The 51,607-nt window shown below is 50.3% G+C and overlaps 2 protein-coding genes across 3 annotated transcripts; one reads left to right on the top strand and one right to left on the bottom strand.

Annotated features, from left to right (window-relative positions):
• The first annotated feature begins 12,815 nt into the window (after nucleotides 1–12,815).
• Nucleotides 12,816–22,588, top strand: FAHD2A (fumarylacetoacetate hydrolase domain containing 2A). 2 transcript variants are annotated; one of them, XM_038759564.1, is made up of 8 exons: nucleotides 12,816–12,892; nucleotides 15,925–16,187; nucleotides 19,258–19,474; nucleotides 20,808–20,867; nucleotides 21,346–21,508; nucleotides 21,898–22,006; nucleotides 22,124–22,211; nucleotides 22,352–22,588. In XM_038759564.1, the coding sequence occupies exons 2-8, from the start codon at nucleotides 15,937–15,939 to the stop codon at nucleotides 22,412–22,414; spliced, it is 951 nt and encodes a 316-aa protein (XP_038615492.1). In that variant the 5' UTR covers nucleotides 12,816–12,892; nucleotides 15,925–15,936; the 3' UTR covers nucleotides 22,415–22,588. The 2 variants fall into 2 exon arrangements, with proteins under 2 accessions (XP_038615492.1, XP_038615493.1); XM_038759565.1 differs by having other exon boundaries at nucleotides 12,819–12,892; nucleotides 15,949–16,187.
• GPAT2 (glycerol-3-phosphate acyltransferase 2, mitochondrial) lies at nucleotides 22,513–46,331 on the bottom strand. Its single transcript, XM_038758804.1, has 23 exons — nucleotides 46,316–46,331; nucleotides 45,130–45,202; nucleotides 43,210–43,309; nucleotides 42,593–42,706; nucleotides 38,181–38,254; nucleotides 37,537–37,644; nucleotides 36,486–36,614; nucleotides 35,701–35,800; nucleotides 35,269–35,405; nucleotides 35,082–35,181; nucleotides 34,796–35,005; nucleotides 33,327–33,437; nucleotides 33,117–33,199; nucleotides 32,303–32,421; nucleotides 30,495–30,565; nucleotides 30,050–30,308; nucleotides 28,277–28,425; nucleotides 26,644–26,721; nucleotides 24,150–24,281; nucleotides 23,932–24,052; nucleotides 23,725–23,790; nucleotides 23,175–23,230; nucleotides 22,513–22,886 (listed from the first exon to the last, which is right to left on the bottom strand). The coding sequence occupies exons 1-23, from the start codon at nucleotides 46,329–46,331 to the stop codon at nucleotides 22,770–22,772; spliced, it is 2,523 nt and encodes an 840-aa protein (XP_038614732.1). The 3' UTR covers nucleotides 22,513–22,769.
• Between the last annotated feature and the right edge of the window lie 5,276 nt (nucleotides 46,332–51,607).

The following is a 51,607-nucleotide window of genomic DNA, read 5'->3' as shown; positions in this document are numbered from 1 at the left end:
GAGGGTCGGAGGGGAGGAATCCCTCCTGCCCCTGAGGGTTCCTCACAGCCTGGCCCTACTGCTTTTCCTCAGAGGAACAGGAACTGCAATCTGGATCCAAAAGCATAAACCCCCTGGACACTCGATTCTGACCACGAGTCCACCATGCCCTTCAGGCTCCTTACTGACTGGGGCAGAGGCCTATTTGGGACAAATGTGGCCCCGTGGAAGGGGCGGCAACAAGTAGAAGGATGGTCAGAGGGGCAACAGACAGACGGATGGAGGGACAGACTGACAGAGAAAGGAGCAGGGCAGGGAGAGCAGACTCAGAAAACGGCCATAAAGGGTTTCCAAATCCTGGTTCCTCCTGGTTCAAGTTGGATGGGCTGGAGGGGGCAGTGACTCAATCAATCAATCATATTTACTGAGCGCTTACTGTGTGCAGAGCACTGTACTAAACACTTAGAAAAGTACAATTTAACAGAGTTGGTAGATACATTCCCTGCCCAGTGACCTTACAGTCTAGAGGGGGAGACTGACATAACTGTGAACGGATATGTACCCGAATGCTGTCGGGCTGAGGGTGGAGTGAATAAAGACTGCAAATCCAAGGGCAAGGAGGATGCAGAAGGGTGTGGGAGAAGAGGAAATGAGGGCTTAGTGGGGGAAGGCTTCCTGGAGGAGGTGTGCTTTTAATAAGGCTTTGAAATGGGGAGAGTGATGGCCTGTCAGATGTGAAAAAGGAGGGAATTCCAGAGGCAGGATGTGGCTGAGGGGCTGGCAGTGAGACAGACAAGATCGAGGTACATTTAGTCAATCATAGCGCTTAGAACAGTGCTTTGCACATAGTAAGCGCTTAATAAATGCCATTATTATTATTATTATTATTATTATTATTATTATAGACTGGCTGCGTTGTAGTAGAAAATCAAGGAGGTAAGGTAGGTGGGGGCAAGGTGACATTACTTCAAAACCAATGGGAAGGAGTTTCTGTTTGATGAGGACATGGATGAACAACCGCTGGAGGTTCTTGAAGAGTGGGGAAACATGGACTGAACATTTCTATAGAAAAATGACCTGCGCAGCAGAATGAAGTGTGGATTGAAGGAGGCAGGGAGTTCAGTAAGGAGGCTGATGCAGCAATCCATCAGTGGAATTTAGGAAGCACTTACTATGTGCAGAGCTCTGTATTAAGCACTTGGGAGAGTACAACAGAGGTGGTGGACAGGTTCCCTGTCCACAACGACCTTACAGTAAAACCGCATTAGAATACTTAGATTAACCTGATAGCAGTGTGGATGGAGAGGAAAGAGCAAATTTTAGCATGTTGGGAAGGTTGAACTGACGGGATTTGGTGACACACTGAACAAGTGGATTGAATGAGAGAGATGAGTCAAGTCCTTCCTGAGACCCTCAGAGGAAAGAGGCCCGGAAGGTACCATAAGGAATAAAAGGACCCAGCTGGTCTACATTAGGCCAACAATTTCCTCCTGGCTTCCCCCAGTCCTCTGCTACTGAGTCAAAGGAGAGTTACAAAAGCTAGCACATTTGTTCTCTGGGGTGAAAACCCCCTCCTGGTAGCTCACCCTCCTCCCAGTGAACTGGCCCTGGGCTGGCTGCAGAGCTCCAGGACAAGGCCACTATCTGCTCGCCTCCCCCAGCTTCAGGGGTCTCTCATCGAACAGAAATCTGGGACCTGCACAGCTGGGGGTGGGGTGGGGCGGATGGAAGAAGGGTTTTTAGCCCCTAGTTAGATCGAGAAGCTTGAGGAGGAGGAAGAAGAAGAAGAGGAAAAGGAAAAGGCAGTGGGGGAACATTCCGACTGAAAACATTCCATCGCTTCCTGCATCTTGCCTCCCTTCTCTCCATGGCTCACACTGCAGACCTGCAGGGCCCACCTGTTTCCTCTTTCCCGACCCCAGAAGGAGCCCCTCATCGCCCCATCCCCCGGGAGTGGCCCCTGGCCAAGGGAACTGAGCGCCCAACTCCCTCGCCTCCACCCTAAGGCTGTTCCGGGGTTACAAGAGTCCGGCAGGGAGACCACGCAGAGCCCAGCGCTGTCCCAAACTCCCTGGCCATCCTGCTGATTCTGTCCCCCTGGGGCCTTCAGCCAGATGCGGGCTCTCTGTGCTTATCCACCTTGACTCGTCCTCCGTTTCTTCCTCCCCGCCCTTCACTCTCCCCCCTCCATTTCTCATCCCTTCAGGTCCACCACCCTCCCTCAGCCCCCTTCTTCCCCCCGTTTGCCCTCGTCCCTCTCCGCTGGGTCGCATGTCTGGTTAGCAGTCACCTTTACTCTGGAGTCCCCTCCCCACCCCCAGAACACTGGCCTGGGGACTTTGTTCCTATTCCCAGTTCTCTCATGACACCCAGCCCCGGTCTATTTTAATAAAATAAACTTGAAAAAGAAACAGAGGCGTCCAAATTTCCCTGCCTGAAGACCTCTGGACTCTTGGCGGTCAATGCCCCCGTCCGTGCCTGGTCTCCACACTCAGCACATGACTCATCTTGCGGGGGAGACTCAGTTAGCCAATCCTTTTCAGAAGAGGCCGCTTCGGGTTGCCCGTGGCCCTTACTTCCACAGCAGTGTGTAACCACAGGCTTGGTTTCCTGGGGGCTGGGGCCCTCTCACCAGTAGAGTCAGCAAGAGTTCCCGGGAGCGAACAGAAAGTTCCTGGAATCCAGCTTGTGAGGTAGGAAGAGGGAGGGGTTATTATCCCCATTTTACAGATGAGGAAACTGAACGGCAGTGAGGCAGTGAACCGTCTCGAGTCACACAACAGGGCAGGGGCAGAAGAGGAACTAGAACCCAGCTCTACTGATCCCCCAAATCCATGCCGGATCAGGACCAGTTTGGTCCAGAGCCCCTCGGGGGGTGGAAATCTGGGGATGGGACAAAAGAAGCAGCGTGGCTCAGTGGAAAGAGCACGGGCTTGGGAGTCAGCGGTCATGGGTTCTAATCCCTGTGAGCCCACTGTTGGGTAGGGACTGTCTCTACATTTTGCCAATTTGTACTTCCCAAGCGCTTAGTACAGTGCTCTGCACATAGTAAGCGCTCAATAAATACGATTGAATAAATGAATAAACCCGGCTCTGCCACTTATCAGCTGTGTGACTAGTCACTTAACTTCTCTGGGCCTCAGTTACCTCAGCTGTAAAATGGGGATTAAGACTGTGAGCCCCAAGTGGGACAACCTGATCACCTTGTATACCCACCCAGTGCTTAGAACAGTGCTTTGCGCATAGTAAGTGCTTAACAAATACCATCATCATTATTATTAAAAGGCTTCCCCTACAGCTGTCGGAGAAAACCCTCAGCCTGGGCTAACGGAAAGAGCTCGGGCCTGAAAGTTAGGGGGACGGGCCCGACCACTTTTCCGACATGAGACTCAGGCAAGTCACTTAAGTTCTCTGTGCCTCAGTTCCCCTCCTCTTTAAAATGGGGATGTTCCCATTTTTCTGACCTGATCGTCTCATATCCGTGCAGCCCCACAGGCTGAGGAAGAGTCAGAGAGTCCTGGAACCAAGAATACCCCAGACCCACACCACAGCACTGTGGCTGCCACCGACACGGTGGGGAGACAGAAAATAATAATGCTGGTAAGCACTTACTTTATGCCAAGCTCTGGGCTAAACACTGGGGTGGACCCAAAATAGTCAGATCAGACATAGTCCCCGTCCCACACGGAACTTACAGTCCAAAAGGGAGGCAGAACAGATATTTTGTGCCCATTTTATTGCTAAAGAAACTGAGGCACAGAGAGGTTAAGTGACTTACTTGCCCAAGGTAACTGAGCAGCGTGGCTCAGTGGAAAGAGCCCGGACTTTGGAGTCAGAGGTCATGGGTTCAAATCCCGGCTCTGCCAGTTGTCAGCTGTGTGACTTTGGGCAAGTCACTTCACTTCTCCGTGCCTCAGTTACCTCATCTGTAAAATGGGGGTGAAGACTGTGAGCCCCACGTGGGACAACCTGATCACCTTGTATCACCTTCCAGCACTTAGAACAGTGCTTTGCACATAGTAAGCACTTAATAAATGCCATTATTATTATCTGGATGCAGGAATCCTGAATCCTAGTCCCATATATTTTGCACTTGGCCATGAGGCCTTTACTCCAGTGCTTAGCACATAGTAAGCACTTAATAAATGCCATCATCATCATTTACTCTTCCTCCTTTGCATTCCAGAGCAAGTCTTCATGGGAGACGCAGCGTGGCTCAGTAGAAAGAGCCCGGGCTTGGGAGTCAGAGGTCATGGGTTCCAATCCCGGCTCTGCCACATGTCTGCTGTGTGACTTTGGGCAAGTCACTTAACTTCTCTGAGCCTCAGCTACCTCATCTGTAAAATGGGGAATAAGACTGTGATCCCCAAGTGGCACACCCTGATCACCTTGTATCCTCCCCAGCGCTTAGAACAGTGCTTCGCACATAGTAAGCAGCACTGTGAGAAGCAGCATGGCTCAGTGGAAAGGGCCCGGGCTTTGGAGTCAGAGGTCATGGGTTCAAATCCCGGCTCCGCCAACTGCCAGCTGTGTGACTTTGGCCAAGTCACTTCTCTGTGCCTCAGTGACCTCATCTGTAAAATGGGGATTGAAACTGTGAGCCCCCCGGGGGACAACCTGATCACCTTGTAACCTCCCCAGCGCTTAGAACAGTGCTTTGCACATAGTAAGGGCTTAACAAATACCATTACTATTATTATTATCATTACTAGTAAGCGCTTAACAAATATTATTATTACTACTATCATCAATCGTATTTATTGAGCACTTACTGTGTGCAGAGCACTGTACTAAGCGCTTGGGAAGTACAAGTTGGCAACATATAGGGACAGTCCCTACCCAACAGTGGGCTCACTTAACAAATGCCATCGTTATTATTATTTCCATAGCCAGGTGGTCCCAGATAGGCCAGCGGCTGACGGGAACCGATCGGTATTCCCCTTTAGCCTGTCTCTGGCCGGCATCGTCCCACTAAAGGCGGAGTGGACAAACACTGCGACCTCTTTGTGGGGGAGGACACGCAGTCCCTGGGGGGCCCCTGAGGTCCGCAGAAAGGGCAGGTCCTCACCCAGATATACTGGTGACCAGGGCCTGGGGTTCAATTAGGCTTGAACCCTCTGAAAGCGGATCTCAAAGGCTCAGCCGCCGGGCCGGCGTGGGAGGGCCAGTGGGGCAGCGCCCAACCGGAGGGTGCGAACTGAATTTTGGCACCCAGGGAGAACGATAACTGGACTCACCCATAAAGACTAATGGCCAGTGGAGCCGTGATTTACAGGAGGCAGGAAGGTTTTGGCTCCTGCAGAAAGGGCCAGTAAAAAATGGCTCTGGAAGCCAGCCGGGCCAGCAAGGAAACTAGGCCCCTTGGAGAACGGGATGTCAGAAGGGGGGACCGAACGGGGCATGAACAGAGAAGTTTAGGATTTAGGACGCCTATTAGGACACATATTAGCTCTGCACACGGTAAATGCTTAGAGAAGCAGCGTAGCTCGGTGGAAAGAGCACAGGATTTGGAGTCGTCATCATCATCCTCATCAATCGTATTTATTGAGCGCTTACTGTGTGCAGAGCACTGGACTCAGCGCTTGGGAAGTACAAATTGGCAACATATAGAGACAGTCCCTACCCAACGGTGGGCTCACAGTCTAAAAGGGGGAGATAGAGAACAAAACCAAACATACTGACAAAATAAAATAAATAGAATGGATATGTACAAGTAAAATAAATAAATAAATAAATAGAGTAATAAATATGTACAAATATATATACATATATACAGGTGCTGTGGGGAAGGGAAGGAGGTAAGATGGGGGGGATGGAGAGGGGGACGAGGGGGAGAGGAAGGAAGGGGCTCAGAGTCGGAGGTCATGGGTTCAAATCCTGGCACCGCCAACTGTCAGCTGTGTGACTTTGGGCAGGTTACTTAACTTCTCTGGGCCTCAGTTCCCTCATCTGTAAAATGGGGATTAAGACTGTGAGCCCCCCCGTGGGACAACCTGATCACCTGGTAACCTCCCCAGTGCTTAGAACAGTGCTTTGCACAGAGTAAGCGCTTAACAAATATCATTATTATTATTATTATTATTGTTATTAATAGGACGCTCGTTCCTGAAGTAATCTGAAGTATTAAGACTGTGAGCCCCCCGTGGGACAACCTGATCACCTTGTAACCTCCCCAGCGCTTAGAACAGTGCTTTGCACATAGTAAGTGCTTAATAAATGCCATTATTATTATTATTATCATTAAGTAGACAAGCAAACCAGGAGCAGGGGCCCTCAGTGGTCCCCGGGTGGCAAAAGTCTTTTCCCCAGTGCTTAGTACTGTTCTTGGCAAATAATGTGCACTTAACAAATACCACAATTATTATTATCATTAGGAGGGAAGGTTAGAGAAGACAAAGGAAAGAGAGTAACGTTAAAGTTACAGTTGGGGAAACACTAAGTTGTAAATAAATGCAATTGTTTAAGGGAAAATAATTAGGTGTCACAGATAATAATAATAATAATAATGGCATTTGTTAAGTGCTTACTATGTGCAAAGCTCTGTTCTAAGCGCTGGGGGGTACAAGGTGATCAGGTTGCCCCCCCGTGGGGCTCACAGTCTTAATCCCCATTTTACAGATGAGGTAACTGAGTCACAGAGAATAATAATGATGACATTTATTAAGAGCTTACTATGTGCAAAGCACTGTTCTAAGCGCTGGGAGGATACAAGGTGATCAGGTTGCCCCCTGTGGGGCTCACGGTCTTAATCCCCATTTTACGGATGAGGTAACTGAGGCACAGATGATGGTATTTATTAAGTGCTAACTATATGTGCAAAGCACTGGGGAGTTAAGTGGCTTACCCAAGGTCACACAGCTGACAAGTGGCGGGGCTGGGATTTGAACTCATGACCTCCGACTCCCAAGCCCGGGCTCTATCCACTTGAGCCACAACGTATGGAAGTGGCAATTGGGGGTATATAGGTTGTGGGGGTATATAGGTTGAATCGATCAGTGGTATTTATTGGGTGCTTACTGTGTACAAAGCACTGTACTAAGTGCTTGGGAGAGCACAATACAACAGAATAAACAACACAACATAACACAATAAACAAGTTCCCCGCCCATAAGGAGAGAAATGAGAGATTAATCAAGGAAGGAGGATGGGAGGAGGAGATGGGAGTTCAGAAGTGTTCTGTCAGATGAGATGAGAATGTAGGGGGAGAAGAGAAAGGGGAGGAGGGAGGGAGAGAGTGCTTTAAAGCCGATGATAATAATAATGATGGCATTTATTAAGCGCTTATTATGTGCAAAGCACTGTTCTAAGAACTGGGGAGGTCACAGTCTTAATCCCCATTTTACAGATAAGGGAACTGAGGCCCAGAGAAGTTAAGTGGCTTGTCCAAAGTCACCCAGCTGACAATTGGTGGATCCGGGATTTGAACCCATAATAATAATAATAATAATGGCATTTGTTAAGCACTTACTATGTGCAGAGCACTGTTCTAAACTCTGGGATACAAGGTCATCAGATCATCCCACGTGGGGCTCACAGTCTTAATCCCCATTTTCCAGATGAGGTAACCGAGGCTCAGAGAAGTGAAGTGATTTGCCCAAGGTCACACAGCAGACGTGTGGCAGAGACGGGATTCGAACCCATGACCTTTGAATCCAAATCCCAGGCTTTTTTCCACTGAGCCACGCTGCTTCTCTAGGATGAGAACTTTCCGCTGGATGGGAAGCAGGGTGGGCAACTATTGAAGGTTTTCCCGGAGCAGGGAGATGTGTGCCGTATGATTTTTTGAAAAACGACACGGGCAGCGGAGTGAAGCATGGACTGGAGTGGGGAGAGACAGGAGGCAGAGAGATCAAGGGGGAGGTTGATGCAATAATAATAATAATAATAATAATAATAATAATAATAATAATAACATTTATTAAGCGCTTACTGTGTGCACACAGTAGTCAGGGAGGGATAAGATAAGTGGTTGGACCGGTGTGGTAATAGAAGCAGAGTGGCTCAGAGCCCGGGTTTGGGAGCTAGAGGTCATGGGTTCTAATCCTGACTCTGCCATGTCAGCTGGGTGACTTTGGGCAAGTCACTTAAGTTCTCTGTGCCTCAGTTCCCTCACCTGGAAAATGGAGATTAAGACCGTGAGCCTCATGTGGGATGACTTGATTACCTCGTGTCCCCCCAGCGCTTAGAACAGTGCTTGGCACATAGTGCTTTAACAAATGTCATCATTATTATTATTATAGTATTTACTAAGTGCTTACTATGTGTCACCTCCTCCAGGAGGCCTTCCCAGACTGAGCATCCCCTTTTCCCTCCCCTCCTCCTTCCCCCCTCCGCGTCTCTGCCCTCCCCCCTTCCCCTCCCCACAGCGCTTGTATATATTTCTACATATTTATTACTCTATTTATTTGTACATACCATCTATATTTATTTTAGTAATGCTGTGTATATAGCTATAATTCTATTTATTCTGATAATATTGACACCTGTCTACCTGTTTTTGTCTTGTTTTGTTTTGTTGTATTTTTTTTTATTTTGTTTTGTTTTATTAATAATAATAATAATAATGATGATGGTATTCTAGACTGTGAGCCCACTGTTGGGTAGGGACCATCCCTATATGTTGCCAACTTGTAATTGCCAAGCGCTTAGTACAGTGCTCTGCACACAGTAAGTGCTCAATAAATACGATTGAATGAATGAATTTGCTAAGCGCTTACTATGTGCCAAGCACGGTTCTAAGCGCTGGGGAGGTTACAAGGTGATCGGGGGGGCTCACAGTTTTAATCCCCATTTTCCAGATGAGGTCACTGAGGCCCAGAGAAGTGAAGTGACTTGCCCAAAGTCACACAGCTGACAGTTGGCTGAGTCGGGATTTGAACCCATGACCTCTGACTCCAGAGCCCGGGCTCTTTCCACTGAGCTACGCTGCCGTTTTGTTGTCTGTCTCCCCCTTCAAGACTGTGAGCCCGTTGTTGGGTAGGGACCGTCTCTCTACGTTGCCGATTTGTACTTCCCAAGCGCTTAGTACAGTGCCTCTGCATACGATTGAATGAATATATGTGTCAAGCACTGTTCTAAGCACTGGGGTAAATACAAGTTAATCGGGGCGGACATGGCGCCTGACCCACATGGGGCTCACAACCTGAGTGGGAGAGAGAACGGTCATTTAATTCCCATTTTACAGATGGGGAAACTGAGGCCCAGAGAAGTTAAGCGACTTGTTCAAGGACACACAGCAAGCAATTGGCAGAGCCGTTATTAGAACTCGGGTCCTCCGGCCTCCCGGTTCAGGCTCTCTGTGAGCCCACTGTTGGGTAGGGACTGTCTATATGTTGCCAACTTGGACTTCCCAAGCGCTTAGTACAGTGCTCTGCACACAGTAAGCGCTCAACAAATATGATTGATTGATTAAGAGGTTGTGAACATAGAACAGGATCTGGTGACTGAATTGGGGGGGTTGAAAGGGAGTGAGAGAGTGGTTAAGGATGATGATAATAATAATAATAATAATGATGGCATTTGTTAAGCGCTTACTATGTACAAAGCACTGTTCTAAGCGCTGGGGAGGATATAATAATAATAATAATAATAATGGCATTTATTAAGCGCTTACTGGTGACTGAGAGAGTGGTTAAGGATGATGATAATAATAATAATAATGATGGCATTTGTTAAGTGCTTACTATGTGCAAAGCCTGTTCTAAGCGCTGGGGAGGATATAATAATAATAATAATAATAATAATAATAATAATAACAACAACAATAATAATGCATTTATTAAGCACTTACTAGTGAGTGAGTGGTTAAGGATGATGGTAATAATAATAATAATAATAATGACATTTGTTAAGCGCTTACTATGTGCAAAGCACTGTTCTAAGCGCTGGGGAGGATATAATAATAATAATAATAATGGCATTTATTAAGCGCTTACTAGTGAGTGGTTAAGGATGATGATAATAATAATAATAATAATAATGGCATTTGTTAGGCGCTTACTATGTGCAAAGCACTGTTCTAAGCGCTCGGGAGGATATAATAATAATAATAATAATAATAATAATGGCATTTATTAAGCGCTTACTAGTGAGTGAGAGAGTGGTTAAGGATGATGATAATAATGATGGCATTTGTTAAGCGCTTACTATGTGCAAAGCACTGTTCTAAGAGCTGGGGAGGATATAATAATAATAATAATAATGGCATTTATTAAGCGCTTACTAGTGAGTGAGAGAGTGCTTAGGGATGATGATAATAATAATAATGATGGCATTTGTTAAGCACTTACTATGTACAAAGCACTGTTCTAAGCGCTGGGGAGGATATAATAATGATAATAATAATAATAATGGCATTTATTAAGCACTTACTAGTGAGTGAGAGAGTGGTTAAGGATGATGATAATAATAATAATAATGATGGCATTTGTTAAGTGCTTACTATGTGTAAAGCACTGTTCTAAGCGCTGGGGAGGATATAATAATAATAATAATAATGGCATTTATTAAGCGCTTACTAGTGAGTGAGTGGTTAAGGATGATGATAATAATAATAATAATGGCATTTGTTAAGTGCTTACTATGTGCAAAGCACTGTACTAAGCGCTGGGGAGGATATAATAATAATAATAATAAAGGCATTTATTAAGCGCTTACTAGTGAGTGAGAGAGTGGTTAAGGATGATGACAATGATAATAATATTGATGGCATTAGTTAAGCGCTTAATATGTGCAAAGCACTGTTCTAAGCGCTGGGGAGGATATAAAAATAATAATAATAATAATAAAGGCATTTATTAAGCGCTTACTAGTGAGTGAGAGTGGTTAAGGATGATAATACTAATAATAATGATGGCATTTGTTAAGTGCTTACTATGTGCAAAGCACTGTTCTAAGCGCTGGGGAGGATATAATAATAATAATAATAATAATAATAATGGCATTTATTAAGCGCTTACTAGTGACTGAGAGAGTGGTTAAGGATGATGATAATAATAATGATGGCATTTGTTAAGTGCTTACTATGTGCAAAGCACTGTTCTAAGCGCTGGGGAGGATATAATAATAATAATAATAATGATAATAATAATAATAATATTTATTAAGCGCTTACTAGTGAGTGAGAGAGTGGTTAAGGATGATGATAATAATAATAATAATGATGGCATTTGTTAAATGCTTACTATGTGCAAAGCACTGTTCTGAACGCTGGGGAGGATATAATAATAAAAACAATAATGGCATTTATTAAGCGCTTACTAGTGAGTGAGAGAGTGGTTAAGGATGATGATAATAATAATAATAATGATGGCATTTGTTAAGCGCTTAATATGTACAAAGCCTGTTCTAAGCGCTGGGGAGGATATAATAATAATAATAATAATAATAATGCCATTTATTAAGCGCTTACTAGTGAGTGGGAGAGTGGTTAAGGATGGTGATAATAATAATAATAATAATGGCATTTGTTAAGGGCTTACTATGTGCAAAGCACTGTTCTAAGTGCTGGGGAGGATATAATAATAATAATAATAATGGCATTTATTAAGCACTTACTAGTGAGTGAGTGGTTAAGGATGATGATAATAATAATAATGATGGCATTTGTTAAGTGCTTACTATGTGCAAAGCATTGTTCTAAGCGCTGAGGAGGATATAATAATAATAATAATAATAATAATGGCATTTATTAAGCGCTTACTAGTGAGTGAGAGAGTGGTTAAGGATGATGATAATAATAATAATGATGGCATTTGTTAAGTGCTTACTATGTGCAAAGCCTGTTCTAAGCGCTGGGGAGGATATAATAATAATAATAATAATAATAATAATAATAATAATGGCATTTATTAAGTGCTTACTAGTGAGTGAGAAAGTGGAAGTGCTTACTATGTGCAAAGCACTGTTCTAAGCGCTGGAGAGGATATAATAATAATAATGGCATTTATTAAGTGCTTACTATGTGCAAAGCACTGTTCTAAGCGCTGGGGAGGTTACAAGGTGATCAGGTTGTCCCACAGAGGGCTCACAGTCTTAATCCCCATTTTACAGATGAGGTAACTGAGGCACAGAGAAGTTAAGTGACTTGCCCAAAGTCACACAGCTGACGGTGGAGGAGGGATTTGAACCCATGACCCCTGACTCCAAAGCCCGTGCTCTTTCCACTGAGCCACGCTGCTTCTAATAATAATAATAATAGTAATAATAATAATGGCATTTATTAATCGCTTACTAAGTGCAAAGCACTGTTCTAAGCGCTGGGGAGGATATAATAATAATAATAATAGTAATAATGGCATTTATTAAGCGCTTACTATGTGCAAAGCGCGCTGGGGAAGTTACAAGGTGATCAGGTTGTCCCATGCGGGGCTCACAGTCTTAATCCCCATTTTACAGATGAGGTCACTGAGGCCCAGAGAAGTTAAGTGACTTGCCCACAGTCACACAGCTGACAGTATAAGGTGATCAAGTTGTCCCAGGTGGGGCTCCCAGTCTTCATCCCCATTAGACAGATGAGGGAACTGAGGCCCAGAGAAGTGAAGTGACTTGCCCAAAGCCACCCAGGGGACAAGAGGCGGAGGTGGGATTCGAACCCACGACCTCCGACTCCCAAGCCCCGGCTCTTTCCATTGGACCCGCCACGAGGACGAAGGGGCGGCTCTCCGCCCTTCCATTGGTTGCCCCGGTCACGTGGGTCCGCAGGGCTGCGGGCCGCGGAGCCTCACGGGAGTTGTAGTTCCTTGGCTGGAGGGTCAAGCGGCCGCCAACGGGCCGCGGGGCCTCACGGGACTTGTAGTTCCTTGGCCGGAGGGTCAAGCCGGCCGCGGGGCCTCACGGGAGTTGTAGTTCCTTGGCTGGAGGTTAAAGTCGGACTTGATCGGGCCGCGGCCGTCCCTGCTGAGCGCCAGGACAGGTGAGACAACGGGCCTTCCCCCCAATCCCAGACCCTCGGCCTCAGTTTCCCCTATAGTATCCCCCTCCTCCGAGCCCTATAATTATAATAATGGCATTTATTAAGCGCTTACTATGTGCCAAGCACTGTTCTAAACGCTGGTTACATATTTATTGCTCTATTTTATTTTATTCCACAGCAGAGGATGCCCACACAAAACAATCACACACGCACACATGCACAGTAGAGACTGTATTAATTTATAAATATTCTATTTATTTTATTTTGTTAATATGTTTGGTTTTTTTCTCTGTCTCCCCCTTCTAGACTGTGAGCCCACTGTTGGGTAGGGACCGTCTCTATATGTTGCCAACTTGTACTTCCCAAGCGCCTAGTACAGTGCTCTGCACACAGTAAGCGCACAATAAATACGATTGATGATGATGATGATGATGTTGGGTAGGGACTGTCTCTATATGTTGCCAACTTGTACTTCCCAAGCGCCTAGTCCAGTGCTCTGCACACAGTAAGCGCTCAATAAATACGATTGATTGATTGGGGAGGTCACAAGGTGATGAGGTTGTCCCACGGGGGGCTCACAGGCTTCATCCCCATTTTGCAGATGAGGGAACTGAGGTCCAGAGAAGTGAAGCGACTTGCCCAAAGTCACCCAGCTGACAAGACTGTGAGCCCACTGTTGGGTAGGGACCGTCTCTATTTGTTGCCAACTTGTACTTCCCAAGCGCTTAGTACAGTGCTCTGCACACAGTAAGCGTTCAATAAATACCATTGAATGAAAGTGCTGGAGCCGGAATTAGAACCCATGACCTCTGACTCCCAAGCCCGGGCTCTTTCCAATTAAGCCACAATGCTTCTCTACCGATAATGTTTATTAAGTGTTCACTCCGACTAGAGCACTGTACTAAGTGCTTGGGCACATGTGAGCCCAATGTTGGGTAGGGACTGTCTCTATATGTTGCCAATTTGTACTTCCCAAGCGCTTAGTACAGTGCTCTGCACATAGTAAGCGCTCAATAAATACGATTGATGATGATACAACAGAGTAGGTAAACATGATCCCTGCCCTCAGTTTGCTTACAGACAGCTGACAGACTCTAAAATAAGTCTTGAAGAGCTGGCCTGCAGCAAACAGGTGTCTCTCTCATATTTAATTCTATTTGTTCTGAGGATTTTGACATCTGTCCACATGTTTTGTTTTGTTGTCTGTCTCCCCCTTCTAGACTGTGAGCCCGTTGTTGGGTAGGGACCGTCTCTATCTGCTGCCGACTTGTACTTCCCAAGCGTGTAGTACAGTGCCCTGCACACAGTAAGCGCTCAATAAATACGATTGAATGATTGAATGAATATTTACTAAGTGATTATTAGGTGCCAGGCACTGGGATGGATAAAAGCTAATCAGGTTGGACACAGTCCATTTCCCACATGGAGCTCATAGTCTTAATCTCCATGTTACAAATGAGGTCACTGAGGCCCAGAGAAGTGAAGTGACTTGCCCAAAGTCACACAGCAGACAAGTGGCGGAGTCAGGATTAGAACCCAGGACCTTCTGACTCCCAAGCCAATGCTCTTTCCACCAGGCCACGCTGCTTCTCTTCCAGAAATATACATTTTACAGGAAACATTTTTTATTTTGCGTCAAATCTGCCCAGGGCAAATTTAATATTAAAACTAGTGTCAATAGCATTTCTTCTCTGGCTACTTTTTTTTAAATGTTGTTTATTAAGTTCTAACTATTGAACAGAGAGGCAGCGTGGCTTAGTGGAAAGAGCCCGGGCTTGGGAGTCAGAGGTTGTGGGTTCTAATCCAGGACTCACCACTGTGTGCTGTGTGACTTTGGGTTAGTCACTTCACTTCTCTGGGCCTCAGTTCCCTCATCTGTAAAATGGGGATGGAGACTGTGAGCCCCACGTGGGACAACCTGATTACCTTGTATCCCCCCCAGCGCTTAGAACAGTGCATGGCACATCCCCAGCACTTAACAAATGCCACCATTATTATTCTTATTCTTGCTAAATACTGGGGCAGATCCAACATTATAATAATATAATAATGTTGGTATTTGTTAAGCGCTTACTATGTGCCAAGCGCTGTTCTAAACGCTGGGGTAGATACAAGGTAATCAGGTTGTCCCACATGGGGCTCACAGTCTTAATCCCCATTTTACAGAGGAGGGAACTGAGGCACAGAGAAGTTGTGACTTGCCCGAGGTCACACAGCTGACAAGCGGCGGAGCCGGGATTAGAACCCATGACCTCTGACTTCCAAGCCCAGGCTCTTTCCACTAAGTCACGCTGCTCCCTTATGAAATCGGGGAGCATTATCAAATCAGGCACAGTCCTTAACCCATGTGAGCCTCACGTGATTAAAAAGGTGGGGAGATCTGGTATCATAGTCCGGTTTTACTGATGAGGAAATTGTCACACAGAGAGGTTAAAGTCCCTAAATCGAGCTATAATTAGAGCAGGAATCTTCCAACTCTTACCGTGCTCTTTCCACAAGGCCATGCTGTTTAGCTCTGTGTGGTCTATGCAAAAAAAAACACAAAAAAAGTCCCTGGGAACTTAGTTTGCAGTCTACTTGGGAAAAAGAGAAAGACACATTGTATACACTCAGTGGGAGCAAGAGCCCAGATACAAAAGTAAGCAAAAATGAATGGATTTGGGGGTGGATGGTTGAATGACCCGACTAGGGTGGTGGTTAGGGAAGGTCTTTTGGGGGAGGTGACTGTTTTAGCCTTTGAAGATAGGGAGGCTGAGGATGGTCCGGTCAGGGGAACGTCTGAGAGGGGATCCGAGATGGCAGAGTGATGAGTGTGGGCCAGCCAGGACGTGAACTTGGAAGGAAAAAGAAGTGCCAGCTGGGATGTTGCGGCAGAAGAGGGAGGAAAAGAAAGTTGGAAGGAGCTGGTGGGAAGCCAGAAGCCAGGGTCGGGAGTTTCCGTCTCATCCGGAGTCACCGAGGATGGTGGGGAAGGGGAGAGGGGACAGCAAGCCCTCCGGCCAGCGGGCTGTCACGGTGTTCTTCATCTCCAGACTCAGATTCTGATGCTGGTACAGGTGCGCCGGACTTTCCTCAGCGCTCTGAGCTGGAGCCGGAGGCGAAGTGTGTCGGTTCAGCCCTCCAGAGGCATGAGACTGGTCCAGTTTCAGGCCCCTCACCTCCCGGGGACCCGACTGGGGCTGGAGGAAGCCAGCGGCGGAGGCGTCATCGACCTCAATGCCTTCGACCCCGGTCTGCCCAAGACCATGCGAGAGTTCCTGGAACAGGGAGAAGCCGCGCTGTCTGTGGCAAAGAGGTAAAAGTGGCACCCCGGCCGGCCGGCGACGGTCGTATCCTTCAGTCTCCTGCTCCGTCTCACCCCTTTGGGTCCTGGGGGGGTCACGGCCCGGACCGCAGCAGTCCCCTCAACCCAAGGGGAGGGGTGCCAGGTTTCCTTGCCCCAACGGCCCCTAGGGACCCCGTAGATTCTCCTCTGCTTGGCGTGTTGGTCATTATCCTTCCTGAGGATGGGTGGACTCAGTGGTGTTTGATCCAGGGCCCGTGTGGGCCTCTGTGGTTCCGACTCCCGTCCTCTGCCGGGCACCGTCCCGTTACCGAGAGCTCTGACCCGGTGGAGGGAGTGTCGCCTGGTGGGAAGATCAGGGGTCCGGGAATCAAGACACCTGGGTTCTAGTCCCAGCTTTGCTTCAGGCCTGCTCTGGGATCTTTAGCAGGTCACTTAACTTCTCTGAACCTCAGCTTCCTGCCCTGTGAAGTGGGGATAATTGCTTCTCCCTTCCTGTCAAAGCACTTGGGGAAATACAAATACCCTAGGAATTCAAGTTATCATTTTGTTGTTGTTGGTTTTTATGGTATTAAGTGCTATGTGCCAAACACTGTTCTAAATGCTGGGGTAGGTTGAGATAGGTTGGACACTGTCTGTCCCACATGGGGCTCATCAATCAATGGTATTTATTGAGCACTTACCATGTGCAGCGTACTGTGATAAGCACTTGGGAGAGTATTATTATTAAGTGCGTGGAGTCATTTCCAATTCATAGCGCCTCTATGGATATATTTTCTCCAGAACGTCCCTTCTTCTGCCATAATCTGTAACCTTGCTAACGGTTCTTCCGTTGTCACAGTTATGGTTTCTGCTGGTCTCCCCTTTCCACATTTTCCCTGGACTTTTCCTAGCATTAGTGTCTTCTTCAGGGAATTAGTCCTCCCGATGATGTGTCCAAAATATGCTAATCTAAAGCGAGTCATTTGGCCTTCCGAAGACCACTTTGGCATAATTTGCTGCAAAATCCGTTTGTTTTTTGGGCAGTCTCTGGTATTCGCAAAAGCCTTCGTCAACACCACATTTCAAAAGAAATGTGGGAGAGTACAGCTGGGTTTTTTTGATGGTATTTGTTTAGCGCTTACTATGTGCCAGGCACTGTGTGAAGCAAACTACAAACTAATCAGGTTGGACACAGTCCGGGTCCCACATGGGGCTCACAGGCTTAATCCCCGTTTTGCAGATGAGGGAACTGAGGCACGGGGAAGTTAAATGACTTGCTCAAAGCCATGCAACAGACAAGTGGCGGAGCTGGGTCCACGCTGCTTCTCAACACATGTGTTGAGTTGGCACATGTGTTCCCCATCCATGACAAGCTTATAGTCTAGAGGGAATGGGGAGGTGGAGATTTGAGGGAAATGAGTGGGGAGAGCGGAAAAGAGGAGGCAAGGGAGAGCTGGGTAAGAGATTATTGACTCTTCCCGTTTAGGTCTCCGGGTCCGGTAGGGAGCCAGGGAATTATCATCTTACCCTCCTTGCTGCCTGGTTGCCAGTTGACCTTCCTCCTCCTCCCTTTCCCCCTCCTCCCCCCTCCCTCTTTCCCTCCACGCACCTCCCCCCAACCAGTGCTGCTACTCCACTCCCATCCCCTCCTCACCATCCTATCGCCTCCTCTCCCTCCCATCACCTCCCCAACCGGGATTCTAATCCCGGTATCTGCCACTTGTCTGCTGTGCGACCTGGGGCAAGTTACTTCGCTTCTCTGTGCCTCAGTTCCCTCATCTGTAAAAGGGAATTAAGACTGTGAGCCCCATGTGGGACAGGGGCTGCGTCCAACCCAATTTCCTTGTATCTGCCCCAGCATCTAGAATATAGTAAGTGCTTAACAAATACCATTATCCAGCGCTTAGAACAGTGCTTGGCACTTAGGAAGCGCTTAACAAATACCATCGTTGTTATTATTATTGCCAGGCTAGAGACTACTGTCATCCCTAGCCACGGTGTCCTTGAGGTGAGCAGTCCAGTCCACCCGCTCGCCTCCTTTGTCAGTGTCCAGCAGCGGTGTGGAGGACAGCCAGCTGACCAGGCGCTGCCGCCACCCTAGTTGACCCCAGCTCAGCTGGCCCTTTGGCTTCTGTCTCTGCCACTGCTGAGGGCCACTGGCCACGGCCGGGCTCAGGACGGGCACAGTCAGTCTGGACAGCTCGTCGTCCTGGGCACCGGGGACAGGGAGAGAAAGGAGCCTCCGGCTGGTCCAGCAGCCTGGAAGGAACGAGGGGGACCCTGCAGGGTCCGGAGTCGGCTGGGGGCTTGGCCCGGGGGCAAGGGGTTGAATGGCCATGGTGGCCCCCATCTCTGCCCCCTCTCCAGCTCTAGGGGGAACGGCGGGCTTCAGCTGCCCGTCCTCCCCCAAAAGGCTCTAGGGCAGACGGTTCCGGCCCCAGGATGTCAATCCCATGAGGTGCATGATTGCCTCGTTTGTCCCCAAGGAGTCAATATGTCCCCAACTATCAGCTCTGGTTTTCCCTTGCCCCGTGCAATCATAATGGCATGTATTAAGCGCCTGCAATTCAAGACACACCCTAGTCAAATTGGACACGGTCCCTGATCCCCACGGGCCTCACAGTCTTAGCCCCATTCTACAGGAAAGTGAGCCGTAGAGAGGATTGTAACGTGCCCCAGATGTGCCAGTCGCTCCCCCAGAATTGCAAGTCCGCCCTCGGCCTTCATCCTCAGACCTAGACATGGCCCCGGGGTGGGTAGGGTGCTTGGAGTAGCCCCTGCGTTGACGGGCTCCCAGTTTCTCCCAGCAGCGGCCTTCTTCCCTTCCTCGCTCCCTCCCAGTGCGCCAGCCCTGCCCTCCGGGGCCAAGGGGATCCATCCCAGGGGACTCAGCTGAGATACCGGGAGAGGGGCAAGGGGCAGGTTGTGTTCGGTGGTATTTTTCTCACATGGACGATAAACCATTTAGGCAAAGACACTTAAGTGGCGCCCGCTCGGCGCTCTCCTCCTTGAGTCACTGGGCACTTTACGAGGCCCAGCGGAGCCCCTCACTTGGGTGTCGAGGCCTGCCTGGGTTCACCTGTGTCTCTCGGCTCCCTAGGGCCCTGGAGTCCGGGCAGCCAGCCCTGAAGCGGTCCGGCGTCACCCTCCTGTCGCCCATCACTCGGCCAGACAAGGTGGTGTGTGTGGGCATGAACTACGTGGACCACTGCCAGGAGCAGAACGCGCCCGTGCCCACAGAGCCCATCATCTTCAGCAAATTCCCCAGCTCCATCGTGGGCCCCTACAATGACATTGTGCTGCCCCCGCTGAGCACGGTAAGCGGCCCTCCAGCCCCCGCGTCGCGCCCGATCGTGCCCGAGGAGCCCTGGCACTGAGCGGTAAAGTGGCCGAGCCACCTGCCGTGTGACCACGATGGAGGCCCTTGACTTCTCTGTACCTCAGTTTCCTCAACTGCCAAGCGGGGAGAACAATACCTGCCTTTCCTCGTTACCTACCTTGCAGGGTTGTTGGGAGGGCAGACACGAGTTTATTAATGTGAGGGCGCTTTGGGAAAGCACTAGAGATAACCTGCCCACATCCTCCCTCCGGCCCAGAATGCCCTCCTCCTTCACCTCCGACACTCCTCCACCTCCTCCAAAACCCTAAAATCACATCTCCAAGAGGCCTTCCCTGACTGAGCCCTCATTTCCCCCTTCTCCCTCTCTCTTCTGCATCACCTGTGCAGTAGCAGGGAAGCAGCGTGGCTCAGTGGAAAGAGCCCGGGCTTCGGAGCCAGAGGTCATGGGTTCAAATCCCGGCTCCACCACTTGGCAGCTGTGGGACTTTGGGCAACTTCTCTGCGCCTCGGTGACCTCATCTGTAAAATGGGGATTAAGACTGTGAGCCCCGTGTGGGACAACCTGATTCCCTTGTATCCTCCCCAGCGCTTAGAACAGTGCTGTGCACATAGTAAGCGCTTAATAAATGCCATTATTATTATTATTACTCTTTAGCCACCTAATAGTCACTCCAGTCCTACAACCCCAGTGGACATATCCCAATATTCTCCCATTTCCCCTGCGTGTAATTTATTTTAATACCTGTCCGCCCTTCTAGTCTCTAAGCTCCTCGTCGGCAGGGATCCTTTCTACCACCCAGTGCTTAGAACAGTGCTTTGCACATAGTAAGCACTTAACAAATACCATCATTATTATTATTATTATTATTATTATTGGACCCACCCAAATCTTCAGTCCAGTGCCTTGTGCCCAGTAAGCGCTCATATACCATCGATTGATTCTCCCAGCAGCGGTCAGGAAGGGGCTTCTCCCTTGGGGCCCCAGGGACGCCTGGCATGCAGCGTTTTACCACCCCCTCTTCTCATCAACACAGAAGCAGCGTGGCTCAGTGGAAAGAGCCCGGGCTTTGGAGTCAGAGGTCATGGGTTCAAATCTCAGATCCTCCACTGCTTGTCAGCTGTGTGACTTTGGGCAAGTCACTTGACTTCTCTGGGCCTCATCTGGAAAATGGGGATGAAGACTGGGAGCCCCCCCGTGGGGCCACCTCATCACCTTGTAACCTCCCCAGCGCTTAGAACAGTGCTTGGCACATAGTAAGTACTTAATAAATGCCCTAATTATTAATTATTATTATTATTATCATCAACAGGAAGTGGACTGGGAGGTGGAACTGGCATTCGTGATTGGGAAGGAAGGGAAGAACATAAAGGTAATCGGGGCAGAAAGGTAGCGTGACCTCATGGGGAAAGGGTCCGGGAGGTCTGCGGAACTGCTGCGGGGGCTCTCTGTGCCTCAGTTTCCTCAGTCCTAAAACGGGAACATTAGTAACAACCTGCCCCCCAACCAGAGGTGTGGCAAAGACTAAATGAGATCCATGCTGTGCATTGACCAGCCCGAGCCAAATTCCAGAGGAAGGAGGTGGAGAGCTACGGTGGGGCCTGGCCCCAAGGGACTCACCTGTGTCCGGAGGGGTCTGAAACGTCTCTCCACGGAGGGTTGCCCGCAAGTGGGGACAGTGGCTCTCCAAAACGGTCGTGGGACGTACACCTTCCCTCTCTAGGTGGGCCCCTGACTGATTCCAGAGTCAGGAAGGGCCTGCAGCCCCTGTCCCCCGACCGACACGGCCCAGCCTGGCTCATCCTCGGCCTCATCGGTCCTGAGACTGGGGCTTCTCCTCACCCCCACAGGCTGCGGAGGCCATGAGCCACGTGGCCGGCTTCACGGTGGCCCACGACGTCAGCTCCCGGGACTGGCAGATGAAGCGCAACGGGAAGCAGTGGCTGCTGGGCAAAACCTTTGACACTTTCTGCCCCCTGGGCCCCGCTCTGGTGACTAGGGACAGCGTAGCAGGTACGAGCTTCCCCGCTCGGCCCGGTCCTCCTGGCTCAGCTAGGCTCCCTCGGGCAGTTTCCTTGCTCCTGTCCAAGGACTCCAGCGAGGGAGCAGGAACGTGGCCCCAGGGGTGACGCCGGGAGATGCGGGTGCCCTCGGAATCGTCCTGCTGCCCGGGTGAACACGGTGGCTGCGTGAGGTGGCCCCCCTTCTTGCACTTCAAGTCTGAGCTTCAAACAGCTCGACTTCCACCGTACTTCACACCGGGGACTGGAGGCAGTCCAGTGGTGCCCAGCAACTGGGCAGAGGGGGAGGCTCATCGGTGGCGGGCCCCAAAGAGACTGCTCAGAGCCCTCTAGGCTGCATGCTTTCTTTCTCTTTTAAAGTACCTATTCCCCTCATTTCAGACCCTCACAATCTGAGCATCCAGTGCCGTATCAACGAGGAGCTGGTCCAGAACAGCAACACCAACCAGATGGTTTTCAAGACCGAGGCTCTGGTCGCCTGGGTCTCTCAGTAAGTGGGACAGCCCCCCGTCTCTCTCTCGCCCACTTGCAGGGGGACCAGGGGAGGGGAGAGGGGAGGAGGCAGGCCGACCCTGCGGGGCTGACGGGCCTGCTCCATCCACGGCAGGTTTGTGACCCTGTATCCCGGGGACGTCTTCCTGACTGGGACCCCTCCAGGCGTCGGGGTGTTCAGGAAACCGCCTGTCTTCCTCAAGGTAAGACGCCCAGTCTGAGGTGGCCACGGCTCTTCCCCCACCGTGCCAGTCCATGGGGGGAGGGTCCTGACCCCGTCTCCCTCCCGCCCCCTGAGAGCTGAGGAGCAGGCCCCTCTGATGTCGACCGTTCTGAGTTGCAGAAGGGAGACAAGGTCCAGTGTGATATTGAAGGGCTGGGGACCATTGTCAACAACGTGGTGTGAAGCCAACGACTCCCGGCCCCAAACGCTGGAGGATGGGACCGGTTCGCCAGCAGGCAGGCTCTCAGTGCCAGCCGGCTTCCACTGCCAGCTGGGCACTGCCCACTTCAGACTGGTCACCCTCGCCGCAATCCCCAATCAAGCTCAATGGAAGACAATAAACTCTTTTAATAGTCAGCTCTGTGGCTTCCTTTACCCTCCACAGCATCTCACGGGCAACAGCTGAGGGGTTAAAGATGTGGGGGAGGATCACGACCGCAGATGGCTGACCTGATGGCGTCCCCCGGCCCCCACTACGAAGGTGGTCCAAGGCCTAGGGTCCAGAGGGGAGGGAATGGTGGGGACGAGGGCCCACCCTCTATGCAAAGATGAACTGGCGGATGACGTGCTCCAGTTGCTCCTGGTTTTTTCGTTCAGTGAAGGTGGGAGCCAAGCAAAGCTGGGGGCCCTCGGGGGCCGGGTGTTCCCGCAGCACCTGAGAGACAAGGCATGGGGGTTGGCCCGACCCAACCCCAGGTGAAGGACCACCGACCCCAGACATAGGACAGACAGTCTGGGGGCAGCTTTTCTCTTGGGGGACGGCAGGAGGTAAGGGGAAAGAGGGGCCGGGCCCTTATCAAACTGGGCTTGGATTAGGGTCTTGGGCACAGGGGCTGAGGGGAAGAGGTCGGGGAGGGGGGGGGGGGAATGGGTTACGTGGGCTGGGGAGAAGTACGGCTGGGCGCCGATTCCCCAGAATGAGGAGCCGTCTGCCCGGACTCACCCCCAGCTCCCTGAATGTGCGCACAGCCTTGACAGCCAGCTCCCAGCTGGCACACTCTGGAAGAAAAAGCCAGGGTAGAGTAGGGGTTAGGCAGGGGAACCTCGTCCCCCCCCAACCTGCTTCGCTGCTCCGGAGACCCCCAACCCGGCTGATCCCGCTAAAATCAAGGCTGCAAGCGTGAGGCAGAGAAAGCTTCCTTCTCCTGGTGTTGCCCTGTTCCCAACCTGCAGGGAGCAGGAGGCCTCTTCCAGCTGCTGCATCCCTAGGCCTGCGGTAATAATAATAATAATGCTGGCATTTATTAAGTGCTTATTATGTGCAAAGCACTGTTCTAAGTGCTGGGGAGGTTACAAGGTGATCAGGTTGTCCCACGTGTGGGGCTGTCTTCACCCCCATTTTACAGATGAGGTCACTGAGGCCTAGAGAAGTTGGGACTTGCCCAGAGTCACCCAGCTGACAAGGGGCAGAGGCAGGATTTGAACACACGACCTCTGACGCCAAAGCCTGGGCTCTTCCCACTGAGCCGCGCTAGGGCTGCCCCTCCACTCACCAAAGGTGCCGTCCTCCCGGGCTGTCTTCAGCAAGAACGGATGCAGCTGCCCTGCGAGCCCTGACTCTGTAGGGAGACAGTCGCTACCCTCAGCCGGCTCTTCCCTCCAACCCCAGCCCCTGGGAAGATGCAGGAGGGAGGGAAGGAGGTGCCCGGTCCCTGGGGAAACCCAGGTCGGGGGCTTGGAAGCCGAGAGGAGCTGGGCACCTGTAGCCGGCAGTTCCCCTTCCTGGAGGAAGACAGCAGCGCGGGCAAAGGCCGTGAGCAGGGGCCTGAGTAATCGGCCGAGGAAGAGGAAGAAGTCGGGGCAGCGGGTCTGCTGGCTGAGCTGGCCACGGAGAAGGAGAGTCAGTGTCCTCCCCTCCCCGGGCAGGATCCTTGGGCGACTGGCCCTCAGCCCCCGCCCCCCTCAGCCCGACAGTTACTGTGAAGCAGCGCCCGTCGGCCTCGTCGGCGTAGTCGCTGTCGCTGTCGCTGAAGTCGTCCGTGGCTCGCCACAGCAGCTTCTCCTGGAAGCGGCGGCGGCTAGTGTCGCAGGCCGGCCGGGTCCCTGGGGCCTGCGCGGGGGGAACGCAGGAGAGACGAGAGACCGATCCCTAAATCGCCCTCCAATCCTCTCTCCTCCTCTGCAGTCTCGCATTTCATCCCGCTTTCAGGACGTCTACTCGGATGTTTCATCGGCTCCTCCAGCTTTCCGTGTCCAAAACCGAATTCATCATCATCATCAATCGTATTGAGCGCTTACTGTGTGCAGAGCACTGTACTAAGCGCTTGGGAAGTACAAATTGGCAACATACAGAGACAGTCCCTACCCAACAGTGGGCTCACAGTGGGCTCACAGTCTAAAAGCTTACTTCTCTGTGCCTGTACTTCTCCGTGCTCTGTGCCTCAGTCACTTCTCTGTGCCTGTTTCCCCAACTGTAAAATGAGGGCTCAATACCTGTTCTCCCTCTTACTTAGACTTTGAGCCCCCTTTGGAAGAGAGACTGTGTCCAACCTGATTAATTTCTATCTGCCCTAGCACTTCAGAACATAGTGAGCACTTAGTCACAGTAATCTCCCCTTTTGAACTCTGTCCTCCCCACCACTGTAGACAACACCACCATTCTCCCTCTCTCCCAAGCCCCTAACCTTGGTGTCATCCTCAACTCACCTCTCTCATTCAACCTGCACGTTCAAACCGTCACCAAAACCTGTCAGTTCTACTTCCACGGCATCTCTAAACTCCACCTCTTCCTCTCCATCCCAAACGGTACTTCACTGGTCCAAGCACTTATCAGGTCATGATTCCTGCATCAACTTCCTCGCTAATCTCCCTGCCTCCTCTCTCTCCCCACTCCACACTTCAGTCTGCCAACTAGATTGCTTTTCTTAAAAAAAAAAAAAAAACCATTCAGTTGACATCTCTCCACTCAAGAACCTCCAGTGGTTGCCAGTCCACCTCCGCATCAAACAGAAACTCTTCTAAAGCACTCCATCAGCTCGCCCCCTCCTTCCTTACCTCATTGATTTCCTCCTACTCCCCAGCCCGCACAGTCTGCTCTTCAAAAGCCAACCTGACTGTTCACCTCAATCGCATCTACCTCGCCGCTGACCCCTTGCCCGGGAACTTCTTCCCCTTTAATAGGTGACAGAACGCATCACATCTCTACCGTCGCATAGGTTCTAGTTCCAGCTCTACTCCTTGCCTCCTGTGTGACCCTGGGCAAGTCGCTTTACTTCTCTGGGCCTCAGTCCCCTCATCTGCAAAATACTAAATACCTACTTAGACTGAGCCCCACGTGGGATCTGATTATCCTGTATCTAACTCAGCACTTTGTACAGTGCTTGGCACATGAGTGATTGACAAATACCACAATTATTATTATTATCTCCTCCAAGAACCCTTCCCAGATTAAGCCATCCTTTCCCCTACTCCCTTTCCCTTCCATGTTGCCTACGCACTTAAATATATACCTTTTCAGCACTTGATATTCTCCCCAAAGAGCATATCTGTAATTTTAATTAATTTTAATTTATTTAAGGAGCAGCATGGCCTAGTGGATAGAGCAGGGGCCTGGGAGTTAGGTGGTAATGAGTTCTAATCCCAGCTCCACCACTTGTCTGCAGTATGACCCTGCACAAGTCACTTCTCTTCTCTGTGCCTCAGTTACCTCCTCTGTAAAATGGGAATTAAGACCGTGAGCCCGATGTGGGGCAGGGACTGTTTCCAACCCAATCTGCTTGGATTCCCACCCAGTGCTTAGTACAGTCCCTGGAATTTCATAAGCGCTCGGGAAATGCCACAGTTATTACTATTAGCATCGGACTGGGAATCAGAGGATCTGGGTGCTAAACCTGACTCTGCTGTGGGACCTGCCAAGTCACTTCTCTGTGCCTGTTTCCCCAACTGTAAAATGAGGGCTCAATACCCGTTCTCCCTCTTACTTGGACTTTGAGCCCCCTTTGGGAGAGAGACTGTGTCCAGCCTGATTAATTTCTATCTGCCCTAGCACTTCAGAACATAGTGAGCACTTAGATACCATAATAATAATAATAATAATAAATGTCTCGCTATGGGAAGGGAACATGTCTACCAATTCTGTTGCACTGCACTCTCCCCAGTCTTCAATACAGTGCTCTGCACGTAGTTTAAGCGCTCAATAAATACCACTTACGGACTCTCTGGTTGAGAGAAGGGTGGACGGGGCTGACGGCCCCCATGCAGGGCTGGGGGTTGGGGGTCTCTCCAGAGATGCAGTGCTTGCTACCAAGCCAAGCCCTCGTCTCTGCTGGCCCGGAAAGAGGTCGTAACCTCTCACTGCTGCTCTCCCAGGCCCCCCGGCCCCCCGCTCCGGAGCCCGGGGAGAATCAGGGGGAGACGGAGGTTGGACCCCCCAAACCCGCCACGCAAGGGCCGCCCAGTCCTTCTGAGCATACCTCCTCCGCCACCAGAAGCCCGCACTGGATGAGACGGTCGAGTACCTCCTGGCAGTAGCAGTATAACGACTGGCAGGGCTGGCGAGAGGGAAAGGAGAACAGAGCTGGAAGGGGAGACAGCGGGGCAAACTATGGGATCCGGGGGCCAGCGAGGGTGGGCCTGTGGCTACGCAGTGTGGCTCAGTGGAAAGAGCAGAGGTTTGAGAGTCAGAGGACACAGCACCTGTGGAAATTCATTCATCCAATCGTATTTATTGAGCGCTTACTGTGTGCAGAACACTGTACTAAGCTCTTGGGAAGTACAAGTTGGCAACATATAGAGACGGTCCCTACCCGACAACGGGCTCACAGTCTAGGAGGGGGAGACGGACAACAAAACATATTAACAAAATAAAATAAATAGAATAAATATGTACAAGTAAAATAGAGTAATAAATACGTACATACATATATACAGGTGCTGCGGGGAAGGGAAGGAGGTAAGGTGGGGGGGTGTATATGTTTGTATAGATTTATTACTCTATTACTCTTGTACATATTTACTATTCTATTTGTTAATGATGTGCATTTAGCTTTAATTCTATTTGTTCTGACGACTTGACACCTGTCCACATGTTCTGTTTTGTTGTCTGTCTCCCCCTTCTATAATAATAATAATGGCATTTGTTAAGCGCTTACTATGTGCGAAGCACTGTTCTAAGCGCTGGGGGGGATACAAGGTGATCAGGTTGTCCCACGGGGGGCTCACAGTCTTCACCCCCATTTTACAGAGGAGGTAACTGAGGCACAGAGAAGTTAAGTGGCTTGCCCAAGGTCACACAGCAGACAAGTGGCAGAGTCAGGATTCGAACTCTTGACCTTTGACTCCCAAGCCTGTGCTCCTTCCACTGAGCCTCGACTCCCAAGCCTGTGCTCCTTCTAGTCTGTGAGCCAGTTGTTGGGTAGGGACCGTCTCTGTATGTTGCTGACTTGTACTTCCCAAGCGCTTAGTACAGTGCTCTGAACACAGTAAGCGCTCAATAAATATGATTGAATGAATTCTATTTATTTTGTTAATGATGTGCATTTAGCTTTAATTCTATTTGTTCCGACGACTTGACACCTGTCCACACGTTCTGTTCTGTTGTCTGCCTCCCCCTTCTAGACGGTGAGCCCGTTGGTGGGTAGGGACCGTCTCTATATGTCGCCGACTTGTACTTCCCAAGCGCTTAGTACAGTGCTCTGAACACAGTAAGCGCTCAATATATACGATTGAATGAATGAATGAATGAATGGGTTCTAATCCCGGCTCCACCGCTTGTCAGCTGTGTGACTCTGGACAGGTCACTTCTCTGGGGCCTCAGTGACCTCATCTGGAAAATGGGGATTAAGACGGGAGCCCCATGTGGGACAACCTGATCACCTTGTATCCCCCCCAGCACTACCCAGCACATAGTAAGCACTTAACAGATACCATCTGGGCCTCGGTGACCTCATCTGTCACTGAGGATGAAGATTGTGAGCCCCACATGGGACAACCTGATCACTCCGGATCCTCCCCGGCGCTTAGAACAGTGCTTTGCACATAGTAAGCGCTCAAATACCTCAATTATTATTACAGCGAGGGGCGCTGGGTGGACGGGGCCGGTCTGACCTGCAGCAAGAGGTAGTCCCGGGGCAGCAGATGCAGCAGCAGCAGGGTCTGTTGGTGCAGATCTCTCTGGCTCAGCAACTCCAAACTCTGTAGTTCCCAGGGACCGCCCGGGGGCAGGCGCGAAACCAGCAGGGCCCGGACTGCACAGGCTACGGACAGAGAGGGAGGGGGGGTATTTATTTTATTCTGTTAATATGTTTTGTTCTCCGTCTCCCCCTTCTAGACTGTGAGCCCGCTGTTGGGTAGGGACCGTCTCTAGATGTTGCCAACTTGGACTTCCCAAGCGCTTAGTCCAGTGCTCTGCACACAGTCAGCGCTCAATAAATATGACTGAATGAATGAATGGCCCCCAAACCGTCTAAGGGCGTGATGCAGCACGTGGCTGGGCAGACCCCGAAGTAGGAACCCGTGCATATGCCCAGGGAGTAATAATAACAACAATAATTAAAAAAAAAATGGCATTTCTTAAGCGCTATGTGCCAAGCACTGTTCTAAGTGCTGGGTAGGTTACAAGGTGATCGGGTGGTCCCACGTGGGGCTCACAGTCTTCATCCCCATTTTCCAGATTAATAATAATAACAACAATGGCATTTATTAAGCGCTTACTATGTGCAATGCACTGTTCTAAGCGCTGGGGAGGTTACAAGGTGATCGGGTGGTCCCACGGGGCGCTCACAGTCTTCATCCCCATTTTCCAGATTAATAATAATAATAATAATAATGGCATTTATTAAGCGCTATGTGCAAAGCACTGTTCTAAGCACTGTGAGCTTACAAGGTGATCAGGTGGTCTCACGGGGGGCTCACAGTCTTCATCCCCATGTTCCAGATTAATAATAATAATAATAATAATAATAATGGCATTTATTAAGCCCTTACTATGTGCAAAGCACTGTTCTATGCGCAGGGGAGGTTACAAGGTGATAATAATAATAATAATAATAATAATAATAATGATGGCATTTATTAAGCGCTTACTATGTGCAAAGCTCTGTTCTAAGCGCTGGGGAGGTTACAAGGTGAGCAGGTGGTCCCACGGGGGGCTCACAGTCTTCATCCCCATTTTCCAGATTAATAATAACAATAATAATAATAATGGCATTTATTAAGCGCTTACTATGTGCAAAGCACTGTTCTAAGCGCAGGGGAGGTTACAAGGTGATCGGGTGGCCTCACGGGGGGCTCACAGTCTTCATCCCCATTTTCCAGATTAATAATAACAACAATAATAATGGCATTTATTAAGCGCTTACTATGTGCAAAGCACTGTTCTAAGCGCAGGGGAGGTTACAAGGCGATCGGGTGGTCCCACGGGGGGCTCACAGTCTTCATCCCCATTTTCCAGATGAGGTAACTGAGGCCCAGAGAAGTGAAGTGCCTCGCCCCAAATCACACAGCTGACAGTTGGCAGAGCCCGGATTTGAACCCATGAGCTCTGACTCCAAAGCCCGGGCTCTTTCCACCGAGCCACGCTGCTTCAGGGGTGGTCCAGTCACTTCCCAGCGCTTAAAACAGTGCTTTGCACATAGTAAGCGCGTAATAAATGCCATCATTATTATTATTATTATTATTGTCCAAGCGCCCCCCGGCATCCCCACCGCCCCAGGGTCTTCATGCCCTCTCTCCCCAGGGGCTCACAAGCCTGGGGGGCTGAAGGCCAGACGGGGTTGGGGGCCTGGGGAGGGACGGGACGGGGGGGACGCGATGCTCCCCGGCTCCGAGGCAGGTAAGTCCCGAGAAGCGGGGAGGGGAAGGGGACGCAGTGCCACTCACCGCCCACGGCCTCGCAGAGGAACACGGGCAGCAGGGCGGCCCCGTGGTGGGCCAGCCGGAGGCGGGCCGGGCCGGCCCTGGGCAGCACCAGGACGTCGCCTCGGGGCAGGCGCCACAGGGAGATGCCGCCGCGCAGCAGGCGCAGCGCGTGCATCACCAGGTGACGCAGGCGGCCCGAGAAGCCCACGTCGAAGCCCCGCAGCAGCGTCTCCTCCGTCAGCCAAGAGAACTCGCCCAGCAGCTTGGACAGGAACAGGCCCTGGGCGGGCGCCGGCGAACAATAACCACCCTCCAGTGACGCGGCACCCCGGGGCAACAGGAGGCGGAGGGGTCAGCTGCGGGGGACCCTCCTCTCCCGCGCCCCTGGCCCTCTGGCTACTGGGCACTCTGGGCCCGAACCCTCCCGCCGCAAGCCCCCCGGCCCCAACCCCTGCCCCTCTCCCACCTCCGGGTGCTTGTGGAGCAGTAGAGCCGCCATCACCGCCACGGCCATCACCGCCGAGCTCGAGACGCTGGCTGCAGCGGGCACAGGGGACCGGGGGAGGCCGTAAACTCCTCGCGGGCATGGAACTCTCGACAAGCGCTTAGCAGAGTGCTCGGAAGTGCTCCAAAAATACCATCGACTCTATATGTTGCCAGCTTGTACTTCCCAAGCGCTTAGTACAGTGCTCTGCACACGGTAAGCGCTCAATAAATATGATTGATTGATTGATTTTGTTAGTATGTTTGGTTTTGTTGTCTGTCTCCCCCTTCTAGACTGTGAGCCCACTGTTGGGTAGGGACTGTCTCTCTATGTTGCCAGTTTGTACTTCCCAAGCGCTTAGTACAGTGCTCTGCACACAGTAAGCGCTCAATAAATACGATCGATTGATTGATTGAGGGACCGAGGCTTCAAAAATACCATCGACTGATGGATTGAGGGACGGAGGGAATCCCACAGATGCTGCGTTTGGCCCTGCTTCTTCCCGCTTTGGGTAGGGGAATCTTCCCACTTTGGCTCCTCCCATGGGACTGGGTTCCAGTCTGACCTGAGCTCCCGCCTGGCCCATCTCCCTCATCTCGCCCCCACTGAGCATTAGGACCAGGCTGTCCGGGGGTCCCTCCCTGCCTGGCATTTTGTAGAGCTCTTCTTGGATTCTTTAATCATTAAATTAAATATTAAACTCTGCACACAGTAAGTGCTCAATATGACAGTGAAAATCATAATAATAATGGCATTTATTAAGCATTTACTATGTGCAAAACACTGTTCTAAGCGCTGGGGAGGTTACAAGGTGATCACGTGGTCCCACGGGGGGCTCACAGTCTTCATCCCCATTTAACAGATGAGGGAATTGAGGCCCAGAGAAGAATAATAATAATAATAATGGCAGCATTTGTTAAGCGCTTACTATGTGCAAAGCACTGCCCTAAGCGCTGGGGAGGTTATAAGGTGATCAGGTGGTCCCATATGGGGCTCACAGTCTTAATCCCCATTTTCCAGATGAGGGAACTGAGGCCCAGATAAGTGAAATGGACTTGCCCAAAGCCACACAGCTGACAAATAATAATAATAATAACAGAATTTATTAAGTGCTTACTATGTGCAAAGCACTGCTCGAAGCACTGGGGAGGTTACAAGGTGATCAGGTTGTCCCACGGCAGGCTCACAGTCTTAATCCCTACTTAATCCCTCTTTCCTCTCCCCCTCTTCCCCTCTCCATTCCCCCGCCTTACCTCCTTCCCTTCCCCACAGCACCTGTATATATGTATATATGTTTGTACGTATTTATTACTCTATTTATTTTACTTGTACATATCTATTCTATTTATTTTATTTTGTTAATATGTTTGGTTTTCTTCTCTGTCTCCCCCCTCTAGACTGTGAGCCTGTTGTTGGGTCGGGACCGTCTCTATGTGTTGCCAACTTGTACTTCCCAAGCGCTTAGTACAGTGCTCTGCACACAGTCAGCCCTCAATAAATACGATTGATTGATTAATCCCCATTTTACAGATGAGGGAACTGAGGCCCAGAGAAGTGAAGTGACTTGCCCAAAGCCAAGCAGCTGACAATTGGCGGAGCCGGGATTTGAACCCATGAACTCTGACGCCAAAGTCCGGGCTCTTTCCACTGAGCCTCAGTGATGGTATACTGGTCAATTCATGTCGCCTAGTCCCCCCTGGGCTTCAGTCCCCAAGGGCAAGGGCGGCCTCTGCCAGTCACTGTTTGTGCCCAAGCCCCGAGCCCAGCCCGCAAATCGACGACCCACTCACCATGCAGGATATGGCAGCTCAGACTGTCTAAGAGGAAACCGTCAGCTTGCTCCGGTCTCCCCAGGGCTCCAGGCACTGGGATGCACATTGGGGCTCGCTCGCAGTCGGAAGGGACGGGCCTGGGGCAGAAGACAAAACGGGAGACGGGGAGCAGGGAGGCGGACGAGCCCAGCACCGCTGGAGGGGGTGGAATAGAGGCGAATTGCGGCTGACCACTCTATCTGGTGAGGATGGACACACGCCTGACCCAAGGCAACAGGGCAATAATGATAATAATGGCATTTATTAAGCGCTTACTATGTGCAAAGCATCGTTCTAAGCGCTGGGGAGGTTACAAGGTGATCAGGTTGTCCCACGGGGGGCTCACAGTCTTCATCCCCAATTTCCAGATGAGGGAACTGAGGCCCAGAGAAGTCAAGTGACTTGCCCCAAGTCACCCAGCTGACAGTTGGCGGAGCCGGGGTTTGAACCCACGACATTGCTTCTCTAATCTATATGTCTTACAGAGATCCCTTTCATCTCCAAAAACCACCAAAGGAGATCAGGGCCAAGAGCAAGCAGGGAACAGAGGGACAGCAGACGACCAGAGAGCATGGAACAGAGAGAGGGGGAGCACAGACGGGAAGCAGAGGTTTAGATACCCAGGATCTAATGCTGTTTAAACCTTCGCTACTCCACAGGATGTCCGAGCGCCCTGCCCTCCCCACGCCCCCGAGGGTGATGAGTACTGGAGAAGTCGGGATCACTGGGGCTGGGGCACGGCGGGTTGGGGAGTCCCCCGGGGAAGCCCTCCCTTCCTCCCGGAGCCCGTTACCCCTGGCCGAGCAGGGCTGGCAGCAGCAGCTCTTCCAGGGACCGTCCGCCGGGCCTGCGATTCGGGATGTTGGCCATGAACTCCTGCCCAAGACACAGGGTGATCAGGCCCGCTGCCCCGACAGGGCCTCGGCCTTCCCCTGCACACGCGCCCTCCCGCACATACAATACCCACCCACCCACGCTCACCCCATTCCCTCCCCTCCGGCACCTGCAGGGAGAAGGGCTGGGAAAAATCCACACGGACACAGCCCAGGCGTCCCGCCAGGCCCCGCAAAGCAGCCAGAGTCACCGACCAGAGCCCCAGTGGGGATGCGGAGCCCTGCATGGGACGGGCGGGAGGGCAAACGATGCAGGGGAAGAAAACAAAAAAATTCCATCTCCTCTTGGAAGCCGTCCCTGACTAACCTTTCATCTCCCCACCCTATTTTCCCTTCCTAGTGGAAGGGGAAATAGCCCCCATGCACATAGGCACATATGAGAAGCGGCGTGGCTCAGTGGCTTCTAATCAATCAATCATATTTATTGAGCACTTACTGTGTGCAGAGCACTGTACTAAGCCCTTGGGAAGTACAAGTTGGCAACATATAGAGACAGTCCCTACCCAACAGTGGGCTCACAGTCTAGAATCAATAAATACGATTGAATGAATGAATGAATGAATGAAAGAGCCCGGGCTTTGGAGTCAGAGGTCATGGGTTCCAATCCCTGCTCCTCCAATTGTCAGCTGTGTGACTTTGGGCAAGTCACTCAACTTCTCTGTGCCTCAGTTACCTCATCTGTAGAATGGGGATGAAGATTGTGAGCCCCCCCGTGGGACAACCTGATCACCTTGTAACCTCCCCAGCGCTTAGAACAGTGCTTCGCACATAGTAAGTGCTTAACAAATGCCACCATTGTTATTTTAGGCACTCACCCCACTCCCCAACAATCAGTCGTATGTATTGAGTGCTTACTGTGTGCAGAGCACTGTACTAAGCGCTTGGGAAGTACAAGTTGGCAACATATAGAGACGGTCCCTACCCAACAGTGGGCTCACAGTCTAGAAGGGGGAGACAGAGAACAAAACAAAATGTATTAACAAAAATAAAATAGAATAGATATGTACAAGTAAAATAAACAAAACATATTAACAAAATAAAATTAAACAGAATAGATATGTACAAGTAAAATAAACAAAACATTAACAAAATAAAATAGAAATAAATAGAAATAAAACTAAATAAATAATAAATAAATAGAAAACACATGGTTATTTCCCCCACCGGTAATTTATTTTAATGTCTCAAGGGCAGGGACTGTGTCGATTTATCGATTTATCATACTCTTCCGAGAGCTTAGCCCAATGCTCTGCACACTGTAAGCGCTCAATAAATACCACCGACTGGCTGGGGGAGTGACTGAGTGGCTGATGCAGGCTCTAGACTGTGAGCCCACTGTTGGGTAGGGACCGTCTCTATATGTTGCCAACCTGTACTTCCCAAGCGCTTAGTACAGTGCTCTGCACACAGTAAGCGCTCAATAAATACGACAATGAATGAATGCAGGGATTGGGCCGCCACCACCGCCCGGGAGCCAGCTCCATTCCAGCTTCCCCCTGCCTCCCGCCGTCCCCGTCGGCCTGACCCAGCGGGAGGCGAGAGGATTGGAGCAGTTTGAGCGCCGAGGAAGTCTCCTTACCTGGGAATCGGCGGGCGGCGCCCCGGGAGTTAGGTCGTAGGCGATGCCCACGGGCACCAGGGCCACGTCAGAGACCATGCCCTCCCGGGTGGCCTGCAGGACCAAACTCAGCCAGGCCCGGCCGTGGGCAGAGAGCCGGGACCCTCCTCCAGACGGCCCCTCTAAGAAAACCAAAAGAGGCTGCCTGCTGATCAGTAGCTGCTCCACAGCCTGGGGAGAGCAGGTGGGTGCTCAGAGCAGGGCTCTGGCCAGACCCGGCCCCGCTCCCCGGCCCAGCGGCACTTACTGCGTGAAGAAGCACCCCCGGGAGGTCCCCCCCGGGGCCGCCCGGCGAAAGGTCGGTCCCCATGGGCGGGAAGAGGCCACCGAGGCGTCTCAGCAAGGCCCTGAGAGGGAACACAGGGCAGGGAGGTCACCGGAGGAGCTCACCCGGCCAGCCCAGCCCCGCCGACCTGGAAGGGTGGGAGTCTCACCTGAGGACGGGAGAGCAACTTTGGGGGTCCCAGGCCACATGGACCACCCCTAGTTGCTGGGACAGCAAGAGGAGGGGAAGGAGAAGCCCATCCAGGTGTGACTTGTGAGTGGAGAGGAAGACGAGCGGAACGCCAGGCTGAGGGGGAGAGGAGGAAAGAGCCTGCGACAGGAAGTCCCCTTGGCCACCGATCCCGGAATCGGGGTCCCCGAAGTCTCGGCTGGGACAAGCGGACAGGAGGATGGGCCGCATCAGCCCATACAGATCTTCCCCTGAGCACCCCCATACAACTGCGGGGGGGGTCTCCCGGGGTCTGGAGTCTCCAGAACACAGGGTGGGAGGGGAGGGAGACTTGGGGGCAGCAGGAAGACTGGGCTTCCGGAGGAAACGTTTCCCCAGTGGGGCCGGACGTCCGACATCCCAGAATCCTCACCACCTCTAAAGCCTGGTGGACCATGGCGAGCTGTCCCTGGTGGAGCTGAACGTTTACGAAGACGGACTTCAGAAACCGCAGCAGGAGCCAGCTGAAGAATCTGAGAACGGGAAGGATTTTTTTATCATCATCATCCTTCTCCTCCGCCTCAGTGGTATTTATTGGGTGCCTGCGGTATGCGCGGCGCTTGCATTGGGTGCTCGAAACCGTACAGTAAAAGTAAATAATCCAGCTGCCTAATCCAGCTATCTACATGGTGAGAGGAAGAAGAGGAAAAAAGCCAGCATCAGCCAGTAACACCACAAGGGTGGAATAAATATATTAATGGGGTCAATGTACCACAGCTGAAGGGCTAACAGGGCCAGGGAGAGGGCTTGGCTGGAGAGCCCACTCTTTTAGACTGTGAGCCCACTGTTGGGTAGGGACTGTCTCTATATGTTGCCAATTTGTACTTCCCAAGAGCTTAGTACAGTGCTCTGCACATAGTAAGCGCTCAATAAATACGATTGATGATAATGATGAGAGGCAGGGAGCATGAGGAAAGGACCCCAAACCACCCACAGATTCCCACGCCCCAGCCAGGAAGGCCTTGCGTTCAGGGAAGCCCCGGCACAGAAGTCCGAGGGGTCCATACCCCACCAGGCAGCAACAGTCCCTCCCGTTCTTCCGGCCCGGTCAAGTTCACCTCCCCCCATACTCTCTCACCCCCGTCCCCACCCCAGCCATGCTATTCTTTGGCAGCTGGGTCCCCCAGACCAAATCTGCCGTAGGAGTCACAGACGCACCGGAGCAGAGGCGGAGAGAGCGAGGCCTGGATCTGGCCTAGGATGTGCCTCGCCTCCGCGGTCCAGGACTTCAGCCTGGCCCCGTCGCCGGCCTCCTGAGGGCCCCTCAGTGCCAGCGCTTCCTGCACCCTGCAGAGGGATCAGGGAGGAGATGGAGGAGCCCGCCCTGGACCGCTGGCGGTTTCTGAAGCGAGAGAACACGCGTGAGGGGAGGGAATGGCGGGGGGACGCTGGGGACGATGGCCCGCTGAAGACCTCTAAATCCTTTAAAGCCAACTGCCGCTTCTCCCTGCCCTCCAAAATAGATGGCGAAGTAGGGGCAGGAAGGCCAAGGAAGACTGAGGTGGGCATCTCTACTGTGCCCGTTTGGGAACCACAATGAAGCAGAAAGCACTGGGCAGAAAACAGCAGAGCCCAGGAATCCTGGCTTCCAGCCCACATTTAATCAATCAATCGCATTTATTGAGTACTTACTGTGTGCAGAGCTCTGACCTAATAACTTGGGAGAGTCCAATACAACATTATAACAGTCACATTCCCTGCCCTCACCATCCATTCCCCCAGGTTATTAAAATTAATTCATATCATGATTATTGTTATTATTATAATAGTGGTATTTGTTAAGCACTTACTCTGTGCCAACTGGGGTAGATACAAGCAAATCAGGTTGGACACAGTCCCTGACCCAGACGGGACTCACAGTCTTAGTCCCCATTTTACAGACGAGGTAACTGAGGCACAGAGAATTTAAGTGACTTGCCCAAGATCACATAGCAGACAAATGGCAGAGCTGGGATTAGAATCCAGATCTTCTTGACTCCCAGGTTGCGCTCTACCCACTGGGTCGTGGTCCTCTGGGCCACCTTGGAGCTCTGGCCCAGCCCATAAAAGACGCGTCCGACCCCCGGGTTCATGAAGGGCCAGTTGGGAGGCAGGGTCTCGGGTTGGCGGCGCGGGACAAGGAAGACGGAACCGGGAGAGGGGATCCATTTCCATTCAGAAAAGTGCTCCGCGTACCCTGCCCCGTCCTCGGGAAAAAGGGCCTACCTACCGCTTGCTGCCGACAATCTTGTCCCGCACAGTTCCGTCAGGGGGAGGGATGTTCCACCCTAGCACACACATGACACAGCAGAAGCGCCGCACCAGCCAGCCACGGTACCTGGGTCAAAATCCCCGCCGGAACGGGGGCCGCGTGGGCCACAGAAGGAAGGGGGAGGTGGGAGAAACCTTCAGAGTCAAACTATAGCACCCAGACCACCGAGGCACAATACTGGGGCCTTCAATGGGCCAAGGACTTCCATTGTTCGGGGCACATTCCCATCAGTTACCTCACTTGGCCCTCACGAGGCGCGGGCCGGAGGCCCACTGAGAAACTGAGGCCTATAGAGGATCGGGACTCGGCCAAAGTCACCCAGTAGGCCAGTGTCAGAGCTGGAATATCCAACTTCCAGCCCTGTGCTCTTTCCACTGAGCGCTCCACAATCTTCTGACCCCGCCAGCCTCGGGGGGCAAGGGAGAGGACAGGGGCCCATTTCCCCATTGGAGAGGGGGAAAAGAGTCAGAGGAAATGGATGAAACGAGAGCCTCCGGACTCCTCTCCCGTCCTCGTCACCACTGGACAGCTCAGCGGGGTCTACACCACCGTGGGGGCCAGGGTCCGCCCCCCAGCCCCGTCCCCGGCCTCCCCTGAGTTACCTGGTACTGTTCTCTGTTACGAGGATCACATTGTGAAAGCCCATGGTGGCGATGTTCTTGTCGAAGAGGGACTCCTACGGACAAGGAATTTTGGGATCATTACATTGTCAGCTACTCCGGGGCAAGAACCAGGACTTCTCCAGTCCGGGGCTCCGCACACTTTGGCCAACTACTAACGGTGATGACGATGACGGTAAGAGGAGTGGAGGGATGATGCCCTTCCCATTCCCTTTTTCCTCCACTGAGTTAGCCCCTGGCTCCCCCACCCCCAAATCCCAGAGAAGAATCTCTCCCCATCGTGACCGCCGGAGCTGAGAAAAGCACGGCAGCCTGGTAGAAAGAGAATAGGTCCAGGGATCAGAGGACCCAGATCTAATCATAGCTCTGCACTCGCTTGCTGTGTGACCTTGGGCAAGTATATACCTTCTGTGTGCCTCAGTTTCCCCATCTGTGAAATGAGGACTCAATACCCATTCTCTCTCCACCTTAGACTGTGAGCTCCATCTGGGACAGGGACAGTGCCCGACCTGATGATCTTCTACGTCATAAGTGCTTAACAAAACCCACAGTTATGAGAAGCAGCATGGCCTAGTGGATAGAGCTTAGCCCTGGGAGTCAGAAGGACCTGGGTTCTAATCCTGGCTCCGCCATTTATCCGCTGTGTGACCGTGGGCAAGTCGCTTTACTTCTCTGTGCCTCAGTTACCTCATCCGGAAAATGGGGATTAAAACTGTGATCATCTGTGCAACAGGGACTGTGTCCGACCTGGCAAACTTGTATCTACCCCAGTGTTGAGTACGGTGACAGGCACATAAATACAGTTTTTAAAAAAGGCAGTTAAGGAGGTTGTGGTTGGGTAGAGGGAATTCAGAGTTGGTGAGGATAGAGACTGTACAATGAGTAAGGATAATGAGATTGAGTATCTACCCAGGTTGGCGCGTAGGTCACGTGGGGCGGAAATCAGAGGTCAGCAGAACCGAGGAGGGAGAGCAAACGGGCAGTGGAAGGGTCGTCGGGAACATCCACATGGATATTGAAGCCGCAAGGATCAATTTAGGGATGGAGAGAAGGAATATGGGGAAGGGAACCGTACTCCAGTCCACACTTCACTCTGCTGCCGGGATCATTTTTTAAAAAAACTGTTCGGTCCATGTTTCTCCCCTCCTCAAGAGCCTCCAGTGGTTGCCCATTCACCTCTGAATCAAACAGAAGCTATTCACCATTGGTTTTAAAGCTATCACCTTGCCCCCTCCTATCTAACCTCTCTGATTTCTTTCTACAACCCAGCACGTTCACAACTCTAACACCAACCTACTCGCCGTAACTCGATTTCCCCAACTCGCCACCGACCCCTCGCCCACTTCCTGCCTAAGGCCTGGAATTCCCTCCACTATCGTATTTAACAGTCACTCTCCCTACTTTCAAAGCCTCACTAAAATCCCATCTCCTCCGAGAGACCTTCCCCCACTAAGCCCTTATTTCCCTTGCTCCCTCGCCTTTCTTCGTGGCCTTTGCCACCTGGATTTTTTTTGATGGCATTTAGCAAGCGCTTACTATGTGCAAAGCATTTGCACAGTCACCTCACCTTCAGCCCTACAGCACTTACGTGCATGCCCGCTATATATTTTAACGTCGGTCTCTAGACTGAAAGCTCCTTGAGGGCAGGAATCCTATCTACCAACTCCTGTACTCTCCCACAGACAGTACTCTGCATACAGTAAGTTCTCGATAAATACGACTGGTTGATGAAAACTGTTCAGAAAGTTGGAGGAAAGATCTGGGGATGGTAGACGACAGTGACTGGTATCTGGAGTAGAGGCAGATGGAAGGAAAGAGAAGGATGAGGGAAGTGTGACGAAGTGAGAAGGAAGCCGACTCCTCCCCCCTTTCCCAGTGAGTCTTGGGGAGTGGGATAAGATGAGACCCCTTCGGGAGAGAGCGGCAGGGGAGACAGTGTCATTTGGAGAGAGCCAGGTTTTAGGGAGAGTAAAGAGGAGCAGGGTGAGGAACAGGTGAAGGATGAAGGGAAGCATCCCCATGATGGCAGTTAGGTGTTATAGGAGAAGTCAGAAGCAATAATTGTGAGAGAAGAAGTCAGAAGCAATAATTGTATAATAACTGAGAAGCAGCATGGCCCTGTGGAAAGAGCATAGGCCTCGGAGTCCGAGAACTTGGGTTCTAGTCCCGCTGTCTGCCACTTGCCTGCTGTGCGACTCCGTCCAAGTCGCTTAACTTCTCTGTGCCTCAGTTCACTCATCTGCAAAATGGGGATTCAATACCTGTACTCCCTCTGAATTAGAATGTGAGCCCCATGTGGGACCCAATTATTTTATATCTGCCCCAGTGCTTAATGAATACCACAGTTATTAATCTGGTGGCTCCACTGACCAATCACTTTAATACAGGTCCCTGAGAGCAAAGCAAATGTTTAGATACCATAAATTTATACTAATGCCCGTCTCTCCCTCTAAACAGTAAGCACATTATTGACCATTCATTCAGTCAATCCTATTTATTGAGCGCTTACTGTGCAAAACACTATACTAAGCACTTGGGAAAATACAACAACAGACACAACATGTCTGGCCAGAAACATGTCCACTAACTCTACCGTATTGTACCCTCCCAAGAGCTTCATACAGTGCCCTGCACATAGTGAGCGCTCAATAAATACCATCGATTGATTGATTCAGAAGTGTATGTGTAACAGACTCAGTTCTGCTAAAATGTGTTTTTTTCTAGACTGTAAACTCATTGTGGGCAGGGAATGTGTCTGTTTATTGTAATATTGTACTCTCCCAAGCACTTATTACAGTAAGCTTTGCACATAGAAAGAGCTCAATAAATACAACTGAATTAATTAATTTTTGCAGGTGTTTGCATTTGACCCCCTTGAGGCTCACAGTCAAAGCAGGTGGAAGATCAGCTATTGAATCCTCATTTTAAAGGGGAGAAAATGGAGACAGAAAAGTTCTGAAATACAGCAGGCAAGTAGCAAAGCCAGAATTAGAACCCAAGTCCACGCTCTTTCCACTATGACAAATGGCAGCGTGGCTCAGTGGAAAGAGCAAGGGCTTTGGAGTCAGAGGTCATGGGTTCAAATCCTGGCTCTGCCAACTGTCAGCTGTGTGACTTTGGGCAAGTCACTTAACTTCTCTGGGCCTCAATTCCCTCATCTGTAAAATGGGAATTAAAACTGGGAGACCCCTGTGGGACAACCTGATCACCTGGTAACCTCCCCAGTGCTTAGAACAGTGTTTTGCACATAGTAAGCGCTTAACAAATACCATTATTATTATTATTATTCTCGTGCCAATGAGAAGAAGCGTCGTTTAGTGGAAAGAGCCCGGGTTTGGGAGTCAGAGGTTGTGGGTTCTAATCCCAGCTCCTCCGATTACCAGCTGTGTGACTTTGGGCAAGTCACAACTTCTCTGTGCCTCAGTTACCTCATCTGTAAAATGGGGATTAAGACTGTGAGCCCCAAGTGGGACAACCTGATTACTCTGTATCTACCCCAGCACTTGGAACAGTGTTTGGCACATAGTAAGCGCTTAACAAATGCCATCATTATTATTATCCAAATGGGTGAATACTACAGCGCAAGTTTTCCTCAATGTGGAGCGCCGTAGGCATGGTGACCCCCGCATTATAATAATTATGGTATTTGTTAAGTGCCTACTAAGTGTCAGCCACTGTACTAAGCACAGGGGTGGATACAAGTAAATTGAGTTGGACACCCTGTCCCACATGGGGAAGCTCACAGTGTCAATCCCCATTTTATAGGTGAGGTAACTGAGGCCCAGAGAAGTGAAATGACTTGCCCAAGGCCACACAGCAGACAAGTGGAGAAGCAGCGTGGCTCAGTGGAAAGAGCCCAGGCTTTGGAGTCAGAGGTCATGGGTTCAAATCCCAGCTCTGCCACTTGTCATCTGTGTGACTTTGGGCAAGTCACTTCATTTCTCTGGGCCTCAGTGACCTCATCTGTAAAATGGGGATTAAGACTGTGAGCCCCCCGTGGGGCAACCTGATCACCTTGTAACCCCGCCAGGGCTTAGAACAGTGCTTTGCACATAGTAAGCGCTTAATAAATGCCATAAAAACAACAAAGTGGTGAAGCCAGGATTAGAAACCCTGAGCTTCGTACTCCCGGGTGGTTTTTCGTGTCTGGACCGCTGCCACGAATCCTAGCTTCCAGAACCAAGGGAGATCTGACCGGAGAGGGTCTTGGGATGCCTGACTCAAAGCTCAATTTGCTTCTTTGGGGTCTGACCCAATACCCCATCCCAGCCGCAGAACTCTGTGCGGTGCCCCACACTCCCCACGGCCCGTTTCCTGACAGGGAACGGAATCTGCCCTCCTCAGCTCCCCAGCTCCCCGAAAGACTTTCCACCAGATCCCCTGAACCGCCTTACCCAGCTCCTTGGGGTGCAGCTCTGGCAGCAGCGTCCCACGAAGGGCCGGTACTTCCCAAGAAACGGGGTGACGGTCTCCAGCTTTACACCAAAGGCCATCGGCCACATCCCGGGCTAGGAACGGAAACCCAAGGTCAGGCTCTCCTCCCTCATCCCAGGGGGTGCAGGGGCGAAGTAAGCATCATGCTGAAGAAGGGACTGGGTTGAGGGGCAAGACCCCACCCTGAAACAGTACTTGGGCCCCTGGAGAAGCCCAACTTGACCAGGATGAGGGGAGGAGGAGGCAGTATGGGCATCAAACGTGAAGGTCAAAGGGCAGCCCCGGTTAAGGAGCTGGGCCGGAGTGGGAGGGCGACCCTGGGCCAGGGGTGGACCGGGGATGGGAGGGCGACCCTGGGCCGACGGTCAAGCGGGGATGGGAGGGCAACCCTGGGCCGACGGTCAAGCGGGGATGGGAGGGCAACCCTGGGCCGACGGTCAAGCGGGGACGGGAGGGCGACCCTGGGCCGATGGTCAAGCGGGGATGGGAGGGCGACCCTGGGCCAACGGTGGACCGGGGATGGGAGGGCGACCCTGGGCCGACAGTTGACCGGGGATGGGAGGACGACGGCTCTTACGTTGGGCCGATTCTGGTTGCGGCCTTCCGGCGGAGTTTGGGCCTGGATCATGGTTCGGGATGCCTGGAGACGGGGTGACAGTGGCACAGGCCGGAGGGTCCTGGGGGTCAGAGGTCACGGAGAGTCAGCGCCCAGGCCTATAATACCTGGGCCCATGGGGGGCCCCTTTCACCAGAGCCAAGGCTCTCCTCCCCTAGGTGGACCGGGGTCCCAGGGGCCGCCCCCACCCTCCCTTACTCCGCTGGCAGGAATGGAGGGGCGGCCAGAAGGGCAAAGAAAATGCCTGAAGGGCAGAGAAAATGGCAGAGAAATGTAAAAGGGGCGGGACTTGATACTATGATTGACAGGCAGGTGGTCCAGTTGAGAGACTCAGCCCCACCCCTCACTACTTTCATTCATTCAATCGTATTTATTGAGCGCTTACTGTTCATTCATTCATTCAATCGTATTTGAGCGCTTACTGTGTGCAGTGCACTGTACTAAGCGCTTGGGAAGTACAAATTGGCAACATATAGAGATGGTCCCTACCCAACACTGGGCTTACAGTCTAGAGAAGCATTGTGGCTCAGTGGAAAGAGCCCGGGCTTTGGAGCCAGAGGTCAGGGGTTCAAATCCTGGCTCCGCCAATTTTGGGCAAGTCACTTCATTTCTCTGGGCCTCAGTTACGTCATCTGTAAAATGGGGATTCATTCATTCAGTCGTATTTATTGAGCGCTTACTGTGTGCAGAGCACTGTACTAAGCACTTGGGAAGTACAAGTTGGCAGCATATGGAGACAGTCCCTACCCAACAGCGGGCTCACAGTCTAGAAGGGGGGCTCACAGTCTAGAAGGGGGGCTCACAGTCTAGAAGGGAGAAATGAAGGGGGATGAAGACTGCGGGACCTCCGTGGGACAACCTGATCACCTTGTAACCTCTCCATCACTTAGAACAGTGCTTTGCACATAGTAAGCACTTAATAAATGCAATTATTATTATTATTATTATTATTGGAAGGGGGCGACAGACAACAAAACAAAACATGGAGACAACCTGATCACCTTGTAACCTCTCCATCACTTAGAACAGTGCTTTGCACATAGTAAGCACTTAATAAATGCCATTATTATTATTATTATTATTGGAAGGGGGAGACAGACAACAAAACATGGAGACAACCTGATCACCTTGTAACCTCTCCGGCGCTTAGAACAGTGCTTTGCACATAGTAAGCACTCAATAAATGCCATTATTATTATTATTATTATTACTGGAAGGGGGAGACAGACAACAGAACAAAACATGGAGACAACCTAATCACCTTGTAACCTCTCCGGTGCTTAGAACAGTGCTTTGCACATAGTAAGCGCTTAATAAATGCTATTATTATTATTATTATTAGAAGGGAGAGACAGACAACAAAACACGGGGACAGGTGTCATGTTGTCGTAACAAATCGCCCCGAAACCACCTGCAGAAAATGGTCCCCCACTTTAAGCTCCTGCCCCTCTGGCCCCGCCATAAATAATAATAATAATAATGCTATTTGTAAGCGCTTAGTATGTGCCAAGCACCGTTCTAAACGCTCTAAGAGGGAAAGAGCAGGGCCAGTGGGGAGGGAGCAGCCTGGCATCCAACTTTTCCATCGCCCCAACCCACCCAGGATTACATAATCCAACCCCCAGGATTATATAATTCTATTGATCCGTTTTGATTCATTCAATCAGATTTATTGAGCTCTTCCTGGGTGCAGAGCACTCAGTATTTGATGGTATTGACACCTGTCCACTTGTTTTGCTGTCTGTCTCCCTTTTCTAGACTGGGAGCCCGTCTCTATCTGTTGCCTAATTGTCCTTTCCAAGCGCTTAGTCCAGTGCTCTGCATGCAGTAAGCGCTCAATAAATAGGATTGAATAAATGAGCAAAAATCAGTGGTTCAAACCAGTGATGGTCGGGGTTACCAACCGGTTTATCCGTCCCGGCTGCTAGAAAGCTGAGCTCGATGTACAAACTGGCTGTCCAAAGATGAAGTTTACATTGATTTTTATCGCCTTGGGGGCAATCTTAACTGGTGAATTATTATTATATAATAATAATAATAATAATAATGGTATTTGTTAAGCGCTTACTATGTGCAAAGCACTGTTCTGAACGCTACAGCTCTTTGCATTCAGTGAGGCCTCAATAAGTATCATTGATTAACTGGGGGTGGTGCCCGGAAAAAATTTCAGGAGCCAGATAAAGATTAGAGATCGCCTTAGTTTGTTGTACTTCCCAAGCGCTTAGTACAGTGCTCTGCACACAGTAAGCACTCAATAAATACGATTGATTGATTGATTGATTAGTTTGGCAGGATTGATTTCTTCCTGAGGCCCTATAACCCCGTCCTTCATGTCCCAAAACAGTCTCTCCAAAGCTTCAAGGAGGAATCTTCTAGACTGTGAGCCCGCTGTTGGGTAGGGACCATCTCTATATGTTGCCAACATAATAATAATAATAATAATAATAGCATTTATTCAGCGCTTACTATGTGCAAAGCACTGTTCTAAGCACTGGGGAGGTTACAGGGTGATCAGGTTGTCCCAAGGGGGGCCCCCAGTCTTCATCCCCATTTTACAGATGAGGTCACTGAGGCCCAGAGAAGTGACTTGCCCAAAGTCATACAGCTGACAAGTGGTGGGGCCGGGATTTGAACCCATGACCTCTGACTCCAAAGCCCACTGAGCCACGCTGCAACCTGTACTTCCCAAGCGCTTAGAGAGAAGAAGCGTGGTTCAGTGGAAATCAATCAATCGTATTTATTGAGCACTTACTGTGTGCAAAGCACTGCACTAAGCGCTTGGAAAGTACAAGTTGGCAACATATAGAGACGGTCCCTACCCACCATGGGCTCCATGTGGGACAACTTGATTGCCTTGTATCCCCCCCAGCTCTTAGAACAGTGCTTTGTACATAATAAGCGCTTAACAAATACCTTGTTATTAACAAATACTAATTTGTTAATTAATTAATTAATTCTGGCACAAAAGCGCTTAACAAATATTAGGAGTAGTAGTACAGTGCTCTGCACACAGTAAGCGCTCAATAAATACGATTGAATGAATGAAAACATAGAGAGATGTGCTTACCAGCTTTCTGCTCCATCCCTGGAAGTCTCCCAGTCCCTGCGGCTCTTTTCCTTCCCCTGGAAGCAGCCACCAGATAACTGGGCCCCTCTCCCCTTCCTCCCGCCTTAAGGCTTGGGAAAGACGATCCAGGAATTCCCAATTTTCCCTCCCAAGTAGCCCCGACCTCTCCCAATCCCGTGGCCGCCTCACCTCCCAGGTGGGTGGGAGTTTGATCCTTTTCCAACCCCCTCCCCGGGCTGTATCCATTCCCCTCCCATTCTGCTTCTCACCTTTTTAGCAATTCCAAGTTGCAAAAGACTCACTCACTGGGAAACGCCGAGGCGGGGGCTGCAGGTGGAAGGATGGAGGCTTTTAGAAAAAGGAGTTGTAAAGAAACAGCAGCCTCCAGTCAGTGGGAGGGCAGGGAACGCTTTGGGATGGAAATAAATTAACCCTGCGTGGAAATCAGGAAGAGCACAGTGAAAGGGAAATTGGGGATGAGGTTAAATGAGAGTTTGAAGCCGGGTTGACCAACCTGCCCCAATAAAAGGGTCGTGAGGAAGGTGGAAAATCCAGATTATTTGACGGGGGGGGAAGGTTGGGCCTCCCCAAAAAGGCTTGGGAATCCAGAAACCACAAAATGGCAGTTACAACTGCCCTGGGCGTTAACGTGCAATCGGAAAGCAGAGAGGGAGGGTTGTTGTGAATTTGTGAAGGTGGGGAACCAATCTGCCGACTGTGCTGTATTGGACTCTCCCAAGGGCGTGGTACGGTGATCTGCACATCAATCAATCGTATTTATTGAGCGCTTACTGTGTGCAGAGCACTGTACTAAACGCTTGGGAAGTACAAGTTACGGAGACAGTCTCTACCCAACAGTGGGCTCACAGTCTAATAATCAGCACATAATCAGTGCTCAATGAATACCATTGATGATGCTGATAATAATAATAATAATAATGGTATTTGTTAAGCGCTTACTATGTGCAAAGCACTGCTCTAAGCACTGGGGGAGATACAAGGTTATCAGGCTGTCCCACGTGGGGCTGACAGTCTTAATCCCCATTTTACTAGAGGTCATCTCTCTAGACTCTAAATAATAATAATGATGGCATTTATTAAGCGCTTACCATGTGCAAAGCACTGTTCTAAGCGCTGGGGAAGTTACAAGGTGATCAGGCTGTCCCACGGGGGCTCACAGTCTTCATCCCCATTTTACAAATGAGGGAACTGAGGCACAGAGAAGTTAAGGGACTTGCCCAAAGTCACCCAGCTGACAAGGGGTGGAGCCGGGATTTGAACCCATGACTTCCGACTCCAAAGCCCGGGATCTTTCCGCTGAGCCACGCTGCTTCTCAACTCACTTTGGGCAGGGAAATAAAGGCAAATCAGATTGGACACAGTCCCTGTTCCACACGGAGCTCATGGTATTGATCCCCATTTTACAGAGGAGGTAACTGAGGCCCAGAGAAGTTAAGTGACTTGCCCAAGATCACACAGCTGACAAGTGGCAGAGCGGGGATTTGAACCCTTGACCTCTGACTCCAAAGCCCGAGCTCTTTCCACTGAGCCACGCTGCTTCTCGATAATGATGATGATTGCTATTTGTTAAGCGCTTACTATGCACCAAGCACTGTTCTAAGCGCTGGGATAGATACAAGGTGATCAGGTTGTCCCATGGGGGGCTCACAGTCTTCATCCCCATTTTACAGATGAGGTCACTGAGGCACAGAGAATAATAATAATAATAATAATAATAATAATAATAAATGGCATTAACCACTTACTATGTGAAAAGCACTGTTCTAAGCGCTAGGGAGGTTACAAGGTGATCAGGTTGCCCCACGTGGGGATCACAGTCTTCATCCCCATTATACAGATGAGATCACTGAGGCACAGAGAATAATAATAATAATAATGGCATTTATTAAGCACTTACTATGTGAAAAGCACTGTTCTAAGCGCTAGGGAGGTTACAAGGTGATCAGGTTGCCCCACGTGGGGCTCACAGTCTTCATCCCCATTTTACAGATGAGGTCACTGAGGCACAGAGAATAATAATAATAATAAATGGCATTTATTAAGCCATTAACAGTGCAAAGCGCTGTTACAGATGAGGGAAACTGAGGCACAGGGAAGTGAAGTGACTTGCCCAAAGTCCCACAGCTGACAAGCAGAGAAACAGCATGGCTCAGTGAAAAAAGCCCGGGCTTTGGAGTCAGAGGTCATGGGTTCAAATTCCGGCTCTTCCAACCGTCAGCTGTGTGGCTTTGGGCACGTCACTTCACTTCTCTGTGCCTCAGTTACCTCATCTGTAAAATGGAGATTAAAACTGTGAGCCCCCCATGGGACAACCTTATCACCTTGTAACCTCCCCAGCACTTAGAACAGTGCTTTGCACATAGTAAGCGCTTAATAAATGCCATTAAAAAAAGCTTGATCACCTTGTATCCCCCCGGCGCTTAGAACAGTGCTTTGCACATAGTAAGCGCTTAACAAATACCATTAAAAAAAAGTGGTGGGACTGGGATTAGAACCCATATCCTTTGACTTCCAAGTCCAGGCTCTTTCCACTAAGCCACGCTGCTTCTCTGATGATAGAGTTCCCTGCTTATTACAGTTCCCCATTGGTTGTGAAGTACACTGGCCAGCACACAGTAGACACCGAATAATAATAATAATAATGATGGCATTTATTAAGCTCTTACTATGTGCAAAGCACTGTTCTAAGCACTGGAATAAAAAATTCCTCACACAGTAGGAGCTTCGTATAGTTCACAGTAGTTGCCATGTGCAGTGTCCTGCTTATTATAGGTGTTAAGGAATGTTGCTGCTACTGCTGCTAGTAGTGTGGTCTAATGGAAAGATCTGAGAGCCAGAGGACCTGAGTTCTAATTCTGACTCCACCCCTTGTCCGCTTTGTGACTTTCGGCAAGTCACTGAACTTCTCTGTGCCTCAGTTCCCTCAGTAAATTCCTGAATCCCTCAGTAAAATTTCATTGAATCCCTCTGGAAAACAGGGATTCAATTCCTGTTCTCTCTCCTATTTAGGCTGGGATCCCACTGCGGGGCCTGATGGTCTTGCATCTACCCCAGTGCTTAGTGCAGTGCTTGACACGTAATAAGCACTTAACAAATAACATTATGATTATTATTACAAGGTTTTCTCCCTGTCCTATGTGAAGTGACGCCTGTTTTCTCACTCTCCTCAGACCTGAGATTATTCGTATAAATATTTGTATTTATTGAGCGCTTACTGTGTACAGAGCACTGTACTAAGCGCTTGGGAAGTACAAGTCGGCAACATATAGAGACGGGCCCTACCAAACAACGGGCTCACAGTCTAGAACAGAGCTTTGCACATAGTAAGCGCTTAATAAATGCCATCATTATTATTAGAAGGGGGAGACAGGCATGTAAAGAGGTGTCAAAACTGTCAGAATAAATAGAATTGCAGGTATATGCGCATCATTATGTAACTGTGAGTAAAATAATAATAATAATAGACAACAAAACAAAACATGTAGAGAGATGTCAAAACTGTCAGAATGAATAGAATTGCAGGTATATGCGCATCATTATGTATCTGTGAGTAAAATAATAATAATAATAATAGACAACAAAACAAAACATGTAGAGAGGTGTCAAAACTGTCAGAATAAATAGAATTGCAGGTATATGCACATCATTATGTAACTGTGAGTAAAATAATAATAATAATAATAATAGCCTAGTGGAAAGGGCATGTTCCTGGGAATCATACAACCTGTGTTCTAATCCCAGATTTGAAATTTGCCTGCCGAATGAATTTGGGTAGGATTTTCCTGTGTCTTAGTTCCTGTAAACTGGGGATTAAATATCTGCTTTTCATTCATTCAATCGTATTTATTGAGCACTTACTGTGTGCAGAGCACTGTAGCATTTATGTACTATGTACTATATACTGTTTGTACATATTTATTACTCTATTTATTTATTTTACTTGTACATATCTATTCTATTTATTTTGTTAATATGTTTGGTTTTGTTCTCTGTCTCCCCCTTCTAGACTGTGAGCCCACTGTTGGGTAGGGACTGTCTCTATATGTTGCCAACTTGTACTTCCCAAGCGCTTAGTACAGTGCTCTGCACACAGTAAGTGCTCAATAAATACGATTGATTGATTGATTGATTACTAAGCGCTTGGGAAGTACAAATTGGCAACATATAGAGACGGTCCCTACCCAACAACGGGCTCACATTTAGTCTGTGAGCCAGCTATTTAATCTCCATTTTACAGATAGGGAAACAAGCACGGAGAAGATAAGTAACTTACCCAAGGTAACACAAGAGTCAAGTGGCACCAGTCTTCTGTTAGCCCACCTGAGGGGTATTAAAGAGGAACGATATTGTTAATTGCCACCCCATTCTACACTATTCACTCCCACCTGACTGCATCTCAGGGCCCTAGGAGAGAATGGTCTTGATTTTATTAGTCGTGGGTGGTTTATTAAACAGAAAGTAGAGGGTGGCGGGGGGAATCAATCAATATTTATTTAGCACTTACTATGTCCTCTCTCCTCTTACAAGCCCTGGGCTCCTAGCTCCAGGACCCCTCTCTGGGGATTAGGGGCTGCTCACCAGGTGGCCAGCGAAGGCTCAGGATCAGGGCCAGACAAGTGGGCAGAGAGGGCGGGTGAAGAATCCTGTGTGACTTTGGGCAAGTCACTTAACTTCTCTGTGCCTCAGTGACCTCATCTGTAAAATGGGGATTAAGACTGTGAGCCCCACGTGGGACAACCTGATCACCTTGTAACCTCCCCAGCGCTTAGAACAGTGCTTTGCACATAGTAAGCGCTTAATAAATGCCGTTATTATTATTAATCCAACCCGGGAAGGACACAGGGCATGTATCCAAGATGCCTCTGCCACCGTGTTCTTCTCCCTGCCATCTCAGCCGGGCTTTATCTCAGATTGAGGGGTCTGCCCCTTTACTGCATACCCGGAGGGGAAGTTGGGGTGGAGGGGAGGGGAGTTAGGAGGAGACAGAATGGGCCTGTCCCCTCCCCTGCAGGCTCCTGGACAACCTGGGGAGAAGGGGATAATAGTAATAATAATAATAATGGCATTTATTAAGTGCTTACTATATGCAAAGCACTGCTCTAAGTGCTGGGGAGGTTACAAGGTGATCAGGTTGTCCCACAGGGGGCTCACAGTCAATCCCCATTTTTTACAGATGAGGTAACTGAGGCCCAGAGAAGTTAAGTGACTTGCCCAAAGTCACACAGCGGACAATTGGCAGAGCCTGTATTTGAACCCATGACCTCTGACTCC

The sequence above is a fragment of the Tachyglossus aculeatus genome, chromosome 17 (genome assembly GCF_015852505.1).
Source record: "Tachyglossus aculeatus isolate mTacAcu1 chromosome 17, mTacAcu1.pri, whole genome shotgun sequence".
NCBI classification, from domain to species: Eukaryota; Metazoa; Chordata; class Mammalia; order Monotremata; family Tachyglossidae; genus Tachyglossus; species Tachyglossus aculeatus.
The sequence above is the reverse complement of the archived record's forward strand: the minus strand, read 5'-3'. Positions and strand labels throughout refer to the sequence as shown.

What these genes read in the sequence shown, in the direction of transcription:
- FAHD2A (XM_038759564.1), top strand. Translation starts at nt 15,937, where the DNA reads ATGCTGGTACAGGTGCGCCGGACTTTCCTCAGCGCTCTGAGCTGGAGC. An exon ending in GCGCTGTCTGTGGCAAAGAG is followed by an intron (nt 16,188 to 19,257) that starts GTAAAAGTGGCA and finishes TCGGCTCCCTAG; the next exon opens with GGCCCTGGAGTCCGGGCAGC. An exon ending in TGCTGCCCCCGCTGAGCACG is followed by an intron (nt 19,475 to 20,807) that starts GTAAGCGGCCCT and finishes TATCATCAACAG; the next exon opens with GAAGTGGACTGGGAGGTGGA.
- GPAT2 (XM_038758804.1), bottom strand. An exon ending in CCCAGCCCTTCTCCCTGCAG is followed by an intron (nt 33,200 to 33,326) that starts GTGCCGGAGGGG and finishes TGTCTTGGGCAG; the next exon opens with GAGTTCATGGCCAACATCCC. An exon ending in GCACATTCAGGGAGCTGGGG is followed by an intron (nt 22,887 to 23,174) that starts GTGAGTCCGGGC and finishes CTTGTCTCTCAG; the next exon opens with GTGCTGCGGGAACACCCGGC.